The 70,033-nt window shown below is 41.5% G+C and overlaps 4 protein-coding genes and 2 non-coding genes across 10 annotated transcripts; 3 read left to right on the top strand and 3 right to left on the bottom strand.

Annotated features, from left to right (window-relative positions):
* Positions 1 to 25,026: 25,026 nt before the first annotated feature.
* On the bottom strand, positions 25,027 to 39,059 carry PNLDC1 (PARN like ribonuclease domain containing exonuclease 1). 5 transcript variants are annotated; one of them, XR_010388444.1, is made up of 19 exons: positions 37,793 to 39,059; positions 36,604 to 36,661; positions 36,399 to 36,472; positions 35,400 to 35,433; positions 35,121 to 35,244; positions 34,290 to 34,378; positions 33,892 to 33,992; positions 32,511 to 32,590; positions 31,359 to 31,496; positions 30,294 to 30,363; positions 29,922 to 30,007; positions 29,688 to 29,743; positions 28,509 to 28,576; positions 27,605 to 27,655; positions 27,342 to 27,384; positions 26,664 to 26,763; positions 26,005 to 26,180; positions 25,639 to 25,863; positions 25,027 to 25,209 (listed from the first exon to the last, which is right to left on the bottom strand). XR_010388444.1 is itself a non-coding variant. In XM_026109850.2 (19 exons), the coding sequence occupies exons 1-19, from the start codon at positions 37,866 to 37,868 to the stop codon at positions 25,137 to 25,139; spliced, it is 1,596 nt and encodes a 531-aa protein (XP_025965635.1). In that variant the 5' UTR covers positions 37,869 to 39,059; the 3' UTR covers positions 25,027 to 25,136. The 5 variants fall into 5 exon arrangements, 4 of the variants coding, with proteins under 4 accessions (XP_025965635.1, XP_025965636.1, XP_064365282.1 ...); XM_026109850.2 differs by having other exon boundaries at positions 25,765 to 25,863; XM_026109851.2 differs by having other exon boundaries at positions 25,765 to 25,863; positions 28,509 to 28,573.
* Positions 39,060 to 39,191: 132 nt separating this feature from the next.
* Positions 39,192 to 42,222, bottom strand: MRPL18 (mitochondrial ribosomal protein L18). The gene is made up of 4 exons (XM_026109853.2): positions 42,026 to 42,222; positions 41,183 to 41,363; positions 39,699 to 39,933; positions 39,192 to 39,397 (listed from the first exon to the last, which is right to left on the bottom strand). The coding sequence occupies exons 1-4, from the start codon at positions 42,093 to 42,095 to the stop codon at positions 39,326 to 39,328; spliced, it is 558 nt and encodes a 185-aa protein (XP_025965638.1). The 5' UTR covers positions 42,096 to 42,222; the 3' UTR covers positions 39,192 to 39,325.
* Positions 42,223 to 43,313: 1,091 nt separating this feature from the next.
* On the top strand, positions 43,314 to 53,019 carry TCP1 (t-complex 1). The gene is made up of 12 exons (XM_026109802.2): positions 43,314 to 43,512; positions 45,018 to 45,103; positions 45,970 to 46,098; positions 46,710 to 46,807; positions 47,127 to 47,237; positions 47,958 to 48,139; positions 48,989 to 49,115; positions 49,442 to 49,617; positions 50,437 to 50,560; positions 51,826 to 52,018; positions 52,330 to 52,493; positions 52,721 to 53,019. Exons 1-12 carry the CDS (start codon positions 43,440 to 43,442, stop codon positions 52,932 to 52,934), a joined length of 1,677 nt encoding a protein of 558 aa, XP_025965587.1. The 5' UTR covers positions 43,314 to 43,439; the 3' UTR covers positions 52,935 to 53,019.
* On the top strand, positions 44,354 to 44,489 carry LOC112989007 (small nucleolar RNA SNORA29). Its single transcript, XR_003260688.1, has one exon. It is a non-coding gene; the product is annotated as a small nucleolar RNA SNORA29 (small nucleolar RNA).
* LOC112989006 (small nucleolar RNA SNORA20) lies at positions 50,619 to 50,751 on the top strand. Its single transcript, XR_003260687.1, has one exon. It is a non-coding gene; the product is annotated as a small nucleolar RNA SNORA20 (small nucleolar RNA).
* A 128-nt stretch (positions 53,020 to 53,147) lies between the features above and the next one.
* ACAT2 (acetyl-CoA acetyltransferase 2) lies at positions 53,148 to 62,138 on the bottom strand. Its single transcript, XM_064509214.1, has 9 exons — positions 61,969 to 62,138; positions 61,580 to 61,714; positions 60,119 to 60,300; positions 59,049 to 59,166; positions 58,217 to 58,360; positions 57,028 to 57,150; positions 56,164 to 56,318; positions 54,029 to 54,139; positions 53,148 to 53,431 (listed from the first exon to the last, which is right to left on the bottom strand). The coding sequence occupies exons 1-9, from the start codon at positions 62,015 to 62,017 to the stop codon at positions 53,264 to 53,266; spliced, it is 1,185 nt and encodes a 394-aa protein (XP_064365284.1). The 5' UTR covers positions 62,018 to 62,138; the 3' UTR covers positions 53,148 to 53,263.
* Between the last annotated feature and the right edge of the window lie 7,895 nt (positions 62,139 to 70,033).

The raw sequence follows: 70,033 nt of genomic DNA, 5'->3' as shown, positions 1-70,033 counted from the left end.
AATATAACTACTGTATGTAAATGTAATTAGCTAATAAGCAGTAAACTACAAGACTTCCGTGGACCTCATAGAGACAAGACTGAAAGAGCTGTGTAATGCCATAGGATGCTGAGGTTTAATAAAGGAATTTCTATCTGAACTGTGGAAGTGATCTACAAGTCCATGGATTAACTCAAATTCCAATATTTTAAAATCAGAATTTCATTGAGGGTATCACATTGTGGTTCCACAGGGAAACTGTAGTTCAGTTTTGTTATGTCTTGTTGCTCCTTTATTGGGTTGCATCGCCCACAGTGCTCCATGGAATGGGATGGTGTAATATGATCCCCTTTCCTCTTGCTGTCCAGTTGAGAGCTTGACCTACAGAGAAGAACGAGAGCACAAAGCATCAAAGCATCATTTGAGAACTGAAGTACTTCTTTCTAGTTCAGAATTTTTCACAAAATGTTGAACTTTTAAAATGGAGAATTCAAGTAGCCACACTTTTTCTTTTGAGTAAAGTTTTTTTTTTTTTATTTTTTAAACTACTTCCAATAGTGATCTCTTCTCAAACAAGACAAAATACAGAGGCAGAGATAATTTGTATTTTTAGGGTGATCCAACTTGAACACAAGTGCAAAACAAGCTCATGCAGTAAACTTACTGCATGAAGCCAGAGGATTACTGGATAATAACACTGAACTGTATATATCTTCTGTCAAGTCTACATACCTAGAGTGGATCTATAATCCTAAAATATCAAAAAAGCCATTATATGTTCTGAAAAAGGACATATTTAAAGCATAGCAAAAGTATAAAAGAATGGTCCCAAGAGTAGAAATCATGAGACCTGTGTTCACTGTGTCTCAGATTTCCTCATCCTCGTCAGAGTTCCTCCTCTACAAAATGGAAGGAACATGGAATTACTGGGAAGATAACTTCAGATTGTCAGATGATTAGCTAGCACAGTAATATAATTGTAAAAAATAGAAGAAATGTACCTACCACTTTAAGCTCACTAGCACAGTGACAACGGAATTTAATTCCATTAACATCAAGTAGTCTTGGCTTTAAAAAAAAAAAAAAATCCACCTTTTCCAACATTCTCCTTTATACCTGAAACAGAAACAGAACAAGATCCTCACCTGCGGTAACCATCACAAAGCCATGAAGGTCAATGTCAGTAAATCTCTTTCTGTCCAGGTGATGATTCAGCCCTTTTATGTCAACAGCCCTCTTCTGAGGGTTCCAGGTTCAAGATTTCTAGCTCCAACAGTGAGGCAGTGGCACATCTTGTCACGGCTTCAACACAAACATGTAATTGGTTGCATCATCAGTTTGCTTCCAGAAACAGTATTGACTTGCCCTCTTCTATTCATACACTGGTTTGGTAACAGAATTTGCTCTGCAGAGTTCAGATAACACAGAAGAAGTTAGATAATAAACAACGATCAACTGAGTTGTAGGTGGAGATAAAGAAAATGAAAGAAGAAAAGCTCTGTATGTTTTAGGAACTCCACTTCTTTTCCCTGCACCGAAACTTCAGCTTTAGTCTTCCTATAAGGTGGTGAGATTAAAGATGCCGCAGCATTCTACATCCCCTTAACAGGGACTCCCAGCAACTAAATTTCAAATTCATTTGAACAGTCATAAAACCTGATTTTTTTGTTTAAAAAAACATTTTTTTCAGAATTTTATGGTCACATAACTGTTCCAACTATTGTTGTCACTTTCTGTTTCCTGCTGAACACATTTCCTAGGAGTGTTTTTTCTTCCTTTGAATGCTTTCTTTTTCTTTTCACGTCAGGGGCACATGATTTTTCATATCCTGAGAGTCACACACCAGAATCTTTGTGTGAGTCTTGGCCACACAAAAAGTGCTACCCACCATGCTGGAGCTAGGCACAGGAAGGTTTTCAGGAGCATTTCCCAGGTGCACAGTAATGACCTCCCATGCACACCACAGCAGGATGGAGCTGGCTGTATAGGTGAGAGCCTGAGTAGCCCAGCAGATTACTGCCAGCTCCCTAACCAACACAGTCCCAATAAAAGATACAAGAATCAACCCTAGCAAGGAGACTGCACTTTAACTACTTACAAGGCATTTTAGGTTAAAAAGGTTGGCAGCTCCATATTTTCTGCCCTTTCCTTCTGCCTCACTGTCCTATATTTCTTTCTCCTGGTTCCTGGTGTAGTCTTTTAATAACACTTTGTTGTGGTTTATAGGCGTGTATATTCCCATTGATAGGAATATACATTCTCATTTACGCAAGTGTGACTCAAGGCACATTTAATACCTGTAACAGATTGAATTTTCTCCACCTACATTGTCATGCAGATGATCTGCTGCAGTACAAGGAACTCAAACCCTGATTCAAGATATGTCCTCAGCAAAGCTATTCCCTTAGTACCCCTCCAGAAGTGGATTCACCAAAGGGGATAAAGAGCTGTCAGCCACACACTCATACAGCACTTCCCCATCAGAGTGAACATACCAGCACTCCAGATGTCTATGTAATACATAATGCCTGTAATCTGCATACACATACAGGTATCTTGCCAAAATTTAACTTGGTACTCTACTGAGCAAACAAAGGCTTAGTTTCTGGAGTGGGTTTTTATGGGGGGAGATGCTTATGGAGAGGAAGAATCAATAAAAGACTAAAATATAGCTCATCTTGCAGAAACCATATTAGTCAGAAAAAATACAGGGAAAGAGATTAGTAAAATAACCAGATGGACTTTGTTTTCTCCTTTCATTGGAAAATCTAGGAAGTGTTATGATGGCTGAAGAACAAAATCAGAAGTGTCTTTTGAAACTGCTTAGAGCAGTCATCCTTCAGAACTGCCAAGTGAATCCAGGGAAAGATTCAGGAAATGGAGTCAGTCCTCTGGCCTGAGGGGCAATACACTGCCACCTCTTTTTCAAATAAACAGAATACTGGATTTAGTATGGGACAGACCAGAACTGCAAGAACAAGATTTAAAATGCAAATGTACAAAGCAACTAAATGGTCTCAAACCAGTCACCAGCCTCCAAGTCACTAGCGCTCTGGGCTAGTAGCCCTGGGGGAGCCTTGTACACATGAAGCAGCTACCCAGTGTCAGTGCAGATCCTGCAAGGCATCCCTGGTGTCCGCTGGCTGCCCTGCTTGCTGCTGCTATGGCTTGTCTTGGGACAGGGGCTCATTCAGGTGGATCAATGTCTGAAGCTGGTGCTGAAGGAACTAAAAGCAATCATACACCAGCACAGCAACAGTGAGTGAGGTCTCAGCAGGGACAGAGGCTTATGATCCTGGCAGGGGCAGAGACTCACTTACCCTCTCCCTGCCACAGTGAGCTGGCGGTGCGTGGTCTGCACATGATGGGAAGCTCCCAGGGAGCAGTGGAGGTGATGGCCAGTTACCCTGAGAGCCACAAACAGCACCTTGTCAGGACGACAAGGCAATGGGGTTCATCTGCCACGTGCAGTGGAGTGGTTGGAGTCTGCATCTACTAGATCATGACCATTGGTTTGATGACTGTTGTGACAGAGCAGGTGATATGGGAGAGTGCTGGCCAGGACTTGTAAACGTGTCTTTTCTTCCTATTGCCTGTGATAGTCTCCCTGGACTTTTACTAATCTGGTTTTGGTAGAGTTAAGCTAAGGCACAGAATTTGCTAGCCCGACAACAGGAAATGAGCCCCAAGCTATAGAGTGTTTGCACACCAGTTTCCTGATCCCACCTAACTAGTTTGACACAGGTTTCTTGCATCTTCTCAACAATGTAAGCAAGCTGGTATTTGTACCTGAGGGTGGGATCAGGGTGGAGCCTCTGAATACAAAGGCTTTGTATGGCATACAAACCACTAACTTTTCCAAAAGGCAAGCTCAGTTCAACATGGCATGTGCACATGGCATAAATCACATCACCTGAATTCTAGCACTTGTTTGGGCACTTTATTTAATCAAGGCTTTAATGCTTCAGTATTCATATTTTCACTGTGACTCTGTTTATCAGATAGGAAGAAATAGCCGACAGGTTGGCATTCTCGGTCGCATACTTGCAAATGCAAATCTTTCTTGTGATGATCATTAAATTACAGGTGCAGATTTTCTGAAGCCTGTTGTGCCAGGCAAAACAAGGCCAGGTTTTTCAAGCATTCAGCCCATTGTGTCAATGATGAAACAGACTTCCTCAGTGGAAATATGATTGAGTAAGCCTGATTATACCTTCTGGCTTCCAAGAACAGGCCTTTGTTTAAATGCAACAGGAGATACATTCTTTGCCCTAATCACGGCCGAGAGCGTTCCATAACTACAGTAACCCACACAATCTTCCAGAGCAACAATACTCATATTTTTGCTTGTTCCTCACATATCTCAAATACATTCTTGCATAACAAGCACATCAGCCATTCCTATTGTCTTTGAGGGAAATCTCAGACACTGTAGCGCCAGAAGGTGAATTATGAATCTCTGCTTTGAAAAGCATTTCTTCCCATAGAAAATGTTGCATAAGAGTCAAAATCCTTCTGGAATAGGCACAGGTGGCCCCTCCTTTTTAGGGTCATTTCTTTCTCATATTCCAAAGCCAAGCTGTTTCTCTCAGATGAGGACTTGGAAACATTTGTGGGGAAAGGAGGAGAACCATTTCCTTTTTGGGCCTCTGCCCTAGTCTGTTACGCTCTTGGATAGCTTCACAATCTGATGCATGCAGGAGCCAGAGATGCCCTCCTGGGGCTGTGCTAAGGCCTGGGCTGCCAAATCTTCTCTTTGACAGCTGATTTGAAAACAAACAGATCTTAAAATAGTATTTCTGCCATTGCATCAGCTTTAAATATTCAGCCCTGAGCTGGGCTGTACAAATATTCAGACCTGAGCTAAAGGAGCAGAATGAGCAGTGCTGAAATGACTGTCATGCCTCCTTTATCCTCCATCTTATTCCTACATCCACAGTTGGGTTTTTTTGGAATGTCTCTTTTTCCTTTTGCCTGTTTCTTGATTTTTCTTGCTCTGCCCTTGCTCTCATACCTACTTGCCATGCATCTCTCTTTTGATCTGTTAATTTCCTTGTTATGACCACTCTGAAGCGCCAGACAAAGCTTGAGATACTGAGGAAATAAAGAGACGAATGATGGAAAGGAAGACACCTCTAAGAAAAAAGTCATGTGACATGTCTTTCACTTCAGTGCAGACAGAATCCTAAAAGCATGTGCCAAAGTAATATGAAGACTGTGCATCATCAGTATCTCTCCATGACACCCTATCATTGCATTTCTACCCAGCAGGTGTCCACATTCAGTGGAAACCTAATCATATCTTGCTTCATTCCCTTGTAACACCACCAGCAATAAAAGCTCTTTTCTTTCTACACGCTCACTCCAAAATCATCTACCAGCTCCTGGGGGCCACCCTCACCCACTCTTACAATGCATTCCTTCTACCTGAGAGATATGATTTATTTATGTCTGATTGTTTACATGAAGTCTTTATTTGGTGCAGGTCTTCAAGGACACAGACATGCACACAAAACAGGGAATCTCAGAAATTTCTTCTCTTTCCTAATTTAGGCAGAAAGGAAAACCTTCTCTTTCATCTTAACCCTTCAGATTAAGTGAGCATTGAGGAAATCTTACCTTTTTGGAGTCTTTTTGCTTGTCCCCCAGCCTAACCAAATTATGACACCAACCCTGGGTTTTGTTCTAGGACGTGTGGTGACATGCCGCAGCTTTGCCTTTTGCTGTTCCTCCCACATGGCTCATCTACAGACAGCGGGACATCACTAACCCACATGCTTTGCAAAGAAGTCACAGTTTAGATTAGCAGGGGTTCCTGTGACCAGGAGTTTGGTGGCTGCTATTGAAAGTGTGCAGTTCTTCAGCTGCACAGTTACATATCAGCCTTGAAAATCAGCATGTTGGCATTAATCAATACAAAAGAAATGTTTTTTAAACATGTATGTTCAATGTAACAATCACTGCAGCAGCCTGAACAGCGAAGGCACCAGCGGGTTCACATTCCTCAAGCCAAGCTCAGTCATAGTGAGGTTCCACCGTGGAGCAGTCCTCAGCAAAGCCACCACATCCTGTGGAGCAAGCAGAGCCTGAGAAAAAAGGCATTCAGGCCCCAGACTGTTTTCCAGCTGTAGCAGACAGACTCCATGCATGTTTTCTGTAATGGGTGCATTAGGTAAACACTGACAAGAAATAGCTTCTGAGGTGCTTATGGGAGGGTTTTCTTCACTCACTGACCAAAATTAGGTACTAACCTCCTCACAGTGACAAGTGCCTGTTGTCACAAGATCTGGCCTCACAGAATCCACTTACTTGGTGAAGTCTTTACGTATACATATACATATACACGTACACATACACATACAAATATACATACACATACAAATACACATACACAGACAGTCTGTTTCTTCTTCACAAAGCAACCTCAAATAAAATTGTGAGAACATAACTTGTCAGTCTGATCCTGCTCCCATTCAAATTTCTAGCAAAGCTTGCCTCTCAACTTTACTGGGAACAGGAACTGACCTGAAACTTGCTTGAATCTTGGTTTATATTTTTGTCCTATTATATATGAGGGAAAACTGCCCATGAAGTACATTTTTTTCTTCCAGTTAGGAAATGACATGGTTACTTATGTCAGACATTATCTGTAAGTGTCAGAGCACATTGCCCCAGCTACCAAGATTGTGTCATCTCTAATATGATAGTACATCTAGGCTGGAAACAGATTTAATCATCACAGGAGCACAGTTTTCAGACAAGCTGGGAGAAGGATAGACATAAAATCCTGAATGCCTTTAAGAGGGAGTATGATCAGCTTATATATGGGATTTTATGATGAGATTGGACTTCAGAAAGTAGGAGCTCCCTTCTAGTCCTGTGTTCCCAATTACTTCAGCACATTAGTGGTCTCATTTTAGTTTTGGGGAAAAAAGTACTCCAGTAATTCCAGTATCTTCTGTTTCTCTTCTGTTCTGGAGAGAACAGTCTATGCTCTCAGGATTTCCAGATTCTGCTGTGTCTGCAGCACTGATGTTAATAAAGTCTGCTTGTTTAACTCTAATCCAGTTCAGGGGTATGTCTGGGACTTTCCATTCCTGTAAGACCAGTGGAGCGCTTTAGCGCCCCATTTGATCGATTTTGCAAGTCTTGCAAGTAAGAGAGTTGTCTGATGAAGAAGATATTATCTCCTGTGATTCCCTGGAGACTATAGCAGCTTTAAACAATTGCAAAAATAAATGTTTGCTTTTGTGCCCACAGTTCTTTCTTGAAAGAAGCTGAAACAGCATGTGAAGCTTACAAGAGACTCACATTCTGCCTCAGCAAGAACGACATGGGGATGGTAGGAACTGTAAGCATAAAACAAGAGTCTTAGCAAACACCTCCTTGTCTGCTTTACCTACAAATAAGAACAGAAAGAAGAATTGTAATACGAGGCTGTATATTATTTTAAACTAATGCCATCAAGGAGGCAAAGTTTTCTGAGTCATTTTAATTAATGGAATATACAAAGAAGTATTTAAGAAGACTAAGAGACTGCTCTATTTCATTCAAAATTTAGAGCTCAAATGCATCAAAATGAAGATTTCATCCCAAAATTAAAATCTCGGGGGGGGGGGGAGTCAGTTTCATGGTCTCATTTTTAAAGAGTAATAGTAGGATTTTATTTTTCTTTATATACTTTTAAAATGCCCTTTGGCATTCTCCATGAGCAGTCTGAAAGCAGACTGATAAGATGATGCTTCACCTTTGTTGACAGGAGATAATGCAGAACACACTGGGAAAGGTCATGATGACAGGGCTGAGTACCCTGCCTTTCCTCACAACAGACTTGCTGAGACACAGTGACCATTCCTGAAGGAGGTAGACACTGTATATAAATAAAACTGACTGGACTTCATCTCCATGGTACTACCTCAGGTCCAGGCAGAAATGGAAATGCTTTCTTGCTTTTCTGCTTCATGATCACCATAGTTTTTTTACACAACCTGTCTGTAATTGTGGATGTAGTTTTCCTGTCTGCAGAAGCCCTGAAAGTCTCCTCTATTTTTGGATCAGTGCTGAAGGGAGCTTTCATATCTTTTCTCCAGTTTGGTACCAGAGACACTGAGCAGCCTTTCAGACACTCAGACTTTGCAGAGCATTCTCCTCCTCAGTGTTTTCCAAGGTGGGGACCAGAGAGTATTGCCCAGTCAGTTTGAGTGAATTCACTGAGTGAATTTTTTCTGCCACAGTTAGAGTATATGATGCTGATGCTGTATCTTAAGGACTTTTTCCTTCCTCATTTTTCCTGTCCCATCTTGTCTTAGTCTTGTCCAGTGTTAGCCTGCTCCCAAGTCTGAAAGAACTACCAATGAAGGCACCCAGAATGGCTTTCCAGCCCTCATGGCTGTTCCTTCTTCTGGACCCATCCGTCAGTCTCCTATGCTTCATCGCCATTTATCAGAAGCTGATACAAGGGCACTTGCCTTTTGGATAGGCATCAACAGTGGGACAAGCCCATTTGTTTGCTTTGGCAAAGGGCAGAGGAGAAGAGGAAAAATGTTTAGCCCTAGTTTCTCCTACAGCTTTTGTTCTTTAAAGGTAAAAAGTCTTCAGAGTTAAAGTCTTGCTGTTAATGTAGCCATTTCTGACTGAAATGTGTGTGCTGCCTTAGTAAAGCAAGTTAATCCTGCAGAAGAAAATAAATGACGTGCACAGTGAGGCTCAAGTGGAGCCTCTGCAGCCTGTAAGTATACAACCCAGGGGCCTGAGCTCACAAGCCCAGCTGACACAGGCACTTTCTGCTGATGGAGGAAAACTGTACTCTCCATCAGCTACAGAGGGACCTCTTGACTTTGCGCACTCCAAATAGCAAGAGTAAGTGAGATGTGGTGAGGTCTGCCTGACTTAAGAGCACTGTTTACCTGAAATGAAAGATATGGAAGGACTACAAAGTGCATCCACATCTGCATATGCACTTTTCTTCATAAACCTGAAGTGGGGTATTTCTCATGGTTTTGTGAGCTTGACTTATGTAAAACTATTCTCCTTCCTCCACCCTGTCTTGTGGGCAATGCTCCTCTGTGCCTCACCTCTCCACTGTGAAAAAAGAGACTGATACAGACACTCTCCAGCGCAGTGTGGGTAAATGGAAAGGCTAAAGAAGCAGCAGAGGAGACATGACCAGACGGAGGGCTCTGCTTTGTTTGCTTCTCTAATGCATCACTGTGCTCTGTACAGATAGCCAAGTTAGATTTTTAAACTGGCTAGCTCTGCTATTGCAAAGAGTAGCAGCTCCATGAGGACAACTTATCTTCACTCCTCATTAAAATCCAGTTCATCTGACTTTTTTCAGTATTTTCAGGTGTTAGAATTAACACCAAAGTGGACCAATTCTTGTGGAAATTCCTTTCTTCTGTAGAAATTCCAAGTAATTTTTCCCCCCTTTTCCTTGTGATGGCAAGGAAAAGGATTTCACAGAGTACTGGCCTACGACACAAAAAGGCTTGCACAGATCCACAAGCTCCCTTCTCCCATTTTCTATTGGATATTGGGAATCTTTGAAATCAGCACTCCAGAACTGAAGGGATCAGTTGCACCCCCAGTCAGATTTTTGGAGACAAATTACAATGAAGAAGTTCATAACTTTTGTGGAAACTGTAGGCCCAATCCACCAAAGCATTGAACATTATCAGCTGTTATTACCAAAAAACGGATAAGTGATGCTTGGTGCTTTGTAGAATTGTTTTTTCCCCCCAAGTTTATATAAATATGAGCAAACTACACTGGAAATTGAAGAATGCTATATCAAATAACACTACGAGTTATGTATTTATACTTCTGCATGTTTATATATAAACACAATTCATTAATTGCCATTTTAACACAGAGGGACACAAATCATTTTGATCTATGATTTTGTGTGCTCCAAGAAACTACTAAAATTTCAGTTAGATAAAGAAGACTTTATCTAACTGTGGAGAAATTGTTCTTTGAGGATAGTTATGATTTTATCAGATTGGTTTTCATGAAAAGTACTTAGTAGCTCACCAAGACCATTGTAATACAGATAATTTGCTAACATTTCCACATTTGCTGGGTCTTTATCACAAGAGAAAAAGCATCCTTCATTGCTCTGGGGCTCTGTATTCTTATTGCTCATCCACAGAAATAAGGTCAGTAGATCCACATCATGTTTATTTTTTCTAGTTATTTATTTTGCATGCAGCACCATTTAAAAGAGAATGATGCTGTGCTATCAGTCCAGTATTATCAGCTTAAACATTTGCTCAATTTACAGAGTTTTACTTCTAACTTTTGCAGCAGTCTTCTCTGATGAGCAGCTTTCTCTCTAAGAAATTATTTTTACCTTCTCCCTTTCTTGTCTAGGATGAAATCTTTGAAACACTGTTGTAACTGGGAACTGGGTATCACTCGATAAAATATCTGAAATAGAATATGCGGTACAGAATGCATATCAGCTTTTAGCTCTGGAGTACAATTTGTTTAATTAAGGTAACATTCAGAGACTCTAACTATTCTTTTCCCAATATATGGGACTCATGAGAAATAAAGTTCTTTGCAGTCACTCTAAATTATAGTATCTATAAACTTATAAAATATTTGACCAGCAGACACTGATATTTCTCTATCAGTTTAACTACTGTGGATTGATGAAAGGACATTCCTCTCTTGCTGACAGGAGAAAACAGCTCATGCTTCAAGGGAAACCATGACAGAATCAAGCACCATGTTGTCCGTCGTTATGGACGGATCAAAGATGAATGAAATCCAGCCTAACAGCTCAGAAGACAGCATATTTTTTCTGGAGATAGTCTTTGTCTCTTTTATGCTTCCCACTACCATTTTGGGATTAGGTGGGAATGGTACCATCCTATGGTTTCTTTGCTTTAAGATGAAGAGGAACAAATTCACTGTGTATGTCCTAAATCTGGCCATTGCCGATTTTACCTTTCTCTTCAGCTGCTTTATTACTTTCTTGCTAATTCTAATGAACCTGCAGTCACCTGTTTTAGAGAAATATCTCAGTCTTGTGGTAGACATCATTTTCTACTTTGGGTAGAACACCAGTTTCTTCCTTTTGACAGCCATCAGTGCAGAACAGTGTCCGAGTGTCCTTTTTCCAGTATGGTGCCATTGCAATTGGCCTAAACATCTCTCAGTGTACGTGTGCGCTTTTCTGTGGACTCTGTGCTGCTTGGCCAGTGGAATGGAGTATGTTTACAAAATGAAGGACACACAGTCCAAAGACGCTAGGATATATGATGCAATAACTATATTCTCTTGTGTATTAAATTTCCTAATTTTTATCCCCACCATGGTCCTCTCCAGCTTGATCTTGTTCATCACTATCCAAAGGAAGTCTCTGCAACAGAGGCCCAGAACAAGGCTTTACATCACCATCATCATCGCAGTCATGGTATTCCTTGTCTTTGCCATGCCTGTCAGACTCACAAATGTTGTGAAATATTGGCTTCCTGAACTGGTGTCAGCTAGACTAGTTTACATTTCTGTTTTGCTCAACATCATCAAGAGCAGTGCAAACCCTTTGGTCTATTTCTGCATAGGGGGACAGAATAGGTTGAGATTCAGGGAGGCAGTTCAGACAGTGCTTCAGAGAGCCTTAAAGGATGGGACATAGAGGGCAATCTGAGAACAGAAACAGTCAAGACTGGGTCAGAAACCCAGGAGTCTAGTTGCAAGTCCCTGGCAATGGAATTCACTCTGTAGCTTACAAATAGCCCACCATGCCAGAGCAGGTTACTCTTCTCTCGGTACTACAGCATTAGAGATCCACTCTACGCTGACTGGAGTTGGGTGTGACTTTCATATCTGAGGAGCGAATATTTTTTTCTTTCACTCCTCTCATCCTTTCTGTCTCAGGCTACTATCTTAGGAGAAAAACAGGCTTTTGCGTGAGCATGTACTGGGTAACAGTTATTTTGGTGAGCAGTTCTATTCACAGTTTCAGATTAAGGCAGGTGCAGGTATTATGTCTGTAGTCTTCATTTTTGCCGTGTTTTCGAACAGAGGAATTGTATTTCAAACTAGCTATTGACAGCTTCTCTTCCTCTCAGTAAAGGTAAATATAATAGGAACAGTGTAAGTTTGCATGATTGAGAACTGAGCTTGCTAACTGCAACAACATACTCAGATTTGCAAGGCTAAAGTGGAGCACAGTGTTTGACTGCATCTTGGGCAAAGATTTCTGTATATTTCCAGGCCATTGAGAATCGAGTCTGAATGGAAAGCAGATTCAGACTGATTTCACTGGAGAAGCTTAAATATAGTTCCAGAATTTTTCTCAGTTTAGGCTTCTTATTATCTATAGCCTTTTCTGCTTTTGTAGAGAATTAAAGTGTTCCCAACTTAATACAGAGAACAAGACTTCAAAGGGATTTGAAGGTGGGATTTCCTTACACCACCTGCGCTGTTCATCCTTTCTGTAGTGAAACTTGAGCGCTCAGCATATAGAAGTGAGAAATGTATCTAATGCATCTTATAAAGAGATGCTTCTCCTAGGCAATGGCCCTGCCTCCTGAGCTAGTTACTTTAAAATGTGGTTTAATTAAGTTTTCTTATAAATCCACTGAACTGAAAAATAGGTTCTAACAGATCATGTCAACTATGACATATGAAATCAATATAATGACTCTCTTAATGAGTTTTATTTCAATGTCTGTTATTGAAAAAGAACACAATTTCACATTGTCATTAAAAATAAAGGTTCAGGAAGGACAATTAGATCATGTACACTGGCCTGTAATATACCAGAAGTAATTAAATCAATTCAATCTGAAGGAAAACACTGATTTCTCTTTCCGTTGTGCTTAGGACAAGATAACAAGTTCAAATTAAAGCTAGAAAGACTAAAGTTGGAAATGTTTTTCAAACTTATAAAAACTACAAAGACAGTCAGTTACAATATGAGATTACCAAGAAAGACTTCATGGTCAGATCACAAACAGATTTAAAGAGTAGGTCAAAGAAAATGGTTTATGTGTTGTCAAACTTGCTTTGTGACAAGGGCAGAGGGTAGGACCTCATGAATTTTGTTTAAGCCCTACTTTCTATATTGTGTTTTGATAATTTTTGGATTAACTGTTTTTAAATCCTTTTTTGCTATCAGATGTATTTTGTCAATAAACATTTCATTTCAAAATAGTATCTTATTTAAAGTATGTCTTAACAAAACATTTTGCCAAAGTAAAACATTCTTTGAGAACGTATTTGTGGCAAAAACTCCATTTGTAGGTTTATTTGAGATGTTCTGAAGAAAAAATCACTAAATTCTACTCAAAGTTTTAATGAGATGGAACATTTCACATCTCAAAAAATGTAACACAAGAGACCAAAGCAAGAGAAACTGCAGCGTTATAAAGGTCTGGAGTCTTTGCAGCAGTAAGAAATCAATGAGGCAAAAAACATTCAGACAAGTCTGCCACATGTTTCCCCTGGAAAGGGAAGCAAATTAAAATCACACAGTGTCCCTGCCAAAGTGATTTGAGGGAAATTTCCTCCCAGACCCCACATTCAACAACCAATCTGAGCAACCCCAGACCTCACGTTCAACAACCAATCTGGTATGGGAAACACCAGTGAGGTGTTTCTGTACCACCTGCAAGCCTTGGCTTAGCCATGCAGAGACCCACTTCTGTCTCCAGCTGCAGTCTCTGACAACTGCTCACTGCCACAGTCTGTGGGGTAGCATAAGGGGATATGTGAAACAACACAAATGTAACTGCCTGCACACACCCTAAAGCGCACCACCCCCTCCTGCAAATACCCTGTGAAAATATTTCTGTGAAAGTACAGTTTATGATTCTGTGAAACAATAGAAATTTTACCTGAAAAGACAAGTCATCCCTTTCCTGAACAAGAAACAACAGACAATTTGGGGATTTTTAAAAAATGGTTAGGTAGTCATTTGCCTCGAGGAGTTAGAGAAGAAGGGCTGTAGCATGGGAGGGCCAGGAAGATGCTGAGACCACGGCAGCGGGCCAGCAGCCAGGGCAGCCAGCACTGCTGCACCAGGCTGTAGGGCACAGACACATTTCCAGGCTGGTTCTAGTGGCCATCGGAGGCTGGTGCAGAGCAAGGCAAACACAGTGGTATTGAACTGGCCATTGGACACCTGCCTGGGGATAAAAGAGACCTGCCAGCACAGAGCAGAGCACCACTCCACTCTGGAAAGACGTGCAGAAGAAAAAGAAAAAAAGCCACCCTTGCACAGGCATTTCCAGAGCTCCCCAGAGTTTCCCAGACTCTCTAGGAAAGGGGGCTGTTTTAAGAGGGCTGTTTCAGCCTGGTGGGCCCACAGGAGACAGTGGACAGGAGGACAGCCATGGTGCAGGAGAGCAGGAGGAAGAGGAGCTTGGCCATGCCTGCCTGGGCCAAGGTGCCTGCCTTGGCCACGAGGCGGAGGGGCCTCACTAACAAAAGATGGGACCAGCGCTGCGGGGGCACCCTGCCGAAAGCACAGCCCCAGAAGGGGAGGCAGGAAATAGCTATAGGCATCCAGAGGGCAGGATGAATCCCTAGCAAAGCCCTTGACCTCAAGGAGGCCAAGATACTTGTGGCAAAGCCTCTGGCAGGACTCTGGGGGGCTAGGCATAGTGAAACCCCACCAATGGGTACAAACCGTGAGGACCTGTGCAAAAGCTGGCCCACAGAAAGTGAATGTAATGAAAGACCGTATTGCTGCCCATGATGGGAAGGAAGGGAGGACGGTAGCAGAAAAGAAATGGTATTTATGGCATTTCCCTGCTGAAGGCTTGGTCCTGCCTTGCCTCTCAGTGAAGCAGGGCTGTCCAGGCTGGGTTCTCCACCCTGTGGGTGGAGGAGCATCTTCTGCTCTGGGTTAAGCCATGACTAATGCTCAAGGGCTCCTGAAGAAGTAAAATCAGACCCCTGAGGCAGCAACAGAGAGCCACAGTGCTAAACAAGGAGCCATGCATACAGAAGGGAACCAGGAAGATGGAGGAACCATGAAAAGGAAGAACTGAGGAGCAAACAGGGATTAGCTTAACTTGACACTGTGCCATTCCCCCCTCTCAAGCACCTCCACCTCCTGTTTTGGTGAACGCTGCCCAGTAACCTCACGAAACATGCCCAAGCAGGCAGACAGGAGTGACGCAATGCCATTCCTCCCCTGCTGTGAACAGCTGTGGGGATGGCGACCTCCATGTCCACCTCTGGGTGCCTCTGCAGAGAATCCTGCCCTGCCCTCATAAAGAGAGCTTGCAGCATGATTGAATAAGACCCACAGAAACTGATCTCATCGATTTCAGAACATTTCCCACCATGGTCTGTGGATCGTGACCATATTCTCAAATGTGTGTGCACTTGCCAGATGTAACACACTTTGTGCTTTGTCTTTCCTGGAGCCTGCACCACCCTTCAGAATGAAGTCAGGCAGAGGCAGCAATGGCCGGGGATGAACCATTGTCAGAGGATTTTTCATTACCCGACCATTCTACCTCCAATATCTCAGCTGTGATCTTCAACAGAAACCTAGGCAGTGCTTTCACAGGATAAGCCTGGGAACTAAAGTTCGTAACTCTCCTGGATGGTAAATATCATGGATTCAAGATTAGTGTTATAGCAGAAATTCCATCCCTAGTTAACTCTTCCAGCTTGCTCCAGACAGTAATTTTCACTTGAATTACAGCATTATCACCTCTATCACAAATGCCAACCGCTGTGTCTCTACAATCATCTAAATTAATCTCAGAGCAATTGTTCCCAGACTGTTAGCTTGTAGATTTTGCTGCTATTACAGATTGCATTTTGCATGTGTGCTGAAAGGTGTTCTTTAAAAGAAATTTTAAAAATTCTTAATTTACGTACACCAGCTTAATACAATGTACTTACTCACTCTTGCTTCTATTCAAATTCTCCAATTCCAAGGGTTTCATCAGGAATATATTCATGAAAATGTTTTATTCCATCTCGTTTTCCTTTAGAAATTAAGACAGGCAAGACAAAATTCAAAGTGATCCTATCAGCATGCAAACAAACATGCAAAAAAACTCTGGTACATAGAAACATCTAATGCAGTAAATCTGGTTTTATTAATTGGGGTGAAAAGGAGGAAGAGTAGTGATAAATAATTGTTGTTCTTCCTTTTTTGTTGGGATCCTTAAACTTATCCCCAGGAATACATCAAAGTTTTCTCTCAAGCTGTTATCCTCTCCCTGATAGCTTGTTCCATGTCTTTAAGTGAACCAGTTCTTCCGTAAAGTAGTTCTCACTGAGCGGCCTATTATTATGCCAAATGCAATGACAGTTTAGGGTGCTGAGTACTGTATCAGGCTCTTGACAAGTTAGCAAGGTAAAGAGAATCCCAGGCTCAGAACTCCCACATGGGAGTATTACACAGTGTTGAAAACTCAATTACATTCAAGTGTGAAAAGGAAGTAAGAGTATAATTTGCAATCACAAGCTTTCATGGGCAGTCCTTATTATAAACAGTTGCCAAATCAAGAATACAGCTTTTACAATTAGTTTCACAACTTATATTTAAAATATTGGTGAAGAGTTAGTAATAGGAACACAAAGCATCAGAAATGTCTGTATCTGCCCCTTCTGTTTGGAAACCTTCATTAGGTGACAGTGAAATCTCGTGTCCCAGCAAAAACAAACAGTGTAATTTTCATTTTTAAAGCATTTTTCTAGAGCCTTGTCCTGTCACTGTTACACAAACGCTGTGGTAGCATAGCTAACAGATGGGGTACTGTACTGTATTGTGCTGCGGGAAACAGGGCTTCTCTGTCCTGCCTGGGCTACCAAGCCACTGTGTGGTCTTGAGCTCAGCATCTCAACTCCCTCCTCCCCTGCACCCATTGCCTGTGCCCACCGGAAGCAAGCAGAGGCAGGCTGCCTTTTCAGCCAGGACACGCATCCTCTCCCAAGTGCAGCTGGATGTGCCACGGCCCCTCGCTGCCGGCACTGCTCCTTGCCGCAGGTTGCCAGCTCCCCACATCAGCTGCTCCAGCCCTCTTGCCTGTTTCTCCTAAACTGGGCTGGGTGGTCTGCGTGCTGCTGCGGCTCCATTGCCTGAAGCAGTTCAGAGGGTGAATGTGCAAGTGCCTTAGAGAAGCGGTAACCTTTGACAAGGAGGAGGTGTCATGCAGATGAGGGTGCCAAAATCTTCAGCCTTGGGCTGGATCCCAGTTTCCCCCTGCAGCTCAGCTGTAGCAAACCCTCTCCGTGTCATCTCCATTTCCCTCGCACCTATTCCTGCGCTGTCCTCTCCAAATCCTCCTCCCTCTCCCCGCTTGAGCAGAGGCACAGATAACCTCTCTTACACTTGCTGGCCCTGGCACCTGGCAGGGGGCAGCAGCTGGGATGAACGGGAAGGACAAGAAAGGCAAGCTCAAACAGCCTGCAGCAAGGGGACGGAGCAGTGCCTCACGCAGCACAGCCCTGCCCCCTGCTCGGTGCTCCGTCCCTCAGCACAGCAACCCTGCAAGGACCAGCAGCTATGAACAGGAGCAATTTGCTCCTCCGGGTGCCTCTTGCAGCTGTAACATCACTGGAAGCACACAGATAAAGGAGACTAAGCTCAGCAGGGAGTGAGTCTGGAATCAGAGATGCCAGCCAGATTTGTAAGTATTTGGGAGTATGGAGATGGTGACAGGTGCCTATGGGATTAGGAAAGAGCTCCAGTTCCATTTCTGTGCCCTGTCACCACGCTCTTCTAGTGTGCTAAGTTATGGTTTATGTAGGATATTCATCAGCATGAGCTGCAAAGTAAGAGCATCCCTCCTCCGTAGGGTCGCCTCCAGCTGCACATAGCCCCTAAACACCCCTCACTGCATAGCCAGCCCCTGCCCATCCTCTGGGGGCTGCTCAGCTGCCAGATGCTGCAGGACAACCTGGGAGGCCCAGGAGCCCAGCATGTCTCCTGTGGCATCGGTTCCCATGACCCAGCGGCCATATGGAACAATTACATCAAGCTGCTGCAGCCCTGCATCCCAGGGGAGGATACAGGTTTCAAGCATTGCAGGCAGCTGCATGATCTTGTGGGTTTGTAAATTCTCTTATTTGTGTAGGAACAGCAAAGTCTGTTGTATGCATTTCACACACAGTATACATGAAAAAAAATCACTTCCAGTGAGCAAGTGATGGACTGCCTCCTCTGGTTGTGCTTCCTGCAGTCATCAGCGAGCAGTTCGTTAAACAGTCAGACATTACAGCCAGCACGCCCTTCATTAGTCCAAAAGCTGGAGGCAGCACAGAAATTTCTAGCAGCATCTTTCAAAGCAAGTTTGGAACATGCTATATACATGCCTAATCACTAGTGCCAAGTTTTATGGAACAAATAAAATAGTTCTTATTCCTTCAAAATACAAAATGAGGATTGCTGAATCTTCTTTCAGTTTTCACTACTTTGAGTTAAAGTAGTTTCAAAGTGGAATTATACAGCACTTAACACTGAGTTTCGAGTTTCTGCTTTTAGATACATGCTATATTTGAAGGCAGCCCCCAATACTTCATAGGCACAAGAAAAATCTTCTGAGGCAAGGTTATGTCATGCATTCAGCTGTTAGAAACATGGATGAATTTCCAGGGGTGTCAGTGGGTGAGAATAGGTCCAGTCTGAGTGGTTTTAAATAACCTTTTTCTAATGTTTTAAAGAGTTTTTTTGTTTTTTTTCTTTTTACCTAGATGTGTTTCTCCCAGGACATCATATGTCTCTCTTACATAGTAACCATTACATCTTGCAGAGTTCAGTCACACAGACATGCTAAAAACAAGCCTGACTTGCAGCATGGGAGTTGGCTTCTTTACCAACTGAGATGCTGTTGCCACTTTCTTTTAAAACCTGGCTAGAGATGGTCTTGAATAGATCTATGGGGTAGCGCACTCGCCCTGGAAATAGGAAGGCCAGCGTCAGTCCCCACTTCTGCCCCCGAGGAGTGCACACACGGCGCTCCCATGTCCACAGAGAGCCCTTGGCTGTCCTACATGGGGAGGAGGGGGGCGCAGGGGATTTCTCCACCTCTGCTTTGAAACAGTGCCACTGGGAAAACATCAGTTTGTCCATCCTTCAGCGTTCATTTGGCCAGGAAGAAGGCACAGGAGGAAGTCTGACTCCTCGCCTATCTGTTAGGACGCTGATGGGAAAGACACATTTGAACCCCTCGCAGAGAGGATCAGGGTGTCTCGTTCCCCGAGGAGCTGCCCAAGCTGCAGGGCAGATGCCTGAAGGACAGCACAAGCCCCACTGCATGTGGTGCCCACACTTAAAGGGGAGCAGCCCCCACCTGCATTCAGAGGTCAAACCTTGGAGCTGGGCCTGCCCCAATGCTCTCTCCCTGGAGGTGAGCCCAAAGGTACCCACGCAGTACTTGAAGTGCTGGTTTTATTCAAGCAGAAACTAGAATGAGGTAACATCTGCAGGAAGACAAAACATTGATGAGCAGAGTGAGACATTCAGTATAAACACCCTCTCCTCCCCCATGCATTTTTGCAGTAAGATGCTTCTCCACTTTTCATGGCCTCCTGGCTTGCAACAAACTCAATCCCTCAGGGGCCTTAGGAAAAACACATAACAAAACAAACAAAAAAATCTTTCTTTCTGTCACCGCTGCCTGCGTATCTTCTTTCCAGTCTTTGTCCTTGCTCAGGCCCCCCTTTTTGCCTACCCCAGCCATCTTCTGCCCCATGGGCTCCATGTGGCTTAGGGAGCAGCAGGTAGGGCTCCAAGGCAGCCTCCTTCCCTCCCTCCCTGCTGCTCAGCCACAGTAGTCATTTGATGAAGAGCACTCACATACACACGCTAGGACAGCTCACTCCCTGGGCTCACTTAGGAAGCTTGGAAAAATCCCAGAGGTGGCTTTACGAGCCAGCTATTTCAGCTGCAGAGGCCTGCTTCCCACCATGGGATGCATTACACCTACAGCACAGCTCTAATTCATAGTTTTTAGATTCCTCAGAAATAATAATTATTTGGCAAAAGATACAGAGATTTGTGCTCTCCCCAATGTCTGTATTCTCTTTAAAGCACCTGCCTTACAGAGGGGATGGGGCTGACATGACACTTCCCTTCTGAAGGTCCCTGTGTGCAAGGCCTTTCAGAGGCACAGGTCAGGTATAAACACATCTTTTCCTTAAGAAAAGGGGTGCTGGAAGAAATATAGTCACAGTATTTCATGCACTGCCCCCTCGATTAGTCCTCTGGGGGTTGTTTTCTCCAGTGGAGACTAGAGCAGCTGGTGGGGAAGGGCTGTTGGAAAGATCCCCAGGAAATGAAGGGACCTAAAACCACAAACTCCAAGTCAGAGATCTGGTGCTGCATGCAGAGAACAATAAAAAAATACATTAACTGAGCAGTTGTACAGAAGGGTATTCCCTCATCATCTGACAAGCTCTAAGGCATACAGAAATTTCATTAACACACAATGTTCTGATTCAGTCCTTGCTTGTTAGGTTGTGTACCATCAAGCAGGTGAGCAACACTGGCACTTAGCCTGCTGTTATTTTAGTTTATTCTTCCAGCAAGATACTTGTTAGCTCACCATTCCAATATGCATCAAGATTTTCAGCTATGCTATATTTTGAGTAAATGTATAATGAAGAAGAAGCATTAATTCACACCATTAGAAAAACATAGGACTATATATATAAATATATATTTATATATATATATATATAAAAAGAATAACTTGATTTTTAACAGGTGAATTCTGTGCTTCTCCACGTTATGTAAATCCTGGAGTATCTCCACTGAAGCCATGAGCAAGAATGTTGTTTTAAGGAATATTTAGAGTTTTGCCTTTAGCATTTACAGACCTTTTTTGTGTAATTGGTGGTTTTTTTCTAAATTAATGATAAAAATAAAATTTCTCAAAGACGATCTGGCCTGATGGAATTTCTTTTAATCTGAGACAATGCTTAGCTCCTCCATTGCAAGATTTGTATGCTGGGTGTTCTACAGTAGGAGACAGCCTTAAAGGCTTCTCACTGGAGAAGAGACAATCTTAAAAAACACTTATTTAATCTTGAACACGTTAAAAGAAATGTTACAAGTCAAAATGTTCTTTGGAAATAGGAATATTCTGATCTTTAACACTCCATTTTCAGGGTTATACTTCTAATAAGGACTTTCACAACTTAAATTCTAACATCTTGTTTCACTGAGTGTTGCAATTATCCTTCCTAGCCTTACAAGCTGAAATGCAACTTTCTAACTGTCTCAGAGCTGACAACTAGGTGTGCTATAACTGCTCCTAAAGACTTTGCCATGGTTTTATTACTGTCTTAAGGTGACAGGTTTGATTTTCAGCTGCCAGTCCTCAGAGCCATGCAACAACTTTGACATTCACCTCTTCAGAGCCAGAGTTTCAAGGCAGGTGTGCACCACCTTGAATTGACTTCAAAAGAATCTTTGCAGAAGACATGTAGGCACACACAAAACCAGAACCATTGGTGAAATATCCAGCTTCAATTAATAACAATTCCCTAATCTGGAGCAAAAGCAGCAACTGAGGTCAGAATGGCCACATGAGCACATTCAGGGAGATCCTGTCTTCATCTACAGCTGCTCAGAGAAACTTTTCATCTCTGGTGAATCTGTTCCCACAGCTGAAAGTTCGCTCTGATTTGTTAGACTAGCCCCCAGCTAACTGATTTCATGGGAATTGACTGCTAGTATATCCAACTGATGTCTTTAAAAGGCTCTGAGCAGTCAGTGACCCTAGATTATTATGAACAAGCAATTCTTTTTCCTGAAAATTGTCCCCTAGGAGGGAGATCACAATATATTCAACCTGCTCTTATTTATTCTTTGTGTATTTATTCTGGATGTAAGCTTAACTGATTTATAGTAGGCATATCTAGTAGATCAAAAGCTATTTTTATTTATAATCTAAATTCTCCCAGCTCTAATGCAAGAAAGCCAAATCTCCCAACTACACTATTTCATTGCATGAGGTATGTTTGTCCTTTAAAGGGAGAAGGCACAGTCTGACCCATGGAGTGTTTTCCCCAAAAGGGGTGAAAGGATATCTGCTTTATTCCACAGTGAAGAGGGAAGCATGTTTCTTTAAAGGGTCAACCAGGAGAGAGACTACTAATGCAGGGAACTAATTCATCATTTGTCTGTGTGCCACTCAGAAGAGAAAATGGGGGAAAGGGAGCAAAATTTAAAGATAAGACAATCGATGTATTTTTTCCTTAAATCAAAGGCCATGTTCCCTTAAAAAATGCCATGCTTCTCAAATCTAACAACATCTATATCTTTATAATCCCTAGATCCTAAAAGTTAAATGTGGGAGAGACAGCCACACTTGCATCTAAGTGGTTAGCTGAATTAGGGCCCAGAGAACAAGGATATGATGTTTCCCAGCTTGTATCTCCAGAAGAATATTTTCATAGGAAAATTTAAAAAACAATTACTCATTGGAGCACCTATAGCAGTCACTGTGGCTCAGAGCAGACTTTTTCTTAAAATGCAGTAACAATCTGCTCCAAACATTGCAATTGGCAGCGGCCCTTCAGATTTCCGTGTTCTCCTCTATCATGCTCTTTTGCTGCCTTTGCTACATGGTGCCAGCAGTAACTCACATTTAAGCTTTTATTTGTCTTAAGTGGAGGAAGGAAGGCAATTTTGAAATCTGATTTTGAAGTCTTTCCTCATTTTTATTCCTTCAAGGGAAAAACAACACACAGTGACAGCAGTAACATAAACCTGCTGAGTCACTACGCACAAACCTCATTTGTCAATGTGCAAACTTCTTCCTTGCCTACAAAGGGGACACAACTGGGAGTAATTGATTCCCTCTTCATGTGCATTCAGTCTTTCGCTTCATCACTGGAACACCAGTGGCAACAAATACCATGTTTTAGCACTGGAAAACCATCAGATAAAAACAATGAGTTTCTCCTAGATATATGTACATCATCTTTTTTCTTCCACTGTAGGACCTCATTAAGAGAAAGAATAACTTCTTAATTCACAGGTAAGGGATCTGGAGCAAACACCTTTGAACAAGTCATTTAATCAATTTGTGGTATAATTTGAACTCTACTTTTCTTAATTTTAGTGTTGCCTGATTCACGCAGCTAGGCCCAACTCATTTTAAATGGTAGATTAAACTCAGGATCGAAAGTCTTGGACAGAAATGGAATGACTGAGAAGTATTCCTGCAGGCAGAACAATAAGTACATTCTGCTACTGTAAAAGAAATTAGCTTCTAACCTAGGTGCTATTTTATAAAAGTTACCTGTCACTAACCCTAGTGTCAATAAGGGCTAGCCAAATAATGTTGCCATGATTTTATTAAGGTTTGCTCTACCATTTACAGGAAAGCCACCTAGTAGCAACACTTATTTTTGTTTTAAAGAGATGGGACGTATCCTATGAAGGTGAACATCTCTCTCCACCATACCTTTCTTAATTTGAATCATTTGGTATTCTATCATGAAGGCAGTTCTCTGTCATTCCTTTGCCTTCACATTCAACTGTCCCTTCAGTCTATTTTCTTGCACTCTACTCTTTGCTGCACTGTACACCTACCTTTTCTCACTTTGTAGCAATTGCTTACAACTTGGGTCAGAACACCAAATCCCCCACCACCACCTTTGTTGCTGGGAAATCCACAGCACTGAGTAGTCAAGTACGGTTCAGTGCCCAGTGGCTAGAGCACTCTTCTGTTGCTTGTGCTTCACACCAGTCCTGTCTCCCTGGCAGAGAGGAGCAGTACACTTTCTGCAGGAAGTACACAGTGCTGAACTGAATGCATTTTGTTATCTAGGAAAGAAAACATCAGGCAATGATCAGCTTTACAAATATCCTATGCTGGCTAGAAATTATTCCATATAGGAATGGATTTAGGAATTAGTTATCAAGCCTAACAGCATCTTCAAGGCAGCTCCATGTAATGGCCAGTGAAAACCTTTCACAAATCCACACAAACACACAGAGCCCGTGTTCTCCACACAAAGGGTTTTGTGGTGATGCTAAAAGACAGAAAAACATAATAAAGATAATAAATAGGGAGATACTTACACTGGTATTTAAAGGAACACTGCCACAGAGAACCTCATTACTTTAAGGGTTAAAAAAAAATAAATAAATAAAAAAGGCCAGGTCAGTTACTTGTCTGGCTAAGAGCTAGCTTATGAAATAAGAGCTGTAAACCACAAACTATGCAGAACTTGAGAACCGCATCTGAAGATACATCGCGCTTTTCTCCTTAAGGGCAGCAAAGCAGCTAACCATTAGCAGCAGAGAGCACATGACCCTCATACCCAGCAGATTCCATTTGAGAGTCAATTAAAGGCAGATTCCACATATTATATGACTATGGGTCCCATTCAGGTAGGTGCTGACTGATGAAATCCAGGGACCACTATTTGGAAATCACAGACTGGCAGGTTTTCCTGAGACAAGGAAATTCATAGAAGAAATTTCAGAAGACAGGAGTCCGTGGACTGACAAATACTCCATTTATATCAGAGAAACTGATCAGCAAAGCATGTCTCATGATAATTTTGGATAGAAGAGTGCTCACATGCTGTGCACTAAAGGCAAACAGAAATGCGTGCCAACTCACCTGACTTGTGTATATTCTACAAATTGGAAGCAAATACATGCCATTTATCTGTGTTTATCTTCAGCTCCACTAACACTGAAATGTACATCACTCACAGCACTGCAAAGTATTTACTGTTCCCCAGAATCTTTCATGAGCCTCAAGAGTGTTCTCTCAATCAACTCTACCCATTTTAATTTGGTCAGCAGTGACATTTCCCCTGCTTTACAACCGAAGCTAAAAATAGCCTCTTTCATTTCATAACTTCCAGAACTTTAACAAAAATGTGTTTTACAAAGCAGCACAAGCATTGCAAACAAACTGGCATTAAGAATTGCTGTGAAGACCCAATAGAAGATCAAAATAAATGAGTCATCCAAAATACTATCTCCTCCTAAGAAGGGGACTATGCTTTTAGCAGATTAACAGAATAACACTAACTGGAAACCACACCATCCTCTTTAAAAACAGGTTTGCAAGAAAGCAATTAAAACGCTATTAGTACCTTGTTACTGCTCATACTTTATTGTGCAAGAAAAACAAAACAAAACATAGACAAACAGACGGAAAATAAGATCAGTGTTCCTCAGTTCTCATCCATAAAACAATCCTTTACACTGAATGGCAAGGAGCTCCTCCGAGTACAAAGGCAAAGAGAGACCACAGTGCCACAATACTGGAGACTCTAAAGGGCAAAAATGATAAAATACGGTTAGGCTACTTACATTTAGGGATTAATTTCGTACTTATTAAGAACTGAGATTCTTTTCCAAATTGTGTCATGTGAGAAATTCACCCTTCACCAGCATGACCATCACTGCCTCATGAGACTTTGAATATCCACTTTGAACCTGCAATTCTCTCCTGCTACCGAGCTTTCAACTTGGCTTTTTAAAAAACTCATGCACCCCACACATGGAGACTTGCTTCCCTCTCCTCAAGCTTATTAGAGCTAGCACTACAGCTCATTAAGATAACCCTCTGTCTACAATGATAGCACATAGTTTTGTGATATTCATGAGGAAACATTTCCCTGGTAATCAAGATCAAGATTAAAGCCTCGTTGTCCAGAGGTGAAAGCTCAGGTGTACCCACCCTAGATTAGCATGCAAACCTGCTCCCGAATCCCTTGTTCTCCAGAAGGACACTGCAGAAGAGAGGCAGGCTGCTTCTGTGCCTGGGCTCTGGCACTCTGCAGAAAGTGCTTTCCCCTCACCATCGTGTCATTGCTGTAACTTACTGCAACAGGCAGTTCACGTGTGGAGAGTGCCTCCAGTGGCGATAAAGAGAAATCTGCAGATTAGGGTGATCTTTATAATCTCGCAGAGCAAGCCTGGCACTGTAACAAAAGATGTCATTAGCCATGACTTGCAGGCTGCTTACAGCCTCTCATAACTCAGGAGAGGAATCTCTTTATCTAAGAGTTGCCAGAGGAAAGAGAGGGTGAGATGGAGACTTGGAGCAAAGATTTGTCACTTACTGCTTAAATTTACTGGAGAGCAAAATGAACTGGTTCTCTGAAAGACGTTTAACATCAAACTGACAAAGACCTTTTAACTCTTGGTAAATATGCCTTTCATTCAGCCCTCGCCAACCTCGGACGTGGACAACCAAGAGAGGGGGACGTCGGCAAGAAGCATCTACCCCAGAAAAATTCTGGAAAATACAAAATATTGAGACATATCTGAGTTTGGAAATATAGAAGCACTGCTAACAAAATCAGAAAACAAGCAAAATGTGGCATGCATACATAAACTAGGCTGTAAAACACAGCTATGGTGCAAGGCTATTTTTCTTTTGTCTCAGGATTTTTCTAAACATGAATCACAAAAGCAAAACTGCCATGATTACCATGGTGAAACAACCAGAACAACATCAAGCTGTCTTACAGAGCAGAGAGAATTAGGGCAGCGTAAGCTGGCTGGTGCCATCTTTCAGGGTGACAATATTAATACAGTTCACAAGGCAAAATTCAATTAATTTGCTATTTCAAAAGGTCATTTGTGCCATTTGTATGGAGAAAACCTCTGCCAAGGTAGGCCTAGGCACTAGTTGATTTTTTCTCCTCTAACAAAGCCATCGTCTAGGCTAGCGACCCGCACGCCCCACAAACTGGTACAGAGCTGCAATTGTACGCACAATGCTTGAAACGCCACCTTGGATGACATGCACCTTGTTCAGATACTTGACTAATGCGCTGAGATACTCAGAGAAAGAAGGATCAGCCTCTGCTGTGACACTAAGCAAGAAAACAAAATGGAACAATGTTTTGTTTCACCAGAGCTGCACTGTTACACGGTACCTCTGCAGCACAGAGCTCCTGACTTAAAGCAGCCCTCCTGGTTATAAAACAGGTATTTCAAGTCCTGGTATCCTCTACAGAAGTCAAAAAGTTACAAGCAAAGGGAAGGAATCTAAACAATTGTTGGCTAGAAACTTTACTGAAGTCACTGCATCATACAGATCTCAAAAATGGAAATGAATGGAAAATGATTTGAACTTTATCCAAGTGAACTGAACTTCAGAGAGCTTGTTCAAGGATAAAGAGGATTCACAATGCCATTTCCCAACCTCTAAGCCATCTCATGGCCCTTGATTTCATTTTGAAAATGTCAGCTTTGACATAAAGCTGCTATGTTCAGATTTATAAAATCACAATCCAGTTAGAACTGTGACATTTCCAATAATGCTTTCTCCTATTCTAAAGCAAAGCCAGACTGCAAAACAAAGTTACCTGAAGCAAACTGACAGCTGATTTTCATAAGATCCACCCAGGTAATGCAGTTTTTGAAAAATAAACATTTAAACATCACTCACCCTGTCGATTTGCACAGTAGCAAGTGAGCTACTTTCAGAAGAACTAGAAGGAGGAACAATGAAGTGGCATTAGAACAAAGTCATAAAGACATAACTAAACAAATGAAAACAAAAAGCAAAAGCTCACTGAAGTGCAGATAAGTTGCTAAGAACAGACTATATAAACAAATATTACTTACTGTCAAATGAATAAATTTACAAAGCAGGAAAGGAATGGTTGAGTTCCAACACAAACTTTTGAGAAGCGTTTAGAAGCATTTTACCTGAGCCACAAAGAAATGCATCATAGCCTGCCTCATGAGGAGTCTTCTCTGCTGTAAGTATCCAACAAAAATCAAAAAGGAGTAAACACCTCTCATACACTGTGCAAACTGCTCAGTCACAGAATCCTTGCAATCAGAAGATCTACTCTTTTGCTTTGTCTTTTTTCACCCTCCCTCAGCTCTGTTCCCCTCCTCCCTTTTAAATCTTCATACCCCACAGGAGGTCTATGCTTCCACCACAAATTTTAAAGTGATATCAACAAAAAGGCAGCAGTTACACCAGCGGCTGAAAAGCTTAGTAAGATGCAGATAAAGAATAAAATTATCTTTTATGAAAATCTAGAACAGAGCTGTATGTTATTGATGGTATGGGAACCATTTCAAAGTGTACACAGAAGGCTCTGTACTGCATGATACCATGCAGCCTGAAGACAACAAGAAACATCCGTCTGGGCAGCAAGCATCATAAAAAGCACTAAACACGTCCTCCTGCACAACCACCACTAACCCTTCACGCAAGTCACAGAGCTCCTGCTGCTTTCTGGGACTTTCCTCCTATTTGCTCCCATTACTCTCCTCTCTGGGACCGCCACTTCCTACCTTGCTTTGCCCCTTCCAAGGGCTGTTGACAGCACCAAGTCGGACTAAATTCAGCCCAATTGTGCACAAATGTCATTTGTGCTAGCAGCATAATGCAGACCTCTGCATCCTTCATGGCTGCCAGGGATATGCAGCACACGTTGTGGAAGGGCAGGATTTAGGCCTGGGCAAAGCTGCACGTCAGAAGCTCTGTGCAAATTCACCACAAGCCTGACAGTCACTCATGCTTTGCATGTGGATATCCACAGAGTAAAATAAAAGGGTTTTAGGTACCTGTCTTTGAAGATGTGCCTAAGGAACATACCATATCTTGAGCAGTCACTTGCAAGAACAATCACTGGGCAGGTTGGATCTGTGGGATTTAGGTCGCTGCTGAAAACAAGGAGATGTGTGAAATTTTTGTCTGTTCTTAGTATGTCAGAGAGAAGACAGGTTATGTGCCACCCTTTCCTGTTGCCTGGTAACCTGCGATTTCATTTTAGAAAAAGCTATTTGAAACTTTTTAAAAGGAATTTTGGTAGTATCCTACAAAAAAAGGTACAACACTTAGCTGAGTATTAGCTAATAGTTTCCTTCCTGAAAACTAACGCCTACATACTACCTCAGTTTCTTCCTCCAGTCAAATCTATTAAGCAGCAAATCAGTTCTAATTTCCTACAAAAATGTGAACCTAAAATCAATACGATAACCTAAAAATGAATACAATGGACTACTCTAGCGAAAGGGGTTGACTAGATGGCCCATTTGAATGCTATTTGAATACAGGCCACTGGAGGATAGGGTAATATGTAATGACTGAAATAAAAGAAAGAGCAAAGCAGAACAAAAACCAATCAACCAAACAAAAAAACCACAGAATCCCAGCACTGTTTTTTTATAAGCACTGATTTTGCATCCACAGAACAAGTCTAAAAAAGAAAAATCTTCTACCACATCATGTCTAAGTTCCTGAGACAACATATTTACTGATGTGCTCCATTTGGCTTGTATTTAGTTACTACACTGGGCTCAGTACTATTTTCACTGAGAACGTGACGGAGAATACCTACTCATTTCACAACAGGCCTCTGAAGTAGAGCTATCTGCAAGCCAAACTTGAGACAAATGAAATAAGGATGGAAAACCACTAATGAAGCTCTCGAGCCCTGCTCGGTACTCTGGAATCCAGATCTCTCTACAACAACATTCGATACATAACCAACCTGATGCATTTCTGTTATAGAATACAGATCAGAATATATGTCATAGACTCTAGGCCTCTAATGATGTGATATGAGAAGTGGCCTTTAGAAAAAATAATTTACTTCATAAATAATTTACAAGAAAGATTAGCAAGTTTGTGCTGTTAAATTTAGAAAGACAAGAAAAAAAATGAAGAACATTTGGAAGAAGGGAGAGTAGGAATATATGAAATGACTGACTTAGAAATATCTTTCCCAAGAAAATAAAGGGATTATTCAACCTCTTGTAGCTCTCCACTTACCTGCACAGAACTTCATACACCTCCAAAAGATTAGATACTCGAGGAAATGGGTATTTCTGTAAAAGAAGAATGTGTTAGAAAATCAACTAAGACAGCCCTTGTGGTGAGTGAGCTCATTTTCTGTTATTGCTAATTCATTAAATGAGATCTGAAATCAGGATGTCTAATGGCAACACTGAGAACTGGTCACAGCTATGTAACCAACTCCAAACAAAAAAGACCTTTGCATCTCACCTTCCAGACAGATTTTGTTACAGTCTTGGTGTCTATGAGGACAGGAAACAGGCTGTGAATGTTCCTTTTAAACTCCTCATAGCTTTCTGACAGAGAAACAAGAAAGCAAAACACATGTGGAGAAAGACATCATGAAACTGAGGAAAAGCCAATGGTATTTCATATGAATAAGAAGGGGTGGGGCAATCAAAGGAATGAGGCACTGCTCCAGCAGCAAGAGATCAGAAGAGGTAGCTTGATTAGCACTGCTGCTTGCCAAATCCTGCGGGTGGCTGGGGTGTGAATGACCACTGTGCTGACTCTTCCATCCCTACTGCAAAGGCAGCAGCCTGGCAGACCACCGCTGGGGACAGCAGTGAGGTACAGCATTACCTGGAAGGGGCTTGTAGAACTTGTCATGAAGATGCAAAAGGTCCATGAGCATGTTGTGTCCCACCAGGGGCTACAGGAAGAATATAAACAGGAAGAATATAAAAAACATAAAAATGCCCATTGGAGCACACCTCTGCAGAACGGCTGAGAGAATGAACTTCAAGCCAGCTCAACATCTGCAATCCTTTCATTCCCTGGGCAGCATCCATACACGCTCACTCTACAGTCATTCGGGTGACAAGTCACGGTAGGGCTAGTAATTTCAGGAAGTCAGACCTATGGTCTCTTCAAAGAGGGTATTTTTCAGTAGCATTCTGTTTTGAGTGGACTTAAGGAGCCACGGGATGTGGTCTGTCTGTTCAGCTGAACCCAAGTAAAGTCTTCCAGTGATCAGATTCATAGGCTCACTCACAAGAGGAGAGAGAGCTTTTGACTGCTCAGCAAGCATAAAGACTTCCAAAACTTAAATTCATTCAATAATCTGCATACAGAATATAAGAATTGCCACATATAATCAGACTAATGGTTTGGGTGGTCCAATAAGCCTGTCTGCCGATTACTGCAAAGCATAATTTGCTCAGCTCTCTGAGACGGTGGCTCATACGGTATAACGCAAGGATTTTCAACATTGCAAACATCTATGTTTTCTAAAGTCATTTAGGAAACATTTTTCAGAATGGGTTCTGGCTCCCTCTCCCTTGGTCTTGCTTGGTCTGCAGGAGTAACAAAAGTGTAATGCAGGGAAATTTACTGTTGGATGAATAATTCTGAGCATGCTTTGGGAGCGGAATCTGACCAGCAAGATGATGTTATGTTTAACAGCCTTTTTTTCTGAACATGATTGCATCTAAGAATTCAACTTGGTTTTATTGTCAACTGAAAAGGATGTGATGAAGCCAGTGCATAGCCATTCACACACTGAATGAGTCAAATCACTCGATACAGATCTTCATACAATAAATAATACAATACTTATCTTTTATATCCCCCCTGCCTCCAGCGTAACAACAACAAAACAAAGTAAGAAAAAGAGAGAGACATGAAAATAGAAATGAGGCATTTTACCTTCTTGGCTTTAACAAGTGCCTGGAAGAGGTTGGTGAAGCCCCGGGCAGACATAAGAATGAGCTCTTTCTGGCAGGAGTCATGAGAAGAGTTCTCCAGAAGCTGACGATGCTGTGGACTCACTTTTTTCACCATCACCTGAAAAGAACAGTTACTGAGTCTCTCAGCCTCCCATACTAGTAGTATGTATCTTGCTTACTGAAGTTCAGTAATGCTGAGGACACAAGTTCAGTTTCTAGCCTGGCAAGGATGGAAAAACAGTGCATCCCCTGGGACTTCAGGACTGCCTCACTTTTCTTCCCTGAACAGAGATCAATGCTCCAAAATCTACTCTAAGGGTATATCGCTAACGTGTCTCTTCTTCAGAAGATGGTTGCTACCATAGATATCTCGGAACACAAATGGACATAATCCAGTTTAACTCAATGCTATTATGGTAACAAACTCATGGCACTGAAGTAAGAGAGACAAAGAGGAATCACACAAACTGAATCCTCAAAGGCTGTGCTTCAAATGAGAAGGCTGGGTAAGTCCTTCCACTCTGTTGCCACTGTTTATCAGGCCAAAACTGTACTGATGCAAAAAAGATTTCTGTAATTACTTCTAAGCAACAGACTGGTATCTTATTCATGTCATGTTCCGATAAGTCCACAGCCATAGGTTTAATTGGGGGGGGGGGGGGGCACAAAAACACACCACATTTAAAATAGCAATCTAAAGATGAAAGGTGGCATATCCCATTAAAAACAAGCCATGCAACAGAGAGTGAAAGTCTTCAAAGCAAAATTCAAGAGTCAATGAAAAAACACTAAAAAAAGGCTAAAAACTACAGTCTTCTGTGGGTAGGTTCTGAAGGAGAGATCCAACAAAGTCTAGAGAGTTAGAAAGTCCTTCCAGAAATGCCCTAAAAATAAGTGTTTCCACTTCAAGACATTCTGTGGCTACAGAAGAAACAGAAACCAAAGTTACTCAACTTTGTGAGATCCCAAGAAAAGGGATCCAGAATCAACACTTCCCAGAATGTTCCTTTATCTTCTCTTCTCCTCCTCCCAGACCCTTATCCTTAAAAGTACAAGCAACATATTTCAGACCGCAGGAATGCCAGCCATATCTAGAAAAACCTATTCCCAAAGGCCCTAATTTTCAGCTCACCTCTCTGTCTCCAAGAGGCTGTGTCCAAACATTCTGGAGAGCCTGCCTCAGAACCAGTTGAACTTCAAACATCTGAATGCCTAAGACAAGAGAGGAGGAACAAAAACTTCAGAGGTGCAGAGAAGCCTGTTCAGAAAATCATTTTTCTACATACAAAGACTAAACAGATGTTTCTCTTCCAACGTACAGAAAATATTTCTGAATATATGATCTTGATAAATTCTCATACATATGGTAAAAGGGAAAAACGTCACAGTGAGAATTCCAGGTAAGTAAGTTTTAGTGAGGACAGAGAAGAAAGAAAAAGACAAACTGAAAAAGAGAAGAGGGAGGAAGACTATCATGAGCTCTCTGAAAAACTCTGGCTGTGTCTGTGAAATGTCTCGGAGTCATCCAGAAGCCAAGCACAGATGACAGGTACCCATGCATTTCCCCCCACCCCAGCTGATAAGAGACTGTTGTCAGTCCTCCTCTGAACAGACTGCAACATGCAAAAAGACACCTTAATCAGTCTCACTGCTTACTTAAATAGATACCCTTTCTGTCACAGGTGCCTGCTGTTACCAGACCATATTAAAACATCAGTGTCCTGTCTACTACAACTGATATTTAAAAAAAACCTGAGCATACTTTCCCACTCCCTTCCTTTTCATACACTGTAGAAAAGCCTAAATACTTTCAGTTGTTCCCAACCTTGTTTCTATTTCATACTCTGACCTAGAGGTTAAAGATTTGGTTTCTATAAGCAAACCTACCAAATATTCTTGCAACAATTCCCTGCCCTGCAACACCCTCAAAACACCACAGAAATTCCTCAGTTCTACTTTCTTGATCCCAAAAGGTAACACAGCCTGTGAGTGGCTTTTTTATCCCCATCCCATTATTTCCTCCTGTGGCTCCATGGGGCTCCATGCTGCACATAAAGGAGAACTAACTCTGGATGTAGAGCCGCTTTTCACTTCTATAAGGGGAAGGAAACAGACAAGAAACAGATCATCCAGGATTCAGAAGTCTAAAGTCCTCCAGATTTGGAGAAACTACAAATTTTCCAGTTGCTGCTCTGAAGAAGCACAAAATGGAAGCAGGTTAGCACAAAGCAAACTCCCCTCCTCCAGGCACCCAGTCATCCAGTTCCTTTTACAAGAAGATCAACTGCCCCAACAAAGCAGAAGAGCAGACCCTAGAGATGAACGCCTGACTGGAAGAGAGGCATAGACAGGGGTGCACAGCTGTAAAGACGAGATGGGAACAGATGTTTTCAAACTAAATAGACCAGTTTACCAGAACAGGCAAAGGACAGTAGCCACCCCTAGACATTCAGGAAAAAAGATGAAGGCACTCATAGCCCACAGGTTCCTAAGGTAGGCATCTTGTTTCATACCACTCAGATCCTGCAGAATCATAGTCTCCTCTTCCTCTGCTGCTGCTATCCAGCATGTCACCTCATCAACAGCCTTCTTCATCCTGTCCCTGTCCAAGACACTGAAGCATGATAAGGGAGATAGAGAGAGAGAAGAAGAAAAAGCTCTTTACAGAGGGAGCCTCATGCCTTGCTGTCGATGTGGGAATGCAAAAGCATCATTTCCCAAACATTCACCCAGTTCTTCACATTGCATCCTGTGATCTTAGTTCTTCTCTGGAGAGACCACTGCATGCTGGAACAGCTGGCAGCAAGGCAATCAGATCCACAAGTTTTAGTATTTCTACAAAACATGACCTGAACGAAGGTGAGCTGCCAACAGAGTCAGCATAGTAGGCAGCTCTCTGGGGAACACTTACCTGCAGACCTTCCAGCTACCTGCCAAGAGATCCTGGCTAAGGCTCTTCTCCTGTAACTCATTCATGTATGGGATTCCATCTTTCAGGAACTGAAGGGGAAAAAGTCCCAAGTTGGTTATTCTCCCCTGGACTTTCTTGCATCAAATTACAGAAAAGCTGGTTAGGCATGTCTAAAATTGACATGTATTTGGGAGATGCTGATGTTCCTCATTGTCAAAACTCTCTTCAGAAGCACGCACACCCCCCCCACACCACCACCAGAGGTGTTCAAAGCCTGCAAGTAACCCAAAATGTAATTTCACACAAAGGAAGATGGTTTTTGTCAACTAATATTTTTTTGCTCTGCTTTTACCTTTCCTTTAATGAGATACTTCAAAAACATCAAGATACCATGATGTTTCCTGCCCAAATTGCTAAACAGTGCTGTTATGTGATGGCATAGCCTGACTTTTATGGGAAATATGGAGTACATTAAATGCAGGGAAACTGAGACTTCCCCATCTTAGTGGCTAGTAAAGCTAGCATAATGGGGTAGCAAGACAGGCCGGGTGCCCCAGGAGGGTCTGTTAAACAACTGTTCTTCTCAGCCCACTAAAGATGGGCTTTCTTCCTTAAGGACAGGGAAATCTGTCTTAGGCTGACAAAGACGTGGCAGCCCTGAAGCCAATGCTCGCTCTCCCTGTTAATAATAAGCCACGTAGTCACCACATACATACTTTAGTAAGAAGGTATTTAAACCAGAAATACAGCATTTTGGGATGTGAATTCTAATTTCTCCTGTAGTTACACAGACTTCTTCTGTTCTAGATTTCTGCTGTAGAGACTACGTACCTTATTATAGTCAAAGCCATAATGAGACAGGAACTGAATGCTAGATGCAGAGAGGGTGAATTCAGCATCCGTAACTCCAAATGTTGAGGGAAAGAGAAAGAAGTTGTATGAATGCACCACATACCTACAATGAAAGGAAAAATCTCTCTAGAAGACAATTACAAGGAATGGCATAACCCTCCCCCCCGCCCAAGAAACTTCTCCATAAAATCTCAACTGCATTATCTTCGTTATAACAGAAAACTGCAAGCTTATGTGGAAAGGATGCCTTTTACTTACTTGTTTGAATTTTCATTTGAGAATATCGCCAGTCCTACATGAAAGAGAAACCTGAGCTGAAACAGCAACGTTGAGCTGGATGCCTACTGATACTGTAAAAATTAGGCAAGGGATGTGGGAATGCCCTAATGGGGTGCATGTTTTTCATTCACTAATACCACACTGCAATCTTAACAGCAACTGCCAAGTCACTCCCCAGCTCTCTGACAGCTGGGCAGTAACAACTTTTTAGGGCTAAGCAGGAAGAGAAGTCAAATTTGACTGGGCAGCAAATAAAACCGAGTAATGACTGAGCACAGGTAAGCTAGTGACAAAAGTCTCTAACCATGCATACAAAGGTTGGTGGGTCCAGATACACTACACAAGCATTTGGAAGTAACTAGGTACAACAAAGGACAGAAACATGGTTTTCACTACTTAGATCCCTGTTTAAATAATAAAGCCCTAAAAAGCACATTAAGACCTTCCATGGCCTAAGGCTTTGAAGAATATTTGAAGTGTTTTGGAGCTAGCTCTTGACCTTTACCTAGTTCTTTATGAAAATGGTCAACAGCCTTCCCCTCCACCAAAGACCCTTTCTTGTTGATTTTTTTACATCTTAAGACTATCAGGAATACCAGCCCTTCATCTCCAATAGTCCCCCTACTCATATGCCATATCAATGACACAGCCTTGAACATAAGCTGCTATGACCTCCTTCTAGCTTGCTATCCTTGGTTTTAAAAGCCCTGTGTTTGTAGCTGTAATCTTTAAATATGAACAATTTAAAAACAGGCAAAAGCATATGGCTCACCTGATTTTAGATTACTTACAGTATCAAAGAGTTGATAGTATTAAGCATCAGTTAAAAAAAAAAAAAAAATCTACCACAGCAAACAAATGGCTCTAACAGAGAATTCAAAACAGAACTACCCCCAGAGCTCACCAGCTGGCAAAAGGCTGATTACAACTGGGATCCAGGGAGATTGTTTTTTCTTCTCCATCAGGGACGGCACTTACCAAACTGACTAACTGTAAAGCGCTGAACGCTCCGCCTGGCCTTCAGATACCACTCAGCCGGGGAATCAAACAGACTGTTTAAAAAAAATCAGACGTGTGGAGCGGGGGAAAGGAAATAAAAGTAAAAACTTTTACAATACACCGATTTGTTTTTGCAAAGCTAGAACAGCAACTCTTCCTCATGTTTCAAGTGCAACACCTTTACCTTGGCTTGTTATTTTGTGGGAAAGTTGAATGTAAGCCTGTAAATTCCATATCAAGCCCTGTTGAGACAGAACACAAAAATAATCTGAAATATGGAACATTCATTTCACCAGCCTCTGCACATGGGTCTCTGAAATATTTCTCCTCACTGTAGCCTCTTTGTCAAACCCACCAACAGCAAGCTCAAAAGTGATCAGCTAGTGCAGAAGTAAACTGTCCCATCTCTTCCCTAATCCATTCAGCAAGACGAACAGAGAAAAACATCCTTTTGAGGAGAAGCCTGCTGCACAATTTAGAAATTTATTTGCTAATGCCTGAAAATAGGCTCATACACGATCAAGTCCACCCTTCTTATAACTAACATACTGAGTCCAAAAACCAGAGAACTGAGACCAACACCAGGGAGAGGGTTTGCTTTCCAACAGACACCTCTGGTACTCATTTTAAAATCCCAGCACGTTGCAATGTTTGCTGTTCTCATACTAACTGACTCGTTTTCTCCACTTACACACGAGGGGGCACAAATTCCTAATATGGGATATCTGGAAAAAAAACCCCATATTTTGTGTTCGCATTTGAATTAGATGCCTTTGTCACTGCCTGCCATCACCAGAGAGCTTCTCTGTTGGGAAAGACAGCGGCAGTATTATCAGAGCAGCTATAGAAAAGGAAAAAACAGGAGGAAATAAGGCAGGCAGACAGCTGCAAAGTGCTGGGCTGCTCCAGGTCAGAACTGAGATGATAATAAATGGATGAAGAATGCCTCTCTCCCCTGTCCCTTGGGGCCTCCGCAAAGTAGGAGCTGCTTTCACACCTAACCAGCCTCCCTTCATACCTCCGTATTATTTCCAATATTGTCCTACGGCTACGGCTTTAAATCTGAAAAACAGCCTTACATCCTTGTAACATTTATTCATTTTTCCATTAGCTAAGCGTAAATCTATTTCTTAATACTAGCTCCACGTCCGTATTATCGCTGGAAAGCCGATTTAGTCCTTCATTTACACATCAGAGGAAACTCCGGTACACAGCCAGACACCCCGCATTTCCTCCCCGTCGGAAACGCACAGCCCGCGGCCCGGGCGGGGGCAGAGACGACCCGCTCAAGCCAGCAAGTCGCGGCAGGGGGAGCGGAGCTGCCCCCAGGGCCCGGCCGGCTCCCGCGGCCCGCAGGGCGCGGCGCGGCTCACCCAGGAAGGCGGCGCGGCGGAGGCGCTCCCGCAGGCGCGGCAAGCACCGCTCGAACGCCGCCGCCCCCACCTCCATGGTCGGCCGCCGCCCGCGCCGCCGCCCACCATTGGCCGCGCGGCAGCGAATCAGGACTTCGGCCCCGCGCCACGCCCCTCCGCCGGGGCCTGAGGGATTTCTCGCCTCGCGGCCCCGCCCCAACGGCTGGGCGGCAGCTGCGGCGCGGCCGCGGCTGTCCTTGCTTCCTGGCGGTTAAAAAATAAAAAACAAAATAAAAACGGCCCAAGCCGCTCCTGGAAAGCACAGCCCACAGGGATCCTGAATTCACCTTTTTCTCCATAAGGGAGCAACACGTGCACAGAGATGGGTACAAAGGAGGCCGAAATCAGACTGGGAGATTGAGACTCAAAACGTGAAAGGCTCAAGACTTCAAATTCCGCTGCTTATTCAAAACTTTCATTCACACAGAAAACTGGATCCATTTTTTGTTGGGTATCACTATTTCAAGATCATAAAGATCACACAAAGGTTAATGCAGTCTGAATTATGAAGTACTATGAACACTATACTACAGTGCCAGCTGGTCATAATTGAAGTAAAACACAGTGGGACTTTTTAAAGAACCAGCTTAACGCTAACTAACTGCTTTGCAGAATGTTCACGCTACACAGTGTATTCTACTCAGTGGCACACCTCTCTAGTTGATTTCATATCTATTACAGTTTGCAAATATTTGGCAGGAGGCAAGACTGGTACAGGAGTTACCCGGACCACTCAGGACTCTCTGAACAGGTGTTAAAATGCCACCAACAGCACAATCCTTTTAAAGGAATAAAGTACATAGGTTCACATGAACTGCAGGATTACATAGCCTGGAAGCATTGCTGATGAATAGAGCGAGCAAGCTTACAGCATAGTTCTTTGGCCAAGCAGGGCAAAGTATTTCTTGAGCACAGACAAGGAAATGGGAAGAGGCATCTTACTCCCTGCAGTCATAGTGCAGCTTCACTCCTAGACCCAGGAGGTATAAACATTTAGAAAAGATTTGCAAGAAACCTACAAAGATGAGTTGAGAGAATTAACTCTTTATATGGTAAGTAGATTAAACACATAACTTGGTTACATTCCAGGCATTCACCTAATGAGTGCATTTTGCTAGAGTTAGACTGCTGGCAGAGTTCAGGTTAAAAGGAACACAAAAACAAATACTAAAAAGAAATAATTCATCATACTGCAGCAATTGAAGACTTCTAGCATTAAATCAACTATATGGCACCTTGATGCAGCAGATACTGAAATAAATTCTGATGTCTGAGTGACCAATGGTCAGGCTAGACTATGACAACAATTCTATCCTTACAGTAATCTGTTCATAATTTTAGAATCAAGAATATGACACACTTCTGTCCATTTAAAAATATTTTATTATAAGATGCCATGCTCCAACTTGCTCCAGCTCTGGACCTTCACCGTGCCTGCACACGCACCTAAACAGATGGTTGCTGTTCCTTGGCAAGTTTTCCTGACAGTCTGTTTTATTGATAGATTCTTCGTGGCTCATACAGAACAACACCACCCTCCCTCATAGCTTTTTCAAATTCCTGAATCTTGTTTGAAAGATTAAAAGAAAAAACAGAGAGAGAGAAATGAATAAATAAAGTTTTTCCCATCCCACACAAGGAAAAAAAAAACAATCAGCACTGAAATATCATTTGGGAACTGTTATGCAGAGAGCCAGAGGTTAACAGCCTCACTAAAACGTAATAGGAATTGCAGCTTGTCAGAGTTATCGTTTTGACTGTTGCAAAGAGGGATTTGTCAAGCCACATAACACTGATGTTCAAAAAGAGTAAAATTGACATTTAAAAGGAAAAAGAGCAAAACAATTTTAAGGAGATAGATACTTGCCGAGTCACAACGATGCTCCCAGGGGATAATTGCTTTAAAGTTCACAAAGTTGATTCCTGCTTCCAAACAGCGCTGTGCCATTACATGGCCAAGGTTTTTGCATGCTGTTACTCCTTTAGGGCTGTACAGGTGTCTCTTTATGGCCCACTCTCGGGTAGAAGCAGATACTACAACATCCCCATTACAGCGCTCAACAAAGGCTTCTACATAATGCTGTGTCCGCTCAAGCCGTAATCTGGATAAAAGAAAGAAATATCATGGGATAGGAGGTGTTCTCCAGATCCGAAGAGTGAAAACTGTTAAGTGCTTAAGTACATGTTATATGTGACTCACCTTATGAAACAGAACTGAATGCACTGGAACAACTGTAATAATAGCAATAATGAATTTTTGTATTGCTTTTATTATCTGGGGTTTTGTTTCCTTTTATTAGGACATAAAACAGGACTTGAAGCACTTCTGACTCAGGCTTTGGTGCACATTTACAACAGGTTGAACAGCTACTGAGGATACAGTGGAGGGCAGGCAGGCAAGTAACAGCAGTATAGACAGGTAATCAGAGTTCTGATTAAAACTTTTGAAACATTTAAAGCTTTTAAATTATGGCTGGTGGAAAAGATGACATGCTTTTATTCAGTGCTGTCACATTAAGAAATGGTGTCAATTTTTTTCTGCCTACATAAAGTCTAAATAGACTGCTATGGGTGATGTTTTAATGCCATAGCTCTCATATTGTAACACTTTAGCAGTTCAACAGAGTGAAATTCCAACTTTTCAGCGATTATTCAGGTGCACAGTCCTACATTCTCCCAAATCAGCAGTCATTTCAAATCTTGCACTGTACTGGTACAGGTGCTTTTGTACTAGATCAGGGAACTGCTCCAGCTGAAAAATAATTTTAGGTCTGTTATAGAGTCTCTTAAACACTTCAGCCTACACAGCAGGTAGCAAATTGTCAGGAGCAGTAAGTGCTTAAGCAGTACTGCTAAGCAATAACATGTAACCACAGATTATTACTAGCAACTATTTTCTATTGCTCTTTCAGACAAAAAGAGATTTTCAGATATAAACAAACTGGATGGGACTCTCCCCTCAAGATGAAATAATGATTTTGATTGGCCAACTTAAAATGAACTTATTTTCCAGAGGACAAGTGATCATTGTTTTCTAAAAACCAGGCTATTTTTGTGCCTCAAGTAAAACAAAAATATGTGGTCAGAACAGGCATAGAACTAGGAAAACTGTAAGTTAAACAGTAGTTCTGTAATGACTGCTACCTTAACAGTAGTGGGAAAGATCGCAAACATGTACACTAACTTTCATATGATGATAGGCAACTGTTCTCTTAACATGAAAGATACCTATAAATTAAGAACAGAAATAAGGGGACAATTGATTCAAAAAAGTGCATTCTGTAGAAATACCAGCTGATATATTTTATTTCTTTTGAAATCCTCATTTCTGGTGGTGGCTTTTTCACTCACCTGTGCCAGAACTCTCGCTTTGGCCATGTCGTCTTCCAGCCACGCTCCTTCCTAGCCAGGGCCAGCTGCTCCAGGTTCCGAGGATTCCTGTTAGTGAAGGCGGAGGCAACAATCTCATTTTCCCTTGTGTCCACCTCGCTCTCAGTTTTGAGGCTGTTTGTAGTTGATGCAAAACGAAGACCTCGAAAGAAAGCAGAAAAAACTCTGACATTTAAAAATACATGTAGTTCAAACAGTGGTATGAATACAATATAGATCAAAAGAGCCTGTAAGGTTCCAGGGCAAAGTTAACTTTGTGTTTTTAAAATAGATTGTTACCAGACCTCAACCTCTTTCTCCTGTTTGTGGGGTGGATTGCAAACTAAAAATGAAAAATACATAACATTTCAACTGTGGTTCAAGACCCACATGTATAATATTAATTCAAGCATAGGTAGAAAATGCCTAGGGTGAAGGCTTTACAAAATAATCAGAAGGAACTGCACAAGAAACCAATGACTGTACTATCAAATAACAACAAATAATAAAAATCCTACACTCCACCCAGCTTAACTGGCACTAATCTGCACAAACACGAATCTGCTGTTAAGCTGCTGCATCGGGTGGCCAAAGTATCCCTGCTACACAACTTTTCGACACAGAAAGGCAGCAGGAAGTGTGACAGCCAGGGCCTTGCCCTTGCCACCAGCCTCCGACCTTCTGGCCAGCCCCCGCCCCGCTCCATAACAGCTCCGATAGCCGCCACGGGCACAGGCCGGGAGCCCGGCACGAACTGGGGCCTGCGCGCGGAGAGGCAGCTTCACCAGGGCACCCCGCCTCGCCCAGCAGCGGGGCTGGCCTTACCTGCCGCGCGTGTCTGCAGCCGCCCGGCCGCGGCCCCCAGCAGAAGGCAGCTCCGGCTCCTCAGCGCCATGGGGAGCCGGGTCAGCGACGGCAGCCTCGTCCCGTCCCCCCGGTCAGAGGCACCTGGGCGCCGCCATCTTGGGTGAGGCAGGCACCTTCCCCCGGAAGGCGACCTCTGGGGGACTTCCGCCCGTACTTGATGATGTCACGCGAAGCGCCAAAGCCATGTGACGGTCCAGGCAGCGCGGGGAAGGGGGCGGGGTGCTGGCGGCGCCTCGCTGACACTCGCAGCGGCCGCTTTAGGGGTGGCTAACGCGGTGCGTGGAAGCGTGAACATCGTTCAAGTGGCTACCTGGAGAAACAAATCCCTGAGCGAGAATACATCGCTTCACAGGCGCCAGAGTCGCGATCCCGGGCTTTCATGAATTTTTCCCACGTGTAGCAAACGCTAGACGCACGGGTCTACAAAAACTTCCCAAAACTTTTTGTAGCTATAATCAGGAAGATGGTAAATTGCGTTAAAGCGCGAGGTAACAGTTTATAATAGTATTGACAAAAGGGTGTGGAAAGGCCCTTAGATATTAGTAACTACAGACCAGAACTAAAGTTCCTGTAATTGAATCTAAGAAAACATCAAACTGTATCCCAGGATCTTGTTTCCCGTTGAAATCGAGAACGTGTAATACATGCAGATTTGACAAGAAAGGGACGTAGATTTAGATCGTTTTCCAGCATTTATCAACACTACAAAATAGTGACTAAAGCCACTAGGAAAACTGTGTACCGTTCTTAGAAAAATAAGTGGACCTGGCAGCTTTAGCATTTCATCGGTATTAAGTAAACGGTGAAGGAACAAAAGCCGCTTAGTCTCCTGCCCGAACTGAGGCCGGAGCAGGCAGCGCAGTACGAGGGATACCGGGGCACCGCCCGCTCTTCCGCTGCTGTAGAGCTTTTGTGAGCTTCTTGCAACTTCCTGCAACTTCTGCGGGGACCCGGAGCCCGGCACGACGAGCTGACCCCGAGGCAAAGCACCTGCCATCGGCCGCCTCCCGCAGCCGGCCCCGCTCGCGGGACGGGGAGGGAGAGGGGCACTAGGGCGCACGCGCGAGCTCCCGTCGCCTTCTAGAACCTCCTGGAACTGCCCGTGGCCCCTCGCTCACTGCCCCTCCCCCGCAGTGACGACTCTGACAGCGGCAGGGGCCAATCGCGACTGGAGACATGGTGACGGCGGGGCGGGGCCCGCCGCTGGATTGGGCGGGTAGGGCGTGGCCCCGCCTCCCACTGGCAGGCGCCTTTCTTTTGCCCTGTGAGCTGTGGGTGGGTGGGGCTGGAGTGCCCATCGTTCTTTGCGGCGATCTCGGAGCTCTGTGTGGTGCTGTTCTCTTTACGTCTGGCGGCCTGGCCCGGCGGGAAGATGGCGGCGATGGAGGGGCCCCTGGCCGTGTTCGGCGAGCGCACCAGCGGCGACGCGATCCGCACGCAAAATGGTAGCGGGCCGCGGGTAGAGGCTTGATGAGTGCGGGGGAGGGGGTAGAAGGGAGGCAACATGGCGCCGCCGTGGGCGCTGCCATGTGCTTAGCCGCCTACCGGGAGGGCCAGCCTCGCCGCAGGGCCGCTGGCTGCCGGGGCGGTTGGGAGGGGCCTGCCCGCCGTGGAGGAGGGGCGGCACCGCTGTCTACCCGGGCTCAGCGCGGGCCTCGGTCAGACACCTGGAGCCAGCGCAATCGTGACGCCGCTTCCGAGTGTCCGGGCTCCTACCTCTCCGGGGCGAGGCGATCCCGGCCCTTTCTTTTTCCCTTGGTGTCCTGGGGCGGTGGCGGCTGCTGCTGGTTGCAGGCCGGCGTCGTCTTCTGCCTCTTTCGGGGCCGAGCTGTGGCCCGCGTCCCCAGGGACCGGTGGTGAACCGGCAAGGCCTGCGGGAGGGGACCCTTACTGCTCCGCAGCGCAGGGGAATAACCTGCTTTGGGCGTGGGGACCCTCCTCGAGATAAGCGTCTTGCCGTTCGTTTTTCTAGTTCTCAAAAATGTCTCACATTTCTCAGGGTTTTAAACCAAGTGTTGGGGTAAGGCTGCAAATTCTGAGACAGTTCTCAGAGTAGCTCTTGAGCAGGTAAATGACAGAAGTAGCTGAAGATTTATCTTTTGATCACTGTGGGAGTTTGATGCCGTTTTTATAGCTTAAGGCACTCAAGATGAAGACTCCTTAGTCTTCGGTTAAGAGATAATCTGATAGTGACAAGCTTGATGGTATCAGGGGTATCTGCTTCTAGAAAGTTGCAAATTACTCATCCAAAGCAAGAGAAATAGTTATGTCGTTTCAAAGTAAACTATTCCCATTATACTACCACTTTTTCAACTTTTAGATTAAGTGGCTATGCTTGTGGGATAGAGGAAAACTTGCCACGGTCTGAAGGAAAAGGTTGATTGTATCTTTTTCCTTTATGAAGTTGGCAGAACATCATTTAAACAGGCCAAATAAGTGTTTTGCTTTAGTTTTAGTCACAGGCCTAATCAGAGTAAAAGGATGTGTTGCTAGTTCGTATATGGTGATGCTGTTGTTCCGTATCTGCCCACTTGAATGTGCTTCTTTCTTTGTGGAGCTGGGGACTAAATGGGGGTGAAGTTTCACAGCATGACTTGCTGCTACCAAAACAAGCAGTGCAACGAACTGCTCTGCGAAGCTGCTCCCAGTGCTCTTCTGACCTTTGTAGTGTCCTCAATTCACATTATAACCCAATGGAAAGCGGTTCTTTCTCTGAGAAGTTATTTCTGTCAAGTTAGTGAGCAGAACCAATTTGGAGGGAAAAGCGAAGAGTGGCACAGATTGTATTCTTTAGTAGCAGCAAGCCATTACACAGCTTTGCTGAAACCCAATCCTGGATTAGGTTACTTTATTTCATTTTTCTGAAGTGTGGGTTCCTGCCATATTGTTTTGTAAGCTCGAGTCCCCTTAAAGTTGGAAGGATGTAACCTGTTTTATTTCGTTTATGCAGTTACTGCTGCGTCTGCTATTGCCAACATTGTGAAGAGCTCTCTTGGGCCAGTTGGTCTAGATAAGATGTTGGTGGATGATATTGGGGTAAGTAATCTTTCTGTAAGTAAAAAGTGCTAGGAGGACTTGCATATCTGAATAGGAGTGTTTTCACTTAAAGTGCTTCACAGGTCTAATGTTCACATACGCATTTGTTCTTTCTATGGTGCGGGGTGGGGGGAGAGGAGAGAATGGACAACTGTAATGAAAGTGAGCATACTAGCTATCACATAGTTTGTGTTACATTATCTTACTGTAATTTAATGTAGTAAATTATTATATTAAAATTGACTCCTTTTGATATGTAAGTGTTTGTCAGTACTTAGTAACATTGGTCAAATTCATAGGAATGAATACCACTGTTAAAGTCAGGCCTCATAGTGGTGGTGTTTTGTATACCCAGATTGCTGCAGGAAGAAAAGTAACATATTTGAATGAATTGAGATAAACCCCGTAACCATGTTAAAGTCTGTTCTAATGCCAGCTTTACAGTCTGTTATAGTATTTTTGAAAGTCAAAGCAGTGCTGTTTCTTAAAATATTATATTCAAGTATATTCATTGTGCAGTACGGAATCAAACTATTATGTGCAAGAAGGTAGATGAGTTTCTGTTGAAGAACCTTTTATTTCTGTAAGATAAAGATAGTGTGGGGGAGTGCAAATTCTACACTAATAACACCTCTGTCTCTAGAATGGGACTCCTGATTTAAAAAAAAAAAGGGGGGGGAGTAAACATTTGGCATAATTGGTTGTAATATGGGTTTTCACAAAGAATAATTATCTCCTGTTTTTATTTACAAATATTGTGAAACACTGTGGTGTTTCATAAATAAAATAGAAATAAACTTAGTATTAACATAATATAAACAGAATAGAAATAAACTTAGTATTAATGTTTGACTTCTGAAAATTAGGATGTGACCATTACTAATGATGGTGCAACCATTCTGAAACTGCTAGAGGTAGAACATCCTGCTGCAAAAGTTCTTTGTGAGCTGGCAGACCTGCAAGACAAAGAAGTTGGAGATGGGACCACTTCAGTGGTAGGTACAATTTTACAGGCAGATGTGCCAAAACTCCATGTTTCATGACAAAAATGCAGCTTTTGATTTATCCATTATGAATCTTGATGCAGTGGGGGTCAACTTTATAGAATGAAAAAAATCTTGTAGTTTTCTGAATAAAAGCAGATTACAGAATAAAGAAATGAGACGTTGATGTTTTACGAATTCCAGTTTCCCATACTATTACCATTTAACTGGTGCTCTGGATTGGGCTTCACTCAATGCAGTGCCATTATTCCTGTCTTCCATTCTTGAAGATTTAGGGTAGACCCTTAATTGATGTTCTGAACTTTTAATCAGCAAGAGAAATCAAAAGGTAGTTGGGCTAATAAATAAGGATGTTAAGTAGTAAAAACTTGCCAGAGACTTGTGATATTTTTGAGCCATTAAATAATTGATGAAAAAGAAAGGAAAAAATCAGGTGGCTTTTTCTTGAGGTTGGAAGCTACTTGCAGTATCAAGTTGCAAGTACTTTTTTCCGCTGAGTAGACATTGGACAACCTTTCATGATTCTGCTTTCCACTCAGTGTTAACAAGTACTTATTTTGCTTGTATGGAACATGTGTATTTAGTGTTTGTATTTTAAACAGGTAATTATTGCTGCAGAGCTTCTAAAAAATGCAGATGAACTAGTCAAACAGAAAATTCATCCTACCTCCATTATTGGTGGATATCGACTTGCTTGCAAGTAAGAACCTATAATACAGTTGAAGTGTACTCCAGTTTTTCAAGTACCCTGAGTGCGTGCTTTTTGTTCAGCTCTTTATTTATGAGTGCATTAATACAGACTCCATGGACCAAAGTGGTTATGTTTATTTTCTTTGTTGTAGCTTCAATGTTGAACTTCTATATTCTTACATAAAAATGTCATTTTTACTGTCCTAGAGGATGAACTGGTTTCATTGCTATGTTCTTTGAGGTAACATTTAGAAGGTCTGACAACATGCAAGATTTTCATCTTTTATGGGAGTGGTTTTCTTTAACAATATTTGGTTTTTATTCTACAGGGAAGCAGTTCGCTACATCAATGAAAATCTTATTATTAACACTGATGAATTGGGCAGAGAGTGCCTAATTAATGCTGCTAAAACATCAATGTCCTCCAAAATAATAGGAATGTATCCTTTAACTTGATCAAGTTATTTAAAGAAGAATGGTTGTCTGGAGAGCTTGAGTAGCTAAGCCAGTTTCCCTTGCAGCAGTTGCTGTGGATGGGAATAGTAGTCAATCTATCATTTTATAATGGGGTTGTAAAGGACACTTCGCAGAGCTCAAAGTCTGGCATGGGAAAACATGTTCAGACTTTTCCAAACTATTAAAACCTGGATAGACACACATACCCTAATAGTTTTAACAGTGGATTGATTGTTTCCTTACTAGGTTGCATGTTAGTGACACTGGCAAAGGAATGGTGTGAACAGAAGAATACATTACAGAAATCAAGTACCTGGGGAGTGAAAATACAGGAAGGAAGGTTGCATTTTACTTGGTAGTTGCACAAAAACCTTTATTTTAAGCCTCTATGCTAAAAAGTGAATGCAGATTAACTGTAGCATAGGTATTTTTGTTAAGGAACACAAGATAGGTAAAGTATAAGCAGTTGCATCACACTAGCCTGTTTTAATTTTCACATCAGTTTTTCACCTTTAAAAATTGCTCATTTCTTTAAGGGAATGATAAAGTATATTGTGAAGGAAAATCAGAAAGCTATGGAAGTTTTAGGTTTTTTTTTATTGTGGAAGCAGTTTTTGACTCTTAGTCCAGGCACTGTCAGTGTGACTTTCTTTCAATGCATAATAGTGATTTTCTTCTGAAGTTTAGCCTTAACAGTATTTTAGCGATGGTGATTTCTTTGCCAATATAGTGGTGGATGCTGCTCTGGCAGTTAAATACACAGACCAGAAGGGTCAAGCTCGGTATCCAATCAACTCAGTTAATGTTTTGAAGGCACATGGACGCAGCCAAAAAGAAAGCATGCTTGTGAATGGTTATGCTCTGAACTGTGTGGTGGGCTCACAAGGTAAGAACATACTGTGTTTCATGAAGCTTTTGTGTGAATCTAGTCCTTTCAGTCTTTTTGCATGGATCTTCCTACTGACTCCATTAGTTGCAAAAGTCACATGAGTTCCCAATTCCAGAGCAAGTAAAAAAAAATTCAATCACTTCACCAGTAGCTCCCAAGCTAGGTTCTGCCAGCTAGTTAGTGGTCTGTAAAGTTGGCAAGTAACTGTAACTGATCTTGTATTGGTGTAGAAGCTTTGTTACCTTGTGTGATGAACAATGTAATGAAGCTTCATTACATTGCATGTCAAAGCACAGCAAAATTTCACAGGGATTGGGCATTTAATATAGTAGTTAAGGGTTTTTATTTAAAAACAAAGCTTTTGCTGCTGCTGTTGATTTGTCATACGAAGAATATATCTGTGTGGCAGGCTGCAAGGTATAACTTCAATCATAAGCAGTTTCTGTGCTTGACATCAGCAAGGTAACGCTGTGATCTTCTGGAACATCAGTACCTCCCTTGTGGGAGCTGCTGTCAAGTTTATAGAGAAACGGTATGTTTAGCAGAGCTATGTTGTGGTTAGGTAACTTCAAGGATGTGACACTGACAGGTCAGTTTTTCATGGTCACTTGCTTTTGAGGGGCTGGGGGGGCATAAAAAAGTAACTAACATTTTAGTAAGGTTCAGAAAGGCATTTTATCTCTTCCAGAGTTTTTATTAGTATTTTTCTGTACTAGTGCAGAATTGGAGAAGGCACAAAATAAAAATATAAAAGTAGTATTAGTTTTGTTTTCTAATGCTAATTTAAATTTCTTCTTTTAACTCAGTTTGACAAAATCCTTTTCCTTTCTTACTCTCTCTCCCCAGGTATGACCAAGAGAATAGTTAATGCAAAAATTGCATGCCTTGACTTTAGCCTGCAGAAAGCAAAAATGAAGCTTGGTGTTCAGGTTGTTATCTCTGATCCCGAGAAGCTGGATCAGATAAGGCAGAGGTGTGTGGAAGCTTAAATAACTCAGTGGGGTTTCAGAGGCTTGTTTTGGTCTCCTCTGTTCAGGTGGTTTGTACTTTTGACTGAGCACAAGTAAAAATGTTTTAAATGTTAACACTTCTTGGTAATAGTAGATACTAATTGTAAAAGACTTCAGTTTTGGATGCAGGACTAGAACTAAGTCAATTTCAGGGAAATCCACCTCCATTTGTGCATTTGTGATTTCCTCTCCTTGCAGAGCTTTGCACTAAGGTTTCAGAAAATGGGTTAAAGAATGTGACTGCCAGATTTTAAATCCATTTTTACACCTTCGACATTGTCCTTTGCAGAGAGTCAGATATTACAAAAGAAAGGATCCAGAAGATTCTGGCCACCGGTGCCAATGTTATTCTAACCACTGGAGGCATTGATGATATGTGTCTGAAATACTTTGTTGATGCTGGCGCTATGGCAGTACGCAGAGTTGTAAAAAAGGATCTTAAGCGCATTGCAAAGGCATCAGGAGGTATGTACATACAGATTTTAATAATAATTTTATGCATAAGCTGTATAAGCATTAGCTGCTATTAGGGTATTGGTAACTGATTTTCTTAATATGGTTTCTTAACATGCAAGCCACTGCAGTATGTACGTTTAGGGAATTTCAGGGAGAGAATGTGTAGAGGTGAGCTACTCTTGTTAGGCTTTAATTTCACTGTTGCTTTCAAGTTGGCATTCTGTCAGAGTAAATGGGTACTGTAGGAGTTGATTGCTGAAGAGGCATAGTGAGAAGAAAGGCTGCCTTGCACTGGGAAGGCTTCCTTCTGGAGGGAGTAGGAACCAGAGTCTGTATTAGTTCACAAGTCTTCATTGAGCACACCTTCATAAGCCTATGTTTATGGAGAATGAGTTTTTATTGTGTTTAGGTACCTTGTATAGATAGTTCAAGACAAACCATAAATTCTTAAAACATTAAATACATACTAAACATTAAATACAAAAAAAATTTGGTCCCAAACAGATTTTATCAGTCACTTCCTGTGCTGTTCATAATTTTCTGATAACAATTCTCAAATTTACAAGAAAGCATTTTCATTATAGTAAAGCACAGGAACTTGTACTAGTTGTGGAAAAACAGTAGAAGTTAACTAAGAACAGCAATACTGATTATAAACTGCAGAAAACTGGATTTCTACCTGCGAGTTAGAAGTGTTCTTAGATTTAAGAAAATCTGCTTATGATGCTTTTCTGGTTTTGTTTTTCTTCCTGTACACCTGAAGTTGGCAAAGAATGTGCTGGAACTGAATGCTTTTTTTTGTTTTGTTTTGTTTTGTTTTGTTTAAAGCAACCATATGTTCAACTCTTGCCAACCTCGAAGGTGAGGAGACTTTTGAGGCACTAATGCTGGGACAGGCAGAAGAGGTGATTCAGGAGAGAATCTGTGATGATGAGCTGATTTTAATCAAGAAGTAAGAACCTCTTTTAGAATACCATTTTCTATATAACGTCTGTTAAGTTTAGAGACAAAATCCCATTTATTTGCTTCCATGCTTTCTCAGTGGTATGAGTAGTTATACGCGTGGGAAAGACTACACAAGTCCACTGCAAATTAGAGATGAAAGTACCAGTGTTTCATCTCTTTTGCTGGGGCTGGACAGCTCTCTGTCACCAACCATAATGTATCTGTGAGTCAGATTGCTCTATTGACTTTATTTAAAATTTTGTGTTTGCAAGTTAAAAAAAAAATCCTTTTCTCTAAATAATGTACAGTAAAATTCTGTTAATTTGATAGGGACTCACTATTACAGCATTCACATCACCTTCTTTTAGCAGTATGGCCCTGTTTGATTCCCTTTACAGGCAATAAAGGGAAATAGATACCATCAGAATAATACTATTTGACTAGGGAGATGTAAGCTGAATCTCATCCAGGAAGAAGGTGAAGGTAGAAGAAAGTGGTTTGTGCTGGTTTCATTGCATTAATCATCCCCTTGATAGTGTCAAATAGAAGTCATTATTATTTATTTTTTAATGGGTAAGAAGAGCAACAATTACTAACTCTCCATGCACACTATATTTTCTTTTAAAGGTTTTAGTATGCCAATGCTGTCTGGTATCTGAACACTTGGAGTATCAAAGTTTGTTTAACCTGAACACACCTGCATATTAACTTTTCCACTGTTTTGATATCATTTCTTAATATTCAACTTCTGTAGTCTCATTTTTCAGCTGAGTGTCAGAGTGAACTATTCTGACCATGGTACTTGTGCAGATAAACAGCTGCTTACACTGTACTGCTAGCAATCATTAGCTCACTTGAAGGCTGTGTTATAAAAGGGAACTTCAGTGTCTTCTGTGCTCTCGCTTCCATCCCCAACTGTCCTGACACCATAAATACTGAATTAAGTGTCTAGCTTTCCTAATACTGTTTCTTTCCTACTTGATTGAAAAATGTCTTGCCAGTCATACTTTGTCAGGTAGCTTTCTTTAAAATATGAAAACTCAAACTAGGTTCTTATATTTCAGAACTCTTGACTTGGTAAGTTACAATGTGCAGATCCTTCAATGTAGCATACTAATATTATGGTTTTGTTTTACATGTTAGAAGAATCTGGTTCCACTGAACTTTGTTTAAAAAAAGAAAAAAAAGCTCTGGCAAGAAGAGTTTTAATTATATTCTTTTCAATTTAGCTAACTGACTTCTGATTTGTTTTGTTTGTTTGTGTTTTGACAGTACAAAGGCTCGTACTTCAGCATCAATTATTTTACGAGGAGCTAATGACTTTATGTGTGATGAAATGGAACGGTCTATACACGATGCTCTCTGTGTTGTTAAAAGGGTATTGGAATCCAAATCTGTTGTCCCAGGTGGTGGTGCTGTAGAGGCAGCACTCTCAATCTACCTTGAAAATTATGCAACAAGCATGGTAAGTCTTGCTCAGAGAAGTAACAATACATATGCATTAAACTGGGACAGAATTGGGAATTTTCAATTTTACTTGTACCAGAAGTCAGTGCTGTGGTACATGAAAACATAATTAGTTTACAGAATGTAAGACACTCCTCTAAAATGGTATGAATTCTCTTTTCTCTCATAGATTTAGACTGTGGGGTTCTCTAGCCTAAAACAAGTTTTGTCTGTAAAAACTTCTACCTACTATTGACACTCTTGATCGTGGCTCTATTTTTTTCGTCTTGTATTGCAGCAGTTGGTTTAAAATCTCTTTCCTCCTTGTAGGGATCACGTGAACAACTTGCAATAGCAGAATTTGCAAGGTCCCTCCTGATCATTCCAAATACATTGGCAGTAAATGCTGCTCAAGATGCTACAGATCTTGTTGCAAAGCTGAGAGCGTTCCATAATGAGGCTCAAGTAAATCCAGATCGCAAAAATCTGAAATGGCAAGTATTGATAAGCTATTTCAAGTAAAGTGTGTTGGTGTTGTAGATGGAAAGTTGTTATTATTAGTTTACTGAAATAATGACTTGCATGTAGAATAATATAGACTATCACTCACCTCTTCTGTCATTTACTTCACCATCTGTGTCACTGAGACCAAATTGTTAGTTAAACACCAAACCCTGAATTTATTTCTACATCTTCATCTGATAGTATTTCTTCTTTTCAGGATTGGTCTTGACTTGGTCAATGGAAAACCTCGTGATAACAAACAAGCCGGTGTCTTTGAGCCAACCATGGTCAAAACTAAGAGCCTAAAGTTTGCAACAGAAGCTGCAATTACTATTCTTCGAATTGATGATCTTATTAAACTGCACCCTGAAACTAAAGAAGATAGGGGGTGCTATGAGGATGCAGTTCATTCTGGAGCTCTTGAAGAATAACTTAGGTCCTATTTATGTTTGTGTAACTTACGCTTCCCATTCTTGTAACTAAAATGTTAATAAAACAAGTGGTTGAAGACTGCTATTTTCTTGTGAATGAATTAATCTTCAAAAGCAATGGTGAAAGTGAGAACTGAAGTTCTAGCTGTGGTAACAGCTTGAGAGTCTGTAGTAACCTCTAATGGTAGTTGGCAAGATGATCACTAATTTGACTAGCAAAAAGTAATCCAGTTTATTTAACATTGGGGGAAAAAGCACATGTAGCCTTCTTGACAATTTATTAGTAAACTGAAATTATGTAAGAGCTAATCAGTACATACAGAATACATTCATTGCTCAATGCACATAGCTATTCCCATCCCTCCTCCTATACACAGAGCAGCAACACCACGTTTTCCACCTGTTCGTTCCATTGCGTGTAGAAGAGTAACAAGGATGCGACAACCAGAGGCACCAAGAGGGTGGCCAAGAGCAATAGCCCCACCTTGGATGTTAACCTGAAAGGGAAGTCAATGCATATGGTCAAGTTAGAAAATCACTTAGCCATCTTGCTTGATTCACCATGAATTACTTCACTAAGTGTAGTTTTTTGCCTTGAAGGTGAATAAACCTCAAACTACTAATAATGCTTTAAGGAAAAATGTAACAGCTGTTACATCCCTGTTTTAAGGAATATTTCTTTTCAAAAGAATCCATCTAGTCATATGTCTTTATCTGAAGATATTACAGGTGCTAGCTGATGGGAATTCAGGGAGGGGAGAGTAACACCTGCATTTCTTACGAGTGGAAGAAGACAGTAGCAAGTTAAGTTACCATCAGTAAGTTCAAACTCTGAAGCTAACAAAAGCACTCTCAAGCAGTGACCTAGAGCTGGTAGAGTAAATTTGAATGTAATGTTGTAGCCTGTCCCATTATGAAACAATTTGCCTGCTAGCAAAGCAAAACTGCAATTCCCATCCTTTTTGCTTATGGCAAGGTGATTGTAACAGCACTGCTCTCACCTCTTGGCTTTGAATACCATCCAAGGTGCACTGAAGGGGATTACTTCAAATCATGGGAGACAAACTATTTAACATATCCAATATACTCATTACCTTTTCTGGATTTACTTTCAATTCTTTTGCTATTGCAACAGATAGTGATGCAAAGGCTTCATTAATTTCAAACAAGTCAACTTGTTCCACAGTCCAGCCAGCTTTGTCAATCTGTGAACAAAATAAGCAGACGCTTTATTTTCTTTGATGCTTTTCTTAGCACCTGAGGAAGCTTTTCAAGAGATTTAAGTTACAGCTGATCTAAACCCATCACTTTTAGGAAGGTGAAGCAAATAGAAATTAATTTTTTCATAGCCATGGTTTATGACAAGATTCTTGAAGACAGACAAAATATCAGAATGTCAGGTACAATGTGCTACAATATGCTGGGTGCTTGTAAAAAAAAAAAAACCTAGATTTAATTTTATACCACACCCACTGGTGCTGTTACAGTTGCAGCAGTCAAGACATATGCAGTGCCATTAACAGAACAATTTGAGTAATGTGTTTAAAAGTAGCTTTAACCCATTAAAAGCAGTTTTTTTCAAGACCTAACTCAGTCTAACTCAGTCTCATTCCATTAGAGATTTTCAGTGCCTATGACAGACTTCTATATAGGAAATAGTGAAATGACCATTAATTGTAGATGTCGTGTAATTGTTCCGGTCTCTCCTGCCTTTAGGTTGAAATTTGTCACTTAAAACTTTTCACAGGGAGTTATTTTCAAAGATGGTTAAGTTTAATGTTTTCACATGAGAAGCTATTTTGTGGTGCAGTAGCCTACTTAGGTACAGGCTTAGGCATGTTTCACGTACTTAGGCTTTTAACCTCCACTCAACTTTGTTTCTAATGACAACATTTTGTCAGCAGAATCTTTTGCAGCAATGGTGTTTTCGCAACCAGCTAGCCAGACTGGTGCATCCTCTCCAAGAATGAGTCCAGGCCCCATTGTACTAAGATTTCTGAAGAAATCTTATCTTTAAAACTTACTATATTGTTGCAATACTGACATGCCTCACCTAGTCACTCTCTCACTAGAAACTCCTACTATGAAATTCTGAAGTGATAAACTGATTTTACATAGAAGGTGCAAAATGTTTGGCCATTACATTTAAAAGATCACATTGAAAAGTAATGTGTCCTTTTTCAGAATACCTGTAAAATGATAGAGTTAAATTGTAAACCAACCTGTATTTAAACTAAAAATGTGTACTCCATATACAAGAGCTACAGATGACATTTATGGCATTCTTAATGTAAAAGAACAGTTGAGGTCATATGAGAAAAAGCTTCACCATTACAATTCCGATACAGCTGCAGAGGTTAGGTGAGTTCAGGTTAGGCTTCTATATTGCCAGGACATTTAAGAGATGAACAAAATTATGTCTTTACACAGTATAAATAAAACTAAGAACCAATACACCTAATTAAAGCAAATTTATCCTTATTAGCTGTAGAAGAGCTCTTTCACACTCAGTTTTGTGGCAGTGTTAGCAAATAATCAGCTGAGGTTGCCATGAGCTATGTCTATGTTAGCAAGCAGTGTGGCACCGTAGAAGCAACTCATACTATTTGTGTTAGGCAATTAAACTTGGAATTATTTTTCTCCTGTGGACTGAAAAGAGAGCATCAACAGATGCAATAACATTTTGAGCATGTTAGATGCGGTCCTGGAGCGCACTCATTTAGTTTCATCTAAAAGGAATCCTATTCGCTTGCTCCAACAGTTTTGCAGTGCAAACCAAAACAGAGGATACCATCAGATTTGCTGATGTAGGTGCACTCACTGATCCTTCTCAGTGTTGTACTATTGCAAATACAATCAGACAGTGATCTGAAAAACCATGTCATGGCAGGACCAAATCATCCCCCCATTAGATTAGCATAAATGTTCATAAAATTTGATCTTTAGCCTCTTAGGGTATATCTAGAAGGCTTTCTACAAACTTGGCTAGTTTCTTTTCTGAACTCTATTCATCTACATATAAAAAATTTTCAAGGAGTATGCACAGGCCGTGGTAGTAATCTAAGTCTTACATACTCTACTTTTTTAAGTCTTGTTTTCACTTACTTATTTTTTTCTACAAAGTTTTCCTTAGGACCTAGAAAAAAATCAAGTCATGGCCAGTCAATGAAAAGAGATTAGAAGCAAGGTTTATTTTTTCTTAATAATAATTAGATAGATAATTACTTACAGCTTGCTTTATTGCTGTAATGGGTCCTACTCCCATTATGGATGGATCTAAACCTGTTTGAGCCCAAGATACAATCCGGGCCAAAGGCATAAGACCTCTCCTAGCAGCTTCTGATTTCTTCATAAGAACTACAGCTGCAGCTCCATCATTTATGCCTGCAGAATGACAAAACACTGCTGTGTATTTGCTGGGATTTATGGCTTTTAGTATAGTACCTTTTTCTGCTTGTGTAAGTTCACAGTTTAGACAAAACAAAAATCACAAAACTTTTAATGGTTTAAGTCAGCTCAATCTGACCAATGATATACACACACACTCAAAATGGGTAACATACGTATACTTTGCGAAACGTGACAAGTTTGCAATTTTCATTAGGAAAGCAGTAGGTGCAAGAACTGAGACATAATCTGAAGGAAGGAGGATATCAGCTCTATTAAGCAGACTTTGGAAGAAGCAGCATAAGGACCAATATGGAAGTTTCAAAGCTGCTTGTGGCAGGAGTTAGTCCACAGTGATAACATTTTCAAACATGAATTGTTAAGTTTTCCTTTGCCTTGACTTTTAGTATTAAATACACCACTACAGGGCTGGTATTAGAAGGAGAGGATGTCATTTCTATTTGTTCCAGCCTCAAATTTTGTTGTTTTCTCCAAACACTTGCACTGCTTCACAGACAGCAAGCAAACAAAAGACACGTCATCTGCAGATGTTACACTGAAGTTTGACCTATGATGTCAAACACACTGCCATTCCCTGAAAATATATTCAGCACTAACCACACTGCAGCCAAATCCCTCACACAGACCTTCAAGCTCCATACAGCTACTATTCTTTTCTGTTTTGTTTTTAGCCAGATTGACCAACCTGAAGCATTAGCTGCTGTTACTGTCCCAGTTCCATCAGTCAGAAAACATGGCTTTAACTTTGCCATTGTTTCCAAGTTGCTCCCATGTCGAGGGTGTTCATCTGTTTTAACTTCTATAGGACCTGCAAAATAGAGTATTACTCTTGGACCATGGTCTAATCACACACATACTTGTCTGGAACAGAAAGCTGACACAATCAACAGGCTGATCAGGAATATATGCCATATTCCTTTTACCAATAAGCCTTTCCGGCTGAGATGACTTCCAAATCAGAGCAATTTATTAAAGCTCCCTCCAGCTGCTTCTAGCAGGACAAACAGTTGGGTTCTCTGAAACAAACAGCAATTACTAAAATACTGTCTACTTGTATAAAAGCAGATCTTGTTCTTCCTGTTCCTAAGCTAGCAGTTTCTCTTCCAACTTATTTTCTGAATGATAGTTGTAGGGATCTTATTGCAAAGAACAGTCAAGGGTCATTGAATATTATCTAAACTGATATCAGGAAAGCTCTACATTAGTTTATAACAGGACTAATGCCAGAACCTTTTCCCCAAGGTCTATTAAATGTAAACATTGAACAATTGGTTCTTGATGTCTCTCTGAAAAATTCAGTTTTTGCATTACCACCTTACAAGAAATTGGGCAGTCTCCCTGCTCTAGAAACAGACCTTTGACTCAAGTGCCATAAAAAGTCTACTTATATCCTAGAGAGACCTAAAGAGGAGCATATATAATGTATTTATTTGCTTATTGCACATCTGAAAGAGTCTACATGCACCTGACCTACTTAATTAACCCCAGTTAAAGTCATTGTGTATTTTACTAGGCAGGCATGTTGTACCAGATCAACATGACTTTTAAGTTTGGTGCAACAGGAATCTAACATACTGATTTTGGTACCATATCTGAAGGTTAGAGTCTATGCTGAAGTCAGTGCTTTGCTCAGGTAGTTATTACATTTTCAATAAAACAGATAGTAGTAGTAGCAGTATAGGGCTACATTTAGACCTTATGCATTTACACTGCCTCTCATTTCAAAAATAACCACTGAAAGTTGAAAGAGAGAGCAACTCTCCAGCCTACAGAACAGGCTGTGTAACTGGGAAACCATCCACAGATTGTAACAGACAGATAGTGGCAAACAGGTTTTTCTTTAAATTTAGCAGTCATTACCCATTCACACATACCCTTTCTAGAAGGTACAAGAACAGGAACGATTTCTTTAGTAAAATAGCCAGCTTTCTGTGCTGCCTCTGCCCTGTTTTGTGACTGTACAGCAAGTTGGTCTTGTTCCGCTCTGCTAACTTGCCACTGATTGGCCACATTTTCAGCTGAAATAAGAACAAAATGCAAATTTTAATAATCATTTCAGGCTATCAGGAACTGCTATAATTGTTAAGTTTAAATTCTACCACAAAGGTAGTCTTTAGTATTTGCTGCGGCTAGCAGCTGAACTTGTTAAACAGCTTTCATTCTGAATCTTTCATTTTGTTTGCCTATGATTCTCTACTATATTTTCTTTTGAGGAATCTCTGTGAATGATCTCCTTCTAGAGGGTATATCAAGTTAAACACAAATGAAAACAAGCTTTTCTAGGTTATTGCTTCTCTGGATAACTATGTTCAGGTCTCTCTACAGCTACTTCAGATGAGAGGACAGTTCTGAAGTTACTCTATTTTATAATCGAAAACTGAAAAAGCACTTGGCTGTTTCCTCCATCCAGGATGGAATATTCTGATACAAGGTGCCAGGAGGCACAAGCCACAAATTCCAAAAATGTACTTTTCCAGAATCAGTACTTTTTTAGCTCAGATAGAAAAAAAAATCTTGTTTTACACATATAGGAGAAAATGCCTTCAAATTTTCAATATTAGGGTTTGCTTTCTTCTTCACGACTACGACTTAAGCACAACTTGAAACACTTGGTATTTGAAATTTCAGATTTCTGAAATTTACTAACAATGAATTCTTCCCTCCTTCACAGTTTACCATTTCATTTTCAGGACTGCCACCATTTACCTGTTATACCCATATGATACTGATAAAACGCATCTGTAAGGCCATCATGGATTATGCTGTCCTGCAAGGAAGCCTCTCCCATTTTTACTCCAGCTCGCATGTGAATTACATGAGGAGCCTGCAAGAGGGTGTTTTGAAAGGAGTTAGATGCACAATACAGTCAGCTGGATAGGCAACCCACTAGAGAGACAGACCCCTACCTTGGGGCTGCAGGTAGAAACCCCAAATCCCAGATCACTTTTCTTCCCTGCAGTCCTCCTCACACATGCCTCCACTGTCCCCACCCCCATGCAACTAGTTCCCTTTCTCAAATACTGCAGGCTAGAATAAGCTTTGTGGCAACTCAAAGAGCCCTTGGTCAGTCAAAATGTGAGATTCTCTAGCTGTCTAGTCTCTCTCTGGAGTCTAATAGCTGGCATGCTGCATTTGGCCTGTGCACTTCCCAGCCAACAGATTGCCAACATGTTTTCATTCCACAGATCAAATTAAATAGCCCTGTGAGCCAACATGGCCTGTGGGTCCCTTATCGCAATGGCCTGCTCTAAATCATTCCTTTTTAGGCATCAGCTCATCTGCCCAGAATCATTCCTTTGATATGGCCTGAGACTGAAAACCTTGAAATGAAAGTGCTTCACTTTCTTTTCAAGCTCAAAGTACTTAGTTAACATTCAGTCTGCATGAGAGTAAGGTTCTCAGTTATTCCTTTTTTGGATCTCCTGCAGCATTAAAAAAAAAAAAAAAGAAAAAACACTGTTGCTAGCTGTCACAAGCAAATCATTCATCACTACAGGGCTAGAGGAAAATTAAAATGGGATTTTAAATATGATGTATGCTTGCAGAGTACCTTTCCAGTAGCTAGTTTGCTTTAAAAAAAAAAAAAAAAAAAAAAAAACAAAGCTACTCTACTAAAGCCAATTGTTGCATGTATAAGTTCATTCCCAAGTGCAGAAACTGAAGCTACTCTTTTAATCTGTCCTCAGGGTATTAGCCTAGAAATACAATTTTAACACAACTTAAGTGCTGTTTGTTCCCAGTAAGTCAGAAAATGAGAGCATGATCATTTTCTTTACCTTGCTCATACTTTCCATGCCTCCTGCAACCACAATGCTGGAATCTCCAATCAATATGGACTGAGCAGCCAGACATACTGCCTTCAAGCCAGACCCACATATCATCTGACAGCTCCAAGCAGGCACAGAGTAGGGGATTCCTGCACCAACACTCGCCTGCCGAACAGGGTTCTGACCAGCACCTGCAAGAACAGGCAGTATTTTTCCTTTGTTTGTGCTTAAAGACCAAATGTAGACTTCACTACTCTCCACAAAAGGTATCCCAATTCTACCAAAATTGAGACCCTGTTCCTGGCTTTAATTGGTAGATAAAAGAAGTTCCCAATAGTGTGTTATCAATAGGAGCTCAATCACCTCTTTCATTTATATTGTAGACTAATGCAATATTTGCAAGGTCAGGGACTTTGGCCACTTGCTACAGGTACTTTACATTCGCAACACTGTTTTGACTCCAGAGGTCTGATGAAACACACTGTCTGTTCAATTCCAAATTAGCACTAGCCAGCTGTACATGTATAAGAAAATGTTCCATTTAAATTGTAAATAGCTGAAGGGTTGACTTTTGAAAATTTCTGGAAGTCATGAATAGCTTTCACACAAGCTTTCCACAAATACACAGTCATAAAAGCTTCCATTCTTTTTTGTAATCTTGATGGAGTGAATAGAAGCACTATATTCAAAGAAAATGTTCTTCATCTTGATCTCTCTGGGCCAAAGTAGTGCCAGCTCTTTTGTATGTAAAGACACAGATAAAGGGAGTTCATGATTCAGCAGGCTGAAAATATACAGAAATCTGAATCACTTCGAATAAGACACAGAAGTATTTATTTCCTTTATTTCCCCCCCTTTCTTTAAAACACAATCTCCCCTATGACTCTGCTGCCATTTTGTTTTTACAGACAGACATTTAAACGCATTTTCATGAAATCAGAGTATGTGTTATTTCCCTCAAAGCAAGCAGCATCACAGATCTTGCAGGTTGGTCTTGCGAACAAATGCCAGTGCAGGCCTCTGTCTTAGAATTCATCTTTCTTTACTATGTTATATTTAAGAGAAGACATAAATGACACGAGAGAAGGAATGCTGTAACAATGAAAAGAAGCTGCGACTTTCACACACACTCTGTTAACTCCCTTCTGGATTTCAGAAACCCCTCTGCTTCCTTCCCCCCAAAAACACAATCAGCTTGGTCAACCTGATTTTTCTGGCATGGATAAAAAAAACGGGTGACATATAGGTCAAGTTCTTTTCCTTTAGCTTTTGACAATATTAATGAATAATATTCTTAAACAGGAAACCTAAGATATTTCAATGAGGTAACTAAAGAGACATTTAACTGCACAGAGGAAAACACCATCGGATTATTTGATCAATTAAAAACAAAGGGAACATTGTTTTTCACTTCTTTCACGACTGGAAAACCGGCCTTTTCAGTGCTTGCAAACCCATCGACAACAGTACCTGCTGCCAAGACCTGTCCGAGTATAACCTCCGACACCTCCTCGGGGCTGATGCTCGCCCTCCTGAGGACCTCCCGGATGACCACAGCGCCCAGCTCATGGGCGTGCATCGTCGACAAGGCACCATTGAAGGAACCTGCCAAACAAAACCGGCAAGCGAGCGCGGGCTCAGAGCCAGGCTGTGATTTCGGAGTGCATCCATCCCCCAAACGGCTGCAAAGCCAAGAGTGGCGACACCGGCTTGCGGGGACGGTCGCTGCCGGCCCGGGCCTCTGAAAGGCGGCGGGCCGGGGCTCGGCAGGCGGCGGCCGCCCCCCTCCCGCACGCGGTGCCCCCCCTGCCGCCGCGGCCCCTCTACCGGCGCGGCGGGCGCCCGCGGCCGCCCCTCACCGACGGCGGTCCTGGCGGCGGCGACGAACACCACGGGGTCGGCGCTCATGGCGGCTGCGGCAGCGGCGGCGCAGCAGCTGGGAGCGGCAGTCGCGGCCGGGAGCTGAGACCGGCAGCCAGGGCCAGCGCGCGGGGCCGCCCCTCGCCAGCCCCGCCCCGTTCCGCCCTGCCCCACCGGGCGGCTGCGCGCCGGCCGCGCCCGGGCAGCCGGCTCTGTGCCGGCAGCGCACCGCCGCTGCAGCTCCGGCCTGCGCTAGGTTTCGCTGGCGAGGCCGAGCGCGCAAGGCGGCCGGCAGGCAGGTGGTGCATCTTCCAGAGGCCGCGGGGCCCTCGGAAAAGCAGCGGGAGAGCTGCGCCCCTTCGAGGGGGTGGTTGCGCTGCGGTCCTGCGGGAGGGGGCGGTGCTTCGGCTGGCGGCGCTCCAGCAGAAAATGGCGACCGTGAGGCTGGGCGCGTCAGTGCGGGGGTTGGAGCTGGTGAGGTGGCAGTAGCTGTCGTCAGCCTTCTCCTGGGGATGGTGAGAAAGAGCGTTTTAAAATTCTGTCAGGGAGCGTAGGTGCAGTTGTGCGGTTTTTTAATGGGATTTCCACCGCTTCCAGCTCTCTGATTCTGATTAAACAACTAATCTAGTGTTCCTTTAGCTGCCTCTTGTCAGTCCTTGCCAATTACCAGTTTACTTTTTTACAAAACAAAATATACACGTCAAGCGATCTGTTAGCAATATATTGTGGCTTTAAGAACAGTTCGTTTATTTCATAGCAGTTCATAGGATCCATATGACTAGGAAAAAAACCCTAACAGAATAAACATTTAAATTAGGCAAAATCATGTCTCACTGTTAAGTCTGCTTAACAACTGTGGCTAAAATCTAGTGATCTGTTACCAACCCCCAAAACGCTTTTTTTTTTTTTTTTTTGGTAACAGAAGCCTCACAGTTTTTACGCATACGAAGTGCTATATGGCTAGGCCAAAAGGCATCCCTGACTGATGTACGCAGGCAGGCAGCCGGTGGGCTCCTGAAAGGCTGCCTCCAGGCGGGCGCTGCAAGTGGAAAGCTGCAGGTCGCCGAGAAGGACGTGGCCCTAACAGCAGAAGCTCCCAGGGCAGGCACAGAGGGAGAGAGGCTGGAAGGAGAGGAAGCAGCGGCAGGAACTGGCAGAAGAGCGGACAGACAGAAACGCTCTGTTGGGGAGAAAATGGTACAGGCAAACCCCGTGAGGGGTGGGGGGGTTGAGGTTAAGACATTCAGAGAAAGAAGGGGCAGAGTGAAGGGAGGAATGAACAGAATAAGGCAAAGAAAGTAAAGGCAGTTAAAAAAATGGCTGAACAGACTGAAATCACTTGTCTTTCTCACAGCCTCCTTCTGAGTCCATACTGTGGACTGTGCTGAATCAAAGCTGATGGACCACAGAACAGATATTCAGCCTAACGGATGTGACAGCTAAAGCACTGCGTTCAGGTTGATGTTTGTCAACTAAAGGCCAAGAAGATAGTTAGAAAATGTGCTGCCTCTCTCTTAGATTATCAGCCAAATTGAGGGAATAGTTTTTTATCAACGTAGTAAAATTTGGTAGCATTTTAGCGGGAAAGATGGGCAAATGAACTCCTAGAAAAGTATATAATATGTGATGACAGACACTGCCAAACAGATATATGACAGTGCCTGCAACAGTAATATACCTGTGGTCGCATTCTGCACATTGGGTAAAATGAACTAAGTGGTATTAAAATCTATATATGTAAAAAGTTTTGAACCCTCTATGGAAGCAGTAAGCAACAGGAGTGATAAAACACCTCTGCTGGATTCCTGCTCTTGCTTTATAATGTAAAATTCTATAGCTTTACTATATAGGAAAATAAAACACTTACAGAAAGCAAGATAGTAAACCTAGATTTTTATCAGTAAGTGCATTAAACTGAACTGGCTGGAAACGCAAAAGCTCAAAACAGAGCTCTCCTTTAGAGATTTCAGTTTGATTGAAGGATCAGTCATAAGACTTTTTCAGTAACTTTGGCGTTTCCAGCTTTTGAAAAGAGAAGAATTCCCTGAGATGTCTTCAGGTTCAGTTTACTAGAAGCACGTGAGGGGAAAGAAAGGAAATCTCTGGTAAATCCTGTGGGCAGCCGAATCCCTGGGTGGACTAATTCACCGGTCTCCTAAGGGTACATTAAATTGGCAACAGGCATGTGTTAAGGCATCACAGCTTTTTTTTAATGATGCTTCTGTTGGGTCTGTGCAGCCAGAGCAGCTGATATGCTAACACAGACCTCTGATAAAGTCTGGATGGGGAAAAAGTAATGTTTGGTCTTTTAAATTTTAAGAGACTCATCAGTAAGTCATGAGCAGGTCTACCATACAGCAAGCAAAACTCAGGAATATATGACTGTAAGCAATGCAGAGTGATTATTTTAGAAAAATATCATGCAGTTCCTGAGCAACTCAGTATGTACAACTGAAAATAATCTCTGCATCTTTTTAAAATTAAGTAGAGAATGATTAATAGAGATCCATAAGGGCAGCGCAAAGTAATCTACTTTATCAACAGTACTGTATGCCAGTATGTCATTCTTAATGCAGTATCTGTCTGATCACAATTTGAGGTCATCACTGCAAATACAAAATCAATAATGTAAGATGGGCTCAGATTAACATTAAATGTTAGCAGGCATGCAAAGTCCAAAAATGGCAGTACATCTAAAGTCTTGCAGACAGGGTTCCTTTGTATTTAAAGTTTTATAAATATCCTCACAGATACTTAACTGAAGACAGGGTGAGGTTTCAGCCCCTTTTCTCCCCACATTTAACATTTAATCCACTAATAGATGCAAAGAGCTTGAATTTGAAGCAGGTTTAGCAATTCCATGACAGCTCACCCCAATGAGCTGACCAGCTGCAAATTTTTTCTCAGCCACAAATAGCAGAATTATTTGGCAACTCACAGGAGTGATAAACGAGGCTGTAATGTTGGGCGAGCCTGAAACAACAGAAATGGATGAGTTTTACATTGGTATTTTTGTCAGATTTGCAGTATCCTATTTAACTCTGCTTGGACAATGTCCAGAATTGAGATCTGTATGCGTAAAAAGAACTTATAAAGGAACAAAACAACGCAGCAATTGCACAAAGACAAATACTTACGAAACATGTATGGTACAGATCAGTTATATAAATGACTATATAACATATTTTATGTAACTGTAATGATTTTATATAACTTATTTATAAATAAGATTATTAAATATTATTACTAGGCAGTTGTGCTTTGAATTCAGAGAAGTTAATGAACACCATGATACTCAATAGCAAACTACTGTCCAAAGCTGGTACATTCTCAGATTTCTTGGAAATCTAAGCTCTGGGAAATTCAGTCAGTAAAAATTAGGACACCAATTTGGAACAGAGAGCTTACTTGCTATCAGTAAAGAAAAGTAAGGTTATGTTGTGCAAGGTTTATTTATTATCTTCCTAAGAACACAATGAAATGGACTTCTCTGTTAAGTGAAATAAAGTGCAAAGGTTTTGACATTTTTGTTTACAAGTGGCTGTTTTATTAGGAATAGGCTAAAATTTAGGGCATTTCAGTGTTCACTAATTTACTTGTTCTGTTTAAAATTATTTTCTAAATTTAGCCCATACAACTACAAGTGTTATTACGCAAAATGGGAAATCCTTGTTTTTTACCATAAATCTGACACTTGGCTGCTCAACATTTACAAAAATACTTCTGCTGGGAATATAAGTCCAATAAAAATTAAGCTGCAACTTTTATAGGCAAAAGAAATAGCAAAGAACAATCACTTAAATTCCCAAATCTTTATATAAAATCATTCCATAATTTTTAAAAAAACTCTGAATTTTGCTACTTTCCTATAGTAAGAAGGTTTATAGTCTTCAAAGTCTTATTCACAGATAACGTTACTAATGTTTGTATTGTCGGGATTCTTACCAGAAAAATGCATGTTTACCTAAATGTGATTCCTTATGTAAGGAGATGCAGCTTCTCTTCCTCCCCACTGATATCATCTTGTATCATTCCATATTGTACAGTGAGAAGAAATTGGTGTGCTGCTCTTGTCACTAAGTGAAGGTATAATGTTACTCGCTTCCTCATCAGTGTTGCCAATAGGTCTGCACCTGAATGGGAACATTCACGGTACTGAAATATGCAAATACCAAAGTGTTTCCAGAATTAAGACCCAAGTTTGAAGCAGAAATGACCCTTCTTTCAATTTTATGGAATTGGCCCTTTGCTGTAAAATATGGTATTTATGATACTTAAGTTTATGTAAAATAATTTGCTAACATTTGGGGCAGGGTCTGTTACTAACAGTGATAAGAATATCCTGCTTTTCCATATTTCTCATTTGTTTTTTATTCTTTGTCAGCTACATGGGACACACTTGACACTTGCAGCACTGTACATTGAAACCAATGTCTTCAAAGACAGGAGTGAACCTTTGTCACAGTAAGTCACGTTACATAAGACACATCATAATACTTGATACTTCTGGGATCCATAGTTTTCATTTGAATGCTGTATTCACACACTTATAACTGGAAGACATATTTACCCTTTAGATAACATGTTCTGTGCTTGGTCTGTGTTTGAAATTACTTTTATCCCTGACAGGGGATGAGAATTGTTCTTTGGTTGGTTTAAGCAAAAAGCAGTTTTGTGGTTTTTGACACAGGGAAAGCAAACCCACCCTTTTACTCCTTAAAAAAATTAAAACAGCTACAGAAATAAATAAGCTTGACAACTAACATCACTTCATGAAAATAAGAGCCTTTTGTTCATTTGGGAAAGATCTGAAGAAGCTTTCTCCCTTCTCCACATGCTTCACCTAATTTGGCATCACGGCAGGTTGTATATGGCATTCTGGCTTGCTGAACACCTTTAGTACCTTAAGGCCCTTTCTCAGGTCTAGAAAGACCATTCATTCTTTTTCCAGGCTTTTTCATTAGTGGGTTGACATTCAGTTGTCTACAGTAGGTTCAGTACCTAAGGTATACTCCAAAGAACAAACTGTTTTCCTAGGGAGGATGAGATTTCCATTTTCTAAAATTCCTAAACCTCAAATTCTGACCTGATTGGGTGACTCCTTGGAAGTAAAGTTCCTCAGAGGCAAAAATGTCCTCGGCTGTGTTAAGAGCAGTCTGTGTCTTCCTTGAATGTATTTTGTCAGGAAAACTCATACTTCAATCAGTGTTTAATAAAAATTGCTGGCTTCCCCTCAGATAGAAAACGTTTGCATACTAAAACTGTTATGGCTTTTCTATAACTTAAAAAATAGGCATAGTAAACACATGTTTCTATATCTTTAGGCATCTATATGCACATATGTACTTCAAATGCAAGCTTGTGTTGTTTATCATGTATCCCAAAATTCAGCTTAACTCAAATCACCATTGGACTGTAATCGAATCTTAATTGATTGTATGTAATTCATGGTATGTCTCCAGGAGAGCCTCTGAAATGTACTCATCACTGTGGTCAGCCCTCTAACAGGAAAAAATTCCTAAGCATTATATTTTACATAACAATTCACAGGTGTACAGTATCATCACATGTGCCGCAATCTTGGAGACAAGTGTTGTAAATCTATTTAGTGAGGCTCTGTAGCTAGTAGAGTTGCATGTGATCATAGTACTGATTTTATATTCTCTCATGAACTCCTGTATACAGGCATAAACAATTAGCAGTAATTAAAAGAGGAGTCTTTATGGGAGCTGTCCAAAGAAAATCTACCTCTTGCTTTAGAAATGGAACAGAAATGTGTGATAATTAAGGTAAGATGCTTAGAAGTATCTTATCAGGTGATATAAAGAAAGCATTAGGCCTGCAGCCTACTAGCCAGAAAGCTTTTTTTAAGAGAGAGAGCGCGCGCACACGTGCTTTGAACTTAAAATTGGGCTTGTTGCTGTCCAGTTCCATGAAAAATATCTGTCATTTTTTTCAGTGCAGCAATCCATATATTTTATTTGCCCACTGCATCTGTAGCCTACAGCAGCCTTTTCCAGTGTCCTTAAAGCTCAGTCTCCGTTCCACTTGCAGATGAATGAATTTAGCCTTCCTCCATCTTATATCTGTACAAGTCAAGGACTATCTTTCAGCAGCTGATTAGCCTTTAGTTCCTTTTGTTTTAAGGTCTTTTAAAATGCTAGGAAATGTTCATAACAGTACTCTAAACATTTTTTCTTCTGAACAATCAGTTTTTTATCTGACTTTTTTCCTTATTAATGTCCTAGCTTTCCTGATCTGCAGACTATAGTTTCAATCTCCTGCAATTTATTTGATGTGACTTTTATGCTATTAAATATTTGTCCTTAAAGCCCGGGTTTCCCATGACATAGTATTTCAATCGCATCTCAACTTTGAATCATGAAAATGCAGGGGAGAAAAATAGCCCTTATGGTCCTGTAGAAAAGCTTGGAGACCTAAAACAAATTTGTCTCAAAGGCTCACAAAGACTAAGACAATGGAGGATATTAAAATACAGTGCATTTATATTTTGGACAGTTGTGTGATTTCTAATCTGGCTTGGGGGTTTAGAGTTGTAATGCATGAATTCTGAATACTTCAGGTTAACAGTACTGTCTTAATCTCACTTGGGCTTGGAACATCCTTTTGTAAATCTGTCCAAGATAAGCAATGGCAAGAGAGCTGTGCTCAAAGATCAGCAGCTCCTCCTCTGATTGCTTACAAAGCTTCATAGCCACAACACGTACCAAGTGCTTTGATTAAAAGAGGGCTTCAGTTTTGCCAACTGCGTGTCGGCTGCTGGCCACCCAAAGAACTTGGAACATCCAGTAAGCACGAGAGAGGGCAGTATTAGTCCAAGAGAAGGCATGAAGAGAACAAATTACTACCAAAAAAAGTAAGCCAAAATGTAACAAAGAACATTTTTTCCAAGTTTAAAACAATTCTGTCACTGACATCTTTTTTTTTTTTAACATTTAGACAGTTTCTTAATGTTTGTTTTGTTCCAATTGGCTGTAACGTGAAACAAGAAATCCAGAACAAAGCAGGTAAGAACTATTACAAGCCCCAAGCCTTCCAGCAAGAAAATAACTAGGTTAATGAACTACATGTTGCCTTTCGAAGAACTTAAAACTAGATGAGACAATATTAATAGAAATACAGATTGGTTTTTTTTTTTTCAATCTGTTCATATCTGCTGAGCAGGCCCTAGACTTGAAAATGGAGCTAGAAAAAGTGTGGAAAGTTGCGTAAGAATACAGGGGTGTTACGCTAATGCCAAATGGCATTTTTGTCAATACAGTTTTCTTCTTTAATCCAGTTTTCCATCAAAGCGAAATGTAGAAGAGAGTCTGCAACAATTAAATACAATTCATATGACCTCTTACACAATAGGAGATGCAGATACATGAAGGCGCAATGGTTAATTTCATCTGAAATGCATTTATTTGTGTTTAATTTATGGAAAGCTGTATTATCCAGGTGTTCATAATTTGGTTTATACTTCACCTTAACAGTATATACATTGTCCTACTTTTTGAATTCTCCTTTTTCATTCATGTTTGGACAGATGCCTATATGTCCTCTCATTTGTGGACAAGCAATACTATTAAGAGTTGTGTTAGTACCTATTATTCGAAAAGGAAATTTGCTCCATCTATTATATTGTAACACAACCCAGTGTAGGTGCTTATTAATGTGTTTATTCCAGTAGCACTAAAAATACCGACTGACACAGTTCTCATTGTGTTAGGTGCTGTGCAAGCAGAGTAAAAGACTATTTTAGTAAAACGTGTTCTTCCCAATAGTATCAGAGTACTAGTACTAACAATAACTAGTATAATAACTAGTGCTTGTTAGTACTAACTATTTGCTGTTTTTATTTTCTCATATAAAAATTTTAAATATGGCTGATAATACACATGATAATTTTAAGGGATAGAAGGAAGGCCAGAATATAAAGCTCTGCAAACTATATCCACTTCTCTCTTGGTGTTTCTGTCTCTCTGCCGTTTGCTCAGCTAGTACATTTCCCATAAATGTAATCTACACTTGTAAAACTAAATTTAAAATAACTAAGTGCTG

The sequence above is a fragment of the Dromaius novaehollandiae genome, chromosome 3 (genome assembly GCF_036370855.1).
Source record: "Dromaius novaehollandiae isolate bDroNov1 chromosome 3, bDroNov1.hap1, whole genome shotgun sequence".
In the NCBI taxonomy this organism is placed as follows: Eukaryota; Metazoa; Chordata; class Aves; order Casuariiformes; family Dromaiidae; genus Dromaius; species Dromaius novaehollandiae.
This window is presented reverse-complemented; position numbering and strand designations above follow the sequence as displayed.

Excerpts from the sequence above, each read along its gene's own strand:
- TCP1 (XM_026109802.2), top strand. The coding sequence starts at position 43,440 with ATGGCGGCGATGGAGGGGCCCCTGGCCGTGTTCGGCGAGCGCACCAGC. Across the intron at positions 45,104-45,969 it reads TGTTGGTGGATGATATTGGG|GATGTGACCATTACTAATGA; the intron begins GTAAGTAATCTT and ends TCTGAAAATTAG. Across the intron at positions 52,019-52,329 it reads AAAATTATGCAACAAGCATG|GGATCACGTGAACAACTTGC; the intron begins GTAAGTCTTGCT and ends TCCTCCTTGTAG.
- MRPL18 (XM_026109853.2), bottom strand. The coding sequence starts at position 42,095 with ATGGCGCTGAGGAGCCGGAGCTGCCTTCTGCTGGGGGCCGCGGCCGGG. Across the intron at positions 41,364-42,025 it reads GCTGCAGACACGCGCGGCAG|GTCTTCGTTTTGCATCAACT; the intron begins GTAAGGCCAGCC and ends CTTTCTTTCGAG. Across the intron at positions 39,398-39,698 it reads GGGAGCATCGTTGTGACTCG|ATTCAGGAATTTGAAAAAGC; the intron begins GCAAGTATCTAT and ends CTTTCAAACAAG.
- ACAT2 (XM_064509214.1), bottom strand. The coding sequence starts at position 62,017 with ATGAGCGCCGACCCCGTGGTGTTCGTCGCCGCCGCCAGGACCGCCGTC. Across the intron at positions 60,301-61,579 it reads CGGACAGGTCTTGGCAGCAG|GTGCTGGTCAGAACCCTGTT; the intron begins GTACTGTTGTCG and ends CTGTTCTTGCAG. Across the intron at positions 56,319-57,027 it reads AACAGCAGCTAATGCTTCAG|GCATAAATGATGGAGCTGCA; the intron begins GTTGGTCAATCT and ends GTCATTCTGCAG.
- PNLDC1 (XM_026109850.2), bottom strand. The coding sequence starts at position 37,868 with ATGGAGGTGGGGGCGGCGGCGTTCGAGCGGTGCTTGCCGCGCCTGCGG. Across the intron at positions 30,364-31,358 it reads CACTTGTTAAAGCCAAGAAG|CCCCTGGTGGGACACAACAT; the intron begins GTAAAATGCCTC and ends TTCTTCCTGTAG. Across the intron at positions 26,181-26,663 it reads AAGGTGGCGTTTCAAGCATT|AATTTTTCTGGGGTAGATGC; the intron begins GTGCGTACAATT and ends TGTATTTTCCAG.